This window comes from Lissotriton vulgaris, chromosome 8 (assembly GCF_964263255.1).
Source record: "Lissotriton vulgaris chromosome 8, aLisVul1.2, whole genome shotgun sequence".
Classification (NCBI taxonomy): Eukaryota; Metazoa; Chordata; class Amphibia; order Caudata; family Salamandridae; genus Lissotriton; species Lissotriton vulgaris.
In genome coordinates this window covers 260,810,677-260,882,765 of record NC_141696.1, presented here as the reverse complement: position 1 = coordinate 260,882,765, position 72,089 = coordinate 260,810,677, and positions in this window count along the sequence as shown.

The window sequence follows — 72,089 nt, the reverse complement described above, 5'->3', positions numbered from 1 at the left end:
ACTCCCTTCAAGAGACCTGTGGGCAAGGCATAGCGCTTTAAAATTGAGTCTCTCTTGCACCGGAAGCCATGAAGGGCGCGTTGCGCAGGTTTTGCTGAACAACGGTTGTAGGTCCCCATGAGCAGTCTTGCTGCAGAGTTTTGTACGATCTGCAGTTTTGTGACCACTAAATTTGGGGCGCCTAGGTAAAGGGAGTTGCCATAATCTATCCTTTCAAGAATTAGGGCCTGGACCAGCAGTTTTTTTGGTTGACCTGGTAAGAGAGGAAGCACTTTGTGGATCATTCTTAGCAAGCAGTAGCATGATGCAGCAGTCTTCCTGGCTAGAGCTTTAAATGTGAGGTCTTGATCTAACCAGATGCCTAGACGTTTTATGTCTGTTTTTGGGGTCGGTACCGGGCCCATACAGGCTGGCCACATGGTACTTGATTTAAAGCTTAGATGGTTGCCAAGAAGCATAAGCTTGGTTTTCTCACCATTAAGTTTTAGAAGGGACATACTCATCCACTTAGCAACTTCCTCAAGACAGGAATGGAGGTCAGTGGGCGTCTGGTCGACCTGGTTCAATTTGACAACCAACTGTGTAGCGTCGGCATATGTTACTATATGGATCACAAAGGGGGATATAATACCTGCCAGTGGGGACATATAAAGCGATACCAAAGGGGGTGATGGACAAAGCGTTTGAGCAAATCAAGCACTCACCCCCAGTCAACTGATCTGGGTTTAATCCATCACCATTCTTTAGCTCACTCCACCACCCCAGTTCAGACATGGCCACATGCAAATCAGTCTGACCCTGTGCCTCATGGGAACAGTCCAGCCCGAACTGCCAAGCCATGTCTACCCTGGACCGGAAACAAGCATCCTGGGACCGGTTTTGGATTCATAATCCTTATCAGCCAGGCTATCTTGAATCCAGTGGTAGAGTGAGCAATGGTCCCACGTCTTGGCATACCCTGCCAACTTTGTGCGAACATAGCGATACCAAAGGGGATGATGGACGGAGTGTTTGAGCAAATCAAACAATCACCCCCAGTCTTTAGCTAACTCCACCACCCCAGTTCAGACATGGCCATATGCACATCAGTCTGACACTGTGCCTCATGGGAACAGTCCAGCCCGAACTGCCAAGCCATGTCTTCCTTGGACCGGAAACAAGCATCCTGGGACCGGTTTCGGATTCATAATCGTCATCAGCCAGGCTATCTTGAATCCAGTGGTAGAGTGAGCAAGGGACCCACGTCTGGGCATACCCTGCCAACTTTGGGCGAACAAAGGGATACCAAAGGGTATGATGGACGGAGTGTTTGATCAAATCAAACACTCACCCCCAGTCAACTGATCTGGGCTTAATCCATCACTATTCTTTAGCTCACTCCACCACCCCAGTTCAGACATGGCCATATGCAAATCAGTCTGACCCTGTGCCTCATGGGAACAGTCCATCCCAAACTGCCAAGCCATGTCTTCCCTGAACCGGAAGCAAGCATCCTGGGACCAGTTTCGGATTCACAATCCTCATCAGACAGGCTATCTTGAATCCAGTTGTAGAGTGAGCAAGGGACCCACGTCTGAGCATACCCTGCCAACTTAGGGCAAACAAAGCGATACCAACGGGGATGATGGACGGAGCGTTTGAGCAAATCAAACACTCACCCCCAGTCAACTGGCCATATGCACATCAGTCTGACCCTGTGCCTCATGGGAACAGTCCAGCCCGAACTGCCAAGCCATGTCTTCCTTGGACCGGAAACAAGCATCCTGGGACCGGTTTCGGATTCATAATCCTCATCAGCCAGGCTATCTTGAATCCAGTGGTAGAGTGAGCAAGGGACCCACGTCTGGGCATACCCTGCCAACTTTGGGCGAACAAAGGGATACCAAAGGGTATGATGGACGGAGTGTTTGATCAAATCAAACACTCACCCCCAGTCAACTGATCTGGGCTTAATCCATCACTATTCTTTAGCTCACTCCACCACCCCAGTTCAGACATGGCCATATGCAAATCAGTCTGACCCTGTGCCTCATGGGAACAGTCCATCCCAAACTGCCAAGCCATGTCTTCCCTGAACCGGAAGCAAGCATCCTGGGACCAGTTTCGGATTCACAATCCTCATCAGACAGGCTATCTTGAATCCAGTTGTAGAGTGAGCAAGGGACCCACGTCTGAGCATACCCTGCCAACTTAGGGCAAACAAAGCGATACCAACGGGGATGATGGACGGAGCGTTTGAGCAAATCAAACACTCACCCCCAGTCAACTGATCTGGGTTTAATCCATCACCATTCTTTAGCTCACTCCACCACCCCAGTTCAGACATTGCCATATGCAAATCAGTCTGACCCTGTGCCTCATGGGAACAGTCCAGCCCGAGCTGGGGACATACAGACATTAAAAAGAGTGGGACTCAGGGATGAAAACTGAGGGACTTCACACTGAAGGGGGATACGTTTTGAAAAGGTGTCGCCTTCAAACATCTGGAAGAATTTGTCTACTAGAAAAGATTGGAGCCATAGTAGGGTTAGTGCTGGTCAATCCTTCTCTCTTGAGATGGTGACTCTAAATTCAATGGTTTACCGTATCGAAGGCTGCGCTCAGGTCGAGTAGTATGAGGCAGAAGATCCTCCTGAGTCAAGGATCTTTCTCGATTCTTCCACCACCCCTAGTAAGGAGGTCTAAGTGGCTTGACGGGGCGGAAGCCTGTTTTTGAGGGTTGAAGCAAATTATGGGACTCAAGAAATGTGGAGAGCGTGCGATTAACATGTTTCTACGCGATTTTACTGATTCCAGGAAGGAGCGCGATGGGACATTAATTGCCCAGGTCGGCAAGGTCCAAATTAGTTTTTTTAGCAATGCTTTTACCATTGCCCTTTTCCACTCGGGGGACAATACCCGATGCGAGCAAGGCAATAATCAGGCTGGTGATGGTGGGGGCAACTGTAGGCACTACCAGTTTCAGAATGTTAGGTGGTACAGGGTCCAATGATGACCCAGATTTAACTGGAGATAGGATAGCTAGGAATGACTCCTGAGTCAACTGGGTATTAGTCTCCAGATAATGTTCATTTTCGTGCTGACCCGAGTCGAAAGGCTTGATTATAATATTACTGTCTCTTTGGGGAAGACGCTTGAGAATATTTTGTACTTTGGTGGGAAAATATTCAACAAGTTCATTGCAGCAGTGTCCCAATGGATCTGGTGCTACCGGAGGGTTTGGGAATTTAAGTCACTTTTTAGCAATGAGAAAAGATTTTCTGGGGGAATTGGCCGCTAGTGGCCTGGGCTCTTTTTATTTCTTCCTTGTATGTTCTAATGGCCGCCCTATATTCCTGTTTCTTAATGGGAGAGAAGTCTTTCCTCCATATCCTTTCCAGTTTTTTGCATTGTTGTTTTAGGATACGTAGTTTAGGGGAGAACCAGGCAGACTTGTTGGGTCCTGCTTTCTTCTGGATTGATTTCTTTGGGAGCACCATGTTAAGTAATCCCTAAATCCAGTTTGTAAGACTTTTGTTAGCTGCAACTGGATTAGAATAAGAATTTGGTTTGCTATTTTCGAGTTCCTGGGTCCACCACTCCAAGGGGAGTTTGGGCCAAGGACAAATTTGTATTCGTGTTCACTGGGTGTGTGAGGCGGTGATAAGTGGGGACCAAAAGAGAGGGATTAAAAAATGTTCTGACCACAGGATGGGGATAGGAGCGTTCTGTTTTAGTTCCCCCAAACTAGAGAAAATATGATTGAGGAGGTGACCTTTAACATGAGTTGCTTGGGGGACCTTCTGGAGCAGTTGACTGGCCATAAGATCACAAGCTAGTTCGGTCGCCGGTGATGCTGTGGGGTCATCAAAGTGCAAGTTAAGAGCTATGAGGAGAGTAAAGTTTGCAGGAGTACTAGCAAGATTAATGACTTTCCAACAAGGATTTCCCGAACTGTACTGTCATCCCAGGTGGGTGATAAATCAAAATACCTGTGAGTGAAAGTAAGGGGGTGAACTCTAAAGAGAACTGGGTGCTCCGCAGTCTAATAACGGACTTCCTTATGGGTGCAAGTCATATAGTCTTTATAAATCCTAGACATACCACCGCCCGTGCCTAACGTTCTGTCCTTCCTTTGGTTTAAATATCCCGGAGGAAGTGATTGGACAATATCCAGCTCTGAGCTGTCAGTGAGCCAGGTCTCAGTAACAAACATAACTTCTGGATCTGAGCCTTTTAGCATCATTGATATCTCAGTTGTGTGTTTGGGCATGGATCTGCATCTAAGCAGTAGTAATTTATAAGATTTCCCAAATGTTGATGAGGGGAGAGTGGGTGAAGGGAATTTAAAACAATAGTGTAAATACCTGTCCTGATGCTCCTCAAGCGAAATAGAATGGGCACATTTGGGCCCTGGGGTTCTGTTTAACTGTTTAGCTTAGAACTAGAATAGCAGAAACCGTCTGGTGGTGAAAAGACTGAGGTTCTGGCCCCAGGACCCATTCAGACACAGATGGGCTTGCCTTTGGCGGGCAACAGTGCGCCTGCTGCCGGACGCGTCATCTGGTGCTTTTCAGGGCGTCAGCTGTGCATCGGGTCTAGCCGCTAAAATGCTGACCCAGAGCCTAGAAGTGTGTGAGCCCCTACCTGAGCTTTAACACAGCTCCCTGTGTACCTCCCCCCGGGCTTTGAACACCGCTTCCTGTGAACAGGCAAAACAATGTATTTAAAATGATTTTAAAACAAATAGCAGCAGTTGTTTTCAAAACTAATTGCCGCAAACAGTGACACAATCCTGTTTCAGCGAGGGCAGTAACCCCTCTAGTTACCGCTGCATGGTTGCATCATCTGGCGCTTTTCAGGGCATCAGCTGTGGGTTGGGTCCAGCCGATAGAACGCTGACCCAGCGCGTACAGTGCATGAGCCCCTACCTGAGCTTAAACACAGCTCCCTGTGTACTCTCCACCTGAGCTTTGAACACAACTCCGCTTAGCTCATTCATACCCAGCTATTAATTCTGGGTATCAAGAACATATATTCTTACCCATACCCAATGGTAATTCAGTTTCTGAAACTTAACTCATACTCAATTGTCATCAGATAGTAACATTCTGAAGTGGCCAGAGTTCTGGGCAAAGCTCTCTGTAAATGCAAAGGAGCAAACTTAGATCAGGAAATGGAATTAACCACATGGGTTAAGCCAAGTGTGGTGTTTCCATACAGCGTAACACTGCTTTCCTTGACCACACATATGCCTTAACCACGCATATGCATGGTTAATGCAGTCATGGTATAGTTGCAGAGACTGGATGGGTGGGGACAGGAAAAGGAAGGATCAAAAAAGAAGGACTGTAATGTATCTGGTAAGTAGTGCTTGGTAGGGGGTCGTTTTTGACCAGGTGGCTAGTTTTAGGGCTGAGGGTGGGGGGGAAGAGCAGTTTTCAGGACAGGGGCTGTATTAGGGCGGTTAGGGGGTGCTGGGGTCGGGGTCATTTTTTTGGCTAGAAGCTGCTGTAGGGCTCAGGTTGTGGGGCAGGGGTCGGGGTAGATGTTTGGACTGGGGGTGTTTTAGGTCTCAGGGCGGGGGACTGGGATCAGGGTCGTTTTTTGGGCTGTGGCTGGGTTTTAGGGTTTAGGGTGGGGGGGTCTGAGAAGTTTTTAGGGCTGGGGCGGGGTGCATTGCTGGTTTTTAAGGGCTCAGGGTTTATCCGGAAACAATAAAATGTAAAAGCAAAAACCTAAAACATTCCAAATCAAGAAACTCTTGATAAAAAAACTGGAAGAAACAAAAGAAGCTACAAATGGAATCAAGTGTTCCCTGAGAAAAATGTACCACTGAATGGTGAAAGTGAAGAAAAAACCCAGAAAACTATACCAAAAAAAATGTAGGTGAGTAATGACCATGCAATGCAAACACTCTGTTCACCATAGGAAAACATTGAACCGTGGCTCTGTGGAAACTCACCGGAGCTGAATCGTTGGGGTCGCGAATCCTGACCGACGGATAGAGCCAGAGGAACCTGTGCCCGTGTTTGTTGGAAGCCGGCAACAGAGCGAAGCGGAGCCGCTCGAGGGACTGCTCGAGGCGGCTATAGCAGACGGTTCGATACGCCCAACTCGCTGTGCTCAGAGCCCGGGAATTGGAGAATTCAAACATAGGTGTGGCTTGATTGACTGTCAGAGCCTGAGGCGTTTGGTGAAAAAAAAAAGCGGCAGAGTGAACGGGAATTGTTTGTTGCAACTCGACACAGCCGGTACGGCTGACTCCGAGTCTTGGAGAACTTGAGCCAGGTACGGAGCGATCCGAGGCAGTATGAGCTATACGGGCTGTATAGTGCTTTGAAATTCGACTTGAGGAAGCAGACTGCTCTGGAGGAAAACCGTGGCTGCATTTACAGAGACACAGAGATACAAGCTGCAACAAGCTGCAATATAATAATAAAAGTAAGTCAACTCTGCGAACCTTGTAACAAACTGTAATAACTGTATCAGTCGGATAACTCGAATGCCGAGTGACCTAATTATGTTTTGGCGCAGAGCGCCACTTTGGAGATCCCCCCTTCTGCTACTACTCGGTGGATTTCAAAGCCGGGTAGTTCATGGTCGAGGTGGCAGGGTCATAAAAAACAAGAAAATGCAGGCGAAAGAAGCAGAGAAAGGGAGTGAGTCTACGGTAGTGAGAGTGACTACACGTGGAGATAAAAATAAGGAGCCGGGTACGGGGACCAATATGGAAAACTCAAATGGTACAGCTGAAAGGACTGTGAAGGCAACTACACAGAGTGACTTAACTAAGGATTCATGTACAGGTGGAAATACTGAACGGGAGAATCTGAGGATGCTTTAGATACTTTAGAACCAACTAGTGTTAATACTACGGGAGCCAGGGAGAAAAAAATAGTAGAAAAAGGAAAGGGTTCTGCGGCTCCTCCCTCCTTGAAGAAAGGGACTCAAAATCTTACACTTCCTGTAATGTTTGAGAGGCAAAGTGCTCGGAATAATGACTGCACAATGGAAACAGTCACAGTAACAGTAGAAAATGGGGCATTAGCCACAGACTTAGCAACAATAACAAGCTCCCTGGCGCAACATGAGGGAATACCCGCGGTGTGCGTAGACATTTCCGATGCCGTACAAAACAATGTACAATCTGCACAATCTCAAGAGAATCTGGAACAGGAACAGGATATTGATGAGGGCAATGCCCTTGGAGATGTAGTCTCAAAAGACATTGATGTTGCAGCGACTCAACCTAATCTAATGGAAAAAGAGCTTGGCTCACAAGGAACCCTGTCAATACCAGAGTCTGGTGAAAATTTCTACTCACTCTCTGAAAAATTGTCTGATGAGGATAGGGTGGATGATGCTAGTGAAGCTAGCAGTAGTGATGAGTCAACGGAGGAAAGCAAGACCGCCTAATTGTAGTGCCTCTACTATAAGGAAGAGAATCAAGAGGAAAAAAGAAAGACAACAGCATAAATTAGATGACCTTCAAGTATCTGGCTCGGCCATAAGGGAAATACTAGAGGAGAGGCAAATGTCAAGTGAGACAAGAAGGATAAAGTCAAGTGTCTTGGAGACATCACCCCCGCAGGAAATTACCCTTATCACGATCTACGAGACCATAATGTGTCACAGAGCCGAGAGTAAGACAGAAATCACACGTGTGCAGGCCACATGCAGCAAAGTGAAAAATGCAGTAAGACGGGCGATAAAACTAAGAACAGAAACTGCAGACAGAGTCACAGAAACATAAGCGCGTATATCAGTACTTGAAAATTATGCTGCAGCACAGAAAGAAGAGTTGGAGAGTATTAAGGCACATCGTGATGACCTGGCTAATAAGCTGAGCGAACTTGAAAATCATGCCCGTAGACATAACTTACGCTTTCTTGGGATTCCTGAGGGACTGGAAGGGACAAATCCGCGTAAGTTTATTGCAGAACTACTGGAAGAAGCCTTTCCGGAGTTGACCACGTGGGAATAGACACGAGAAGTACAGAGGGCACATAGGTTTCCTTTCAATGTGCGGAAACCTCGCCAAGTACAAGAGAACCTTCCAAGGGCAATATTAGTCTGCTTCAATAACTTTTTAGCACGTGAAGACATTTATGACCTGGCTAGACCAGACAAGAAGGCTAAAGCTAAGGGATGTAACTTTTTTGCTAGACCGGATTTTTGCCTGGCAACAGTCTCTAGGAGATGGCATTTAAGGCAACTAATCCCGGATTTCCAAAAGAGAGGTGCTGTTGTATATTTGCAAAATCCGGCGAAACTTAGGGTCATGTTTAAAGGTCAAACCAGGTTCTTCCAGTCAGAAACTCAGGCGAAATAGTTCCTAGAAACCTTATAGAATTTAGAGATAGAACAGTAATGGTGACATAACTTACATATTTCTGTAACTGAGCTTAGAGAGTGGTTGTTGATTATATGGTTGTATAGGGGATTGTGGGGGGGAGGACACGATGCTCCATCATTGCAGGGACTTATGGTCCTTGGGCCTCATGAGATGGGAATGTTGGGAGGGGGGAGGGAAGGGCAGGATAGAAGGGGTGGGGGAAAAAGGGGGGAGAAGGGGGGGCACGGGATTCAGGTGAAGGGGGGGTGAAAATGGCACCGGCAGAGGATCTAAATTTGTTTTTGTTGATATGTAAAATGTATGCTGAGAGGTTCCCTTTGAAAGCTAGAGGTATAAGAACGATAAGAGAAACCAAATACAGATGGCCAGAAAGATCAAGATATGTACATTAAATGTATGTGGTTTAAATGATCCTCGAAAATGGCAAGTAATAGCTAAGATTATACAGATATATATTGGGTATAGATATAATCTGCTTACAAGAAACCCACATTGCGTGGGCTAATAGAGAATACTTAAAGAATATGGTGATGGAATTGGTAGTCTGCTCAAAACAATCCGGAGTTAAAAGAGGGGTAGCGATACTAAAAAAGAGGCGGTGGGTGGAATGTATAAGGACGGCAGCAGTTAAATGGGGAAGGTGGGTGTTAGCAGAATTTAAGGGGGGACTGCAGGGGTTCACACTTTGCAATATATATGGTCCAAATCTAGACGATCTAGAAGTACTTAATTTCATCAATTTAGAATTGGCACAGTGGACTACTCCAGTTCTACTGTGTGGAGATTATAATATTAATGTGGAGGCAAGGGCTGATATAAGATCTAATTCAGAATATTTTGGTAAGAAAAAACTTGTATACACTGCTTTACATGGGTTACTTCTGGATCATGGCCTTTTTGATGTTTGGCATGAAAAGAACCCAAATCACTCAGGGTTTACGTATTTCTCTGCTCCCCACTTAACATTTGTTAGACTGGATTATTTTTTTATTTCACATGCTTTTCTAATACAAGCTAAAATCCAGATCCATCCCAAACTAATTTCTGATCACAACCCGGTAGTGTTGGAATTAAATGTTGAAACAGAGGGTAAAACCGAACCCCCACGATGGTCTTTTGAGCGTAAATTACTACTGGGCGCACAGTATTGTCAATTTATGTCTAAAGTAATAGAGGAATTTTTTACCTTTAATAAAGGCACAGCAACTTATGAAATGGTTTGGGACACATTCAAAGCTGTGGTCCGGGGGGAGACTCTCAGCTACGCCGGGTTTAAGCGTAAACAATTCTTAACTGAACAACAGAAGGATTTTGACGAAATTATAAGAGCTGAAGAGAAGTTGGCAGAGGTCCTAAGACAAGGAGGGGAATCTGACCTGAGTAAATTGGCCCAAAAAGATCTTTCGATTAAAAGAGCTAATGCTTCTTCTAAAATAGCCGATTTAATCGCCATTAATTATACTCAATATAAGGAAACAGCATACGAGTTTGGGGAAAAAACTGGTAGGTTGTTAGCGAAGAGAGCAAGGAAGAAGCAGGTATATAATGATATTCTGAAAGTCAGGGACTTAAAGGGGGTTATACAGGAAACTAGAGGAGGGGTTTTGACTGCTTTTCAAGAGTTTTACCAACGACTTTATAGTGAGGAAGGGGACTCCATTGAATCGAGTGAATACTTAAAGGAAACAAGTTCTGTGCCTCTATCGGAAGCTCAGCGTTTGAATCTTTTGGCACCTCCTGAATGGGAAGAGATAGAGATAGCGATTTTAGGGCTGGCCCCGGGTAAAGCTACATGGCCAGACAACATTCCGTTGGAGTTTTATAGAACATTTGGAACCCAACTTAAAAAAGAACTGGTGGAAATATGCCAACGAGCTTTCGAGGGGAGGGCTCCAGAATCATGGGCGGAAGCAATCATTGTCATTTTTAAAAAAAAGGAAAAAATCCTGAAGAGATGGGGTCTTATAGGCCAATCTCTTTACTGAATACTGACAGTAAAATCTACTCGATCTCATGACAGGGATTGTTTCCATAAGACAACATGGTTTCATACAGGGTAGAGGTACCACGGACCATGTTAGGCGAATAATATCTTTGCTTGTCTGGGCTCAGGGGACTGGCTCTCCGGTCGGGGTGGCCCTGTTGGACGCCGAAAAAGCGTTCGACAGGGTCACCTGGGCTTTTCTGTGGTCAGTGGTGGAGAAGATGGGGATTCCCAGAGAGTTTATTAAAGAAATAAGAACACTTTACTCTCAACGGACTGCGGTAATCCGGATTTCGGGCTCTCTGTTAGGGTTGGTGCCGATAGCAAGGGGGACGAGACAGGGTTGCCCCTGCTCCCCCTTGCTATTCGCTTTATATATCGATCCTTTTATCCGATAACTGGAAAATAATTCTGCAAATAAACCAGTACAGTTAAATGGCTTGGAAATAAAAGTCTGCACCTATGCTGACGATATTGCCGTGGTAACGGCGGAACTTAATACGACATTACCTAATATTATAAAGTTAGCGGAGGAATTTGGCCTTTTCTCTGGTTATAAATTGAATATTGCTAAAACTCAGCTTATACACTCTGTGGTAGGAACTCCAGAGAACATGAAGATAGATAAAGGGGCATATATCTTGGAATCAAAATTACCGCTACCATTGAGGACATTATCCCTATTAATTTAGACCCAGTAATAGCATCTTCTAATAGAATTTTAGAAAGGGTTAATAATCTGAAGCTTTCCTTACTAGGTCGAAGCAATTTGATAAAAATGCTTATCTTTCCTAAATTCCTATATATATTCCGAGCCATACCGCTGTTAATACCATCAGGCTATTTTACTCGTTTAGAGAGAATGAGCTCCAGATTTTTATGGGGGTACCGCCGGGCTAGGAGAGCGTTAAAAAGTTGTGAGTTATCTTGAGATAGAGGGGGGTGGGGCATGCCAAACTTTCAACTTTACCACTGGATGGCAATAATGGCGTACTCTTATTACCGGAAGATCACATAGAGGATTTTCTGACCCCATCGATCTATGAAATGCTCCTGGGCACAGAGGCGAAACACTGTCTAAATCTGGTCATAGAGCCAAGTTACTACAAAAATACTAAATTTAAGATATTTGATACAGCCTTTCTTATTTGGAGATCTGTTAAAAGAAAATTTCGTATTAGTATAAACGAAATACACAACTCTGCAGAACTGCTCTTTATTGCCAGTGATATTTCAGGATGGAGTAATGTATAGGTGGAATAACCTAGGCATTAAGAAATTGGGAGATCTATTTACAGAGAAGGACTTTGTTTCATTTGATCATTTGATGAACACTTATCATATACCTCGTTCGGATTTTTTTAAATATCTTCAGGTACACAGTTTCTGTTTGCAGAAGTTGTCACAGTCTTTAATTTTTTGGGGGAATATTGAAATTTTAGAAGCGATCAAACACCGGAAAAGAATTGGATCTCTGTATCAATTAATCTTGGAAAAGAGGGAGGATGATCTAGAGGTTGTAGCGATCAAATGGCAGAATAAACTGAATATCTCATGTGTAAACAAAGAGAGAAGTTTAGTAATCTCTAGAAATGTTTTAATGAATGGATCACTCATCAGCCAGCACTATATGTCCGTCTTCGGGCTCTATTATACACCAGGGAAGATAGATAAATGGAGTGTAGGGCGTGGGACAAGCTGTAGTCTGTGCAATTTATATGGGGCTGACGCAATACACATGTTTTTTGATTGTCCGAAATTGACAAGATTTATTACTGATGTAGAGCATTTTCTTACAATCGAATTGTCCATTCCAGTTAAATTAACAGCATCCTTAGTCCTGTTTGGTTGTGAAGAAAATGCGACTAACTCGATGTTAGATCCAGTTATTGGATTCGTGTTTATATGTATGTCTGCTTTTCGTTTTTGTATAACGTCAGGCTGGCTTGATGAAGAACCACCAAATATTATTTTGTGGCGAAATAAGCTTTTATCTATGTATTATCTTGAAACTGCATTATACAAACTGAAGGGTATAAGAAAGAAGACATTTGGGCGCAACTTATGGCTTCCAGTTACTAACTGGATAGGAAATTGAGAAGCTTTTGCTATTGTTTCCGGTTTTCAGCTACGATGTACGTCTGTTTTTTGTCTCTTCTCTCTTTTCTTTTTCTTTTTCTTCTCTTACTCTGTATTCTCCCTGCTTTATGGTTTATAGCAGGGGTCTCCAAACCGGTCCTGGAGGGCCGGATCCGTGCCAGATTTTTTGGATATCCCCATTGAGATACATGTAGTTATTTTAAAAATCTGGCATGGATCCGGCCCTCCAGGACCGGTTTGGAGACCCCTGGTTTATAGCAACTGATCTATTGTTTTGGCAATTCTGCTTATCACGGATTTGAACTGTATTATTGTTCTTCTTTGTAGTTTCTTGATGTTGATTGTTTTTTTTCTCTCTGCTGATGCCAAAAAACTCAATAAAAAAAAAGGAAACCCTATACGCAAAAAGATCTCAACCAGATGTTGTGCTATGTTTTTAGTAGCAGTGTTTCTTAAGGGTATGAATTCAGGGTAACAGGTGGCATAATCACCAATCATCAGAACAAATTGATACTCTCTCAAAGTTCTAGGCAGAGGCCCAATCATATCCTTTCTCACTTGTTGAAATGGAGCCCCTATGATTGGCATAGACTGTAAGGAAACAGTTGGCGGATAATAAAATTGTTACCACTGGAAAGTCTCGAACTCTTGGCAATATTTCTTAATTTGAGCCATTATTCCAGGCTGATAGAAATGCTGTAGTAAAGCATGTGTGGTCGAACAGGGCGGTCACCCATGTCTGATTTATCCGGAGACTCACATAATAGAAGGGCCCCATTTCAGGGCCCCATTTCCTGGGTAAAGAAAATGGAATGGGGAACATAGTTTACTTCCATCGGTTCTTCTTCTGTTTTCTTATTTTTGCTAAATCTAGCAATTTGACCCTACTCTTCGCATTCAAAATGTTTGGCACCGCTGTTGGTTGGCATCTCTGCCTTTATGGGTGTGGCTTTTGTACATCCACCAAATTCCTTTTGGTCTTTTTTATTTATATTAAAGAAACCCAGGGGTTTGTATTTATGATCTTTCTGATTATCAGGCTGATGAAATGTGATTGTGCCCTGAAAAAAGTTGTAGGCATTGCTATTGCCTGTTCTACCATTAACATTAACTTAGAATGTTGGGGAGAGGTTTTGGCCTAATGGCTAGGGCGGTCAACCTCAAATCTGGGGAACCAGTGTTGAGTCTCAACAAGGACGTGCAACATCCTGTGATTCTCAGAAAATCACCTAATCTCCCAGTGCCTAACACAAATTAAAGTGTCCTTATGTAACGCAACTGGTGCTTGTGTAAAGGGCTCTGATGCCTGATGCTCTTGGTCAAGTTTGAGCTATATAAAACTCTGTAAAAAAAGAAAAGAAAATGTTGGTGGAGCAATTTCTGGGTACGTATGGAAGAGTTTCCAGATACTGATCCAGATCCAATTTGTTCATACTCTCTTTCCTACTGGCCTCTCGTGGTTTAAGCCATTTGTTAGCCACATTTTTTAATTTGAAGAATTTGTTCTTTGGAGTGTCTCCAGGTGTTCCTCTTCCTTTCCTAAACTGACTCCTGAATGTTTCTTTGCTCACTCCAAGGAAGATTTTCTTAATATCAATTTAATGTCTAACTCACCTATTGTTGGCAGTCTGATAAGTGGCTTGAGTCTCACCAGTCAATAAAGGATCTAAATAGAAGGACCGCCTCTCAATAGGCCAAGCACTTGCATGTTCTGCTCTCTCAAAGTTTAATAAGATAGAATCTGGATCTTTTCCCCGAAGGAGCTCATGAAAGGATATTGTAGGTCCTATAGGTGTAGTACCTCTAACTTGGGCTATCCTTGAGGTCAAATGTAATTGATTCTCTGAGATGTTGCCTAAATGTTCTACGTGAGCTATAAAGGCATCCCAGAAAACCACACAATCTGAATATGCCATGGACATGGTTCACTCAACAGCCCATTCAAGTTTACATTGTCCCTGGAGGGCTTGTTGGATAAGATTCACCATCATGTATTAGATGCTTAGGTTACCCGTGTTCTCCACCACTTGTCGCTTGGCAGATACAAACTCTTTAGGCTTAATATAGTTGATATATCAGGGATAGAGGTTTATTAAGCTGTTCAAAGCAGAGTTGTTAAAGAAAAGTTATATTATTGTGATAGGTGAACCAGATGGAATGCCAAATTTACAACTATGCTGACAACACTCAATTCATCATCCAGATAGACAGCTCCCCGTCTGCCCAAATAAGAATCCAAAACATCCTGAAATTCATTATTAACTGGATGACAGCCAACTCACTCAAAATGTATTCAGATAAGACAGAGGTACTGGCCATCACCACAGATTCCAACCCCTGGAGTGATCTCTTCTTGCCACAAGAACTTGGCAATTATCTGGAGCCTGCCCTGGCCGTAAAGAGCCTGGTCATCACAATTGATGTCAAGCTCTCCATGACCCAGCAAGTGTCGGCAGTATTGGGAACATGTGTCAGCATGTTAAGACAACTGAGGAAACCTGTCCCCCTCGTTACATTCGCCACACTCAGAATGGACGTATCAGCCTTGATACTGTCGTGGCTGGACTATGGAAACTCCCTGTATCTCGGCCTCCGGGGTAAACTAACAACGAGATTACAGGTCATCATGAATGATGCTGCCAGACTAAGTTACCGAGCGCCAAGGCAAACCCACGCCACCCCTTCTACGTCAGCTGCACTGGCTTCTGAACAGATGGAGAACAAGGTTTAAAGGCCTCTGTATCTCACACAAAGCCATCTATGGCCAAACCCCTAGCTACATCAAAGATCATATTACCAACTACCCCTCTAGCAGGGTACCATATTCCTCAGAGGCCAGTCTTCTGGCCTGCCCCCTCTTCAACCTTTCCTCTAAAGGAGGAAGGGCATTCTCAACTTCCATCCTCCCATCTGGAAAAGCCTGCCGGAGAGTGTACGTAGGGAACACGCCCTCCTCCCGTTCAGTAAAAAGTTAAAAACAGCTCTTTTTTCAGAAGCTTGGTACACTATCTAAAGCAAGTGACATCTCCCCACCTGCAAAGGGTGGGCTCTCTCACAGCGCTTAGAGACCTAAAGGTGATAACAAGCTCCACAAATGCGAATTACAATTACAATTTCAATGTATCTGTATCAGTATAATTGAAGCCTGTCTCTACTTTCTTTTAGGTTCATCTGAAGGCACACTTATAAAAAAACAAAACACAGGTACATTTTGGGTTTTTTAGAGTATACTCTTTTTAGTAACTCTAGCTTACATCTGCTATTACTGTCTTCTTACTGTATTTTATTTAAATACAATTCCCTTCAAGCTCTCTTTCATTTATTCTTTGGCTTTCTTTATCTTATCTGCTAACTTGCAAGCATACATAATAACTTTGCAGATGTCCTATTATCTAGTGTTTCAACACTAATAAACCTCTGGTGTATTCAGTAAGTGGACACGAACCACCTCACATTGTGGCAGTTAAATTAATGATAAACTAATGTAGAGTTGTTAGAGGCTGTGTGTGTGATTGCTGGTTCAGCGCTGACTGACCCACCCGTAAATTCCATCTGTCTCTCTTCCACCTCTGCATTTGAGCATGTACCTGTGAAAGCCATGCTCCCTTGAGTGTGTCGAGTCAATGCGTCTAGCTGGTCGGTAGTTCCAATCATCTTCACGCTCGTGCACACCACCCTTCACCTGGTCTCACAACCTCACTCAACAGACTTGTGTACCTCTAGTTTCCTGCAGACAGATTCCACGCGGACTCTCTTTCCTTCTTCATGGCTTTGAAGTGTTGCGACTCACTTAGACTTCCGGTTCCACTCTCCTTCGGGACACCAGTTCGTCCTCACTTTCACTTGCTGAAAGCTTTAATTCTGACTACCTAGGTTATCCTTCCTCTCTTTCCGGTGTTTCCTGAATAAACGTCCTGAAAGACAAAAAATGTTTTGACTCTTTCTTTTGTAGGCACGATGCTTGGAGCTGCCCAGCAACGGACATCAGGTCAGTCATCTCCCTAGTCACTCCCAGTTTCCTTGTAGTGAGCCACCCTGCCGCTACTATACTTTGTATCACAGTCAACTCCCTGGGCAGGGCTTAGACCAGGGATTATTTGATAAAGGGTGACATCATCGCACATGGCTGATGGCACAGACAGACCATTGGTGTGGACGTCCCTTATTGCTGTGCTGCTGTTAGTAGTTAGTAGTTAGGCCTACACCGAGCACTCCCTAGAAGACAGTTGTAGCCCGACCGCATTCCCAGGAAAGTACCTTGTTTGCACTCCCCTAGGGACACCCTAGCACTGGTGTTTCTGGGGTATTACATTGGCGACGAGGACGGAATCAAGGCCCGCAGGTGGCCACATGTCTTGTGCGCAGGCTGGCCTGTGCCTTCAGTGGAGCTGGCGAGTTGCGGCCGGAGGCCTGAGACAGTTGTGGACGCCTGGGTGGTGGAGGAGCTCTAAGTGGTGGTGGCTGTTTGAGCCTATGCTGTGAAGGGGAGCATGGCCTGGTGAAGCCCGAATGCCGTAGAAAGATCTGTTTCTGCTTACCCCGGCGGTGCGGTGTGTAGCACCCAGCCTGAAAACTTTTAGGTTCTCGGATGAGGAATTTTCCTCACTAATAGGACAAGTTCTGGACTGTGCTTGCTCTATTGCTACACCACAGGGAGACGATGGTGAGTGGCAGAAAATATTAAATCTAAAGAAGAGATTTAAGCACATGGAATCCCATGCGCATTTTATGCTGGATTATTTGAAAGTAGGAGTGATCCCTGTGGATCTTAGGGTGTGTAATGCCCCAGCATTATTAGTTGAGATCAGAAAATTCCTGGAGCGGTGGACCCTTATTGCAAACCGTTGCTCCAGGGATTGGATGATCCTAATAATTGAGACAGCGAAAGTAATGATGTCAGTGTTAAATCAAGAAATTTTTGCATTTAAAGACAAACTTAGAGCATCCACTGCCTCAGATGAGGCTAAGGTGAGATTGGATAAAATTCAGACCGATATGAAAGACTTTGATGTATATTTAACTAATAAGAAATCAGAAAAGTTAAGGAAAGATATACGTTGGTATACACAGATCTAAGTACAAGCTAGATATCTGTATTGAGCCATGGTCTATTTCTTGTCCTGAGTGTCCAACTGAACAAATTCAAACCCCATGAAGATCTATTTTCCTTCTTTAGAAAGGTAAGATTTAGAAAATTCTTCTTGGATAGGACTACTAATCAACAAGACACTAATTTGTCACAATGCAAACCTCCCTCGCTATTTACTCCAACACTCGATATGGCGGGTGTGGAAGTGAAGATTTTTTAACAAAATGTCCTGAAAGACATCACTCGTATTGTCAAATATCCTAACAAACCCCGTTTTAATTAAAACAGACTATAATACCAAAATGTTGGAGATGCTGGCAGTCACTGAACACTACCGGGTAGCTCAATCGAGGAACTTACTAGACTGAAAACATGAATTTAGGAATGACTCAGGTAGCCTTGGCTGATGGTGACATTTGTAATGAGGAATATAGTTTTTTAAATAAGACATGCCCCATCACACCAGCCCTTTATGGTCTACCAAAGACACATCAAAATTAAAAAAATCCTCCTATGCGTCCGATAATTTCAACTATTGGCTCAAGCACAGAGCCATTCTCAAGATATGTTGATTCATTCTATGCCCACTAACTCAGACATATGCTTCCTTCATACGCGATACGGGTGATATCATTGAGAAAAAAGAAGGAGTGCCCTTCAATTCTGATAGGACATATTGGTAACGCTTGACATTGAGGCTTTGTACACCAACATTTCTCAATGTCAAGCGTTACAGGCAGTAGCATCCCTTCTACATAGGTCCCCGGGTAACAGACCAGATAGATTTATATTGCAGTGCCTGGAAGATGTACTCTTGAACAATTTTTTTGATTTTGATGGGTCTTTGTACAAGCAAATTAAGGGCACGAGCATGGGTGTATCTTGTGCACCGAGTATGTCAAATACCTACATGGGGGAGTGGCACCCTTTTTTTAGAACTTTTTTTGTGGAAGTGTTTTATCGATTATATTTTTTTATTTGGAGAGGAGAGATTGAGAATTTGCAAGAATATATACTATGGCTCAATGCAAGTGTTTTTAATGTAAAATTCACTTCTAATTTCTAACAGTAGTCAGGTAGAATTCTTGGATATCATGATCAATGGTGTTAATGGGAATCTACAGGTAAGTCTATTCAGAAAAACAACTGCCAAAAACACCATATTACAATATGGTAGTTTCCACCTAAACTGTCAGAAAGATTCGATCCCCTTTGGGGAGTTGTATGAGCATGAAGACTTCCACAAACATGGGGCTGCATTAAAAAAACAGCTGCTAGCGAGGGGATACCCACATTGCCTTGTAAGGCATGCCTACAAGAGGGCGAAATACTATGACCGGGAGACATTGTTGCAGGGCTTTAGACAGGCACCACATGACCAAATTACATGTATCATTAATCACTCGGCTTTAAATTTTAAGATCAAAAATGTGATTAATAAAAATTGGAGAATTCTAAAAACTGATGAGAACGCTGCCCAACTTCCGCTACCCTTGGTGGCATATCGGAGGAACTGGAACTTGAGAGACCTTCTGGTTCATACCAGAAATAAAATTGTTAATCGTACTCATCAAACTACGATTACTGGTTTACCATTGATATTGGGCAATCACAGATGTGGCTCATGCCATGCATGGGAGGCAGCATTAGTCATCGATTCCTTCATGTGTGGGGAGGTGAGTGTCAAATTAAAGGATCTCACGAATTGCAGGAGTAGTAATATTATATATATATATACTCCTCTGCCCATGCAGGCTCCATATGTAGGAGAAACGGAACGCAACATCCGCTTTAGATTCAGTGAGCACAAGTCCGCGATCATGACAAGTAAAATTACTGCGCCACAAGTACAGCACTTTCTTGAGAAATAACATTCGGAAATGGATCTTAAGTGGTGTATCATAGAAAAGGTACTGAATAAAGCAGGCACACTAATGGAATCAACTCGTAAAAAACTAGAAACCTTTTGGATTTTCCATTTCGATAGCATCAGGAAAGGGTTGGATGAGAATATATCCTGTACATCACGAAACCCTAATGTAGTAGGCGTCATGTCAAAATGTTAAATAGGACTTAGGTGCCAATTGTATTGTTGTCATATAAGTCCTCCAATAAAGTATGAGATAGTAAAATCTTGATCCTACACTTGAATAAGCTGGTGTGTATTTGGTCTACAGATGTAGCCCTTTTCTTGTAAATCTTCCTGAGGTAGATACAGTGTGAGGATTGGAATGTCTCTTCATTTGAATAACAGAATATAGGATTTGTATATGATATTTTTCATGTATGAGAAGGATTGAGGAAATATTCCAGTCCTTTATTGGACTGGGTTTTAGACTTGAGACTCGAAGTCTTTATGGAAACAAATAATTCTTGCCTTTTGTAAAAGTTGTGATTGATTATTTTTAATCGATAAAAATAAGGTGGTTTTGATTTTACATTATAAGAATGAGGTAATTTGGCATTGGAGATTTTTTTCATTCTCAAGTGTATTACTATTCATTCCAAGATGGCGCCGTCAAAGAGAGTATGCATTAGTCCTATCTTTATATTTATGTCGGCTAGTTGTAGGTGTAAGCCAGGATCATCAATAACATGCTTCCACAAAAAACTTTCTCAAAAAAGGGTGCTGATTCATTAAAAGTCAAAATAAGTGAGAGACACCCTTGTACCAACAGGAACTGGGTAGCAGTAACTAAATGAAAAGTGTTCCTTTGGTATTCTTTGTTATGCTCTGTTGTTTTTAATCTCACACACTAGTTTACTCCCAGTGACATATCCACTAGAGTATATCAGTCATACACACTCCACTTGTTTTCCTCACATTATCTAAGTAGAACCACAAAGGCACTGGGATTAAGAAAATTCCTGTATTTTATTTCTTGTATTAAAACAATTGTTCTTTAAAAACAGCTATTCTCATTAGGGATTACAGAAATTAGTTCTCTTTTATATCTCTTTCCCCACGAGTAACAGATTATTAATACAATGCCTAATGCTCATATACAATTGTTCATAAGAAGATTAATCATCAATACAATTTTATCACATAGTTTATCTCACAATTTATTAAAACCACAGAGGTTATTTTGTTGATGCGTTTCGGTGGACAGGCAGATAGCCCCACCTTCCTCAGGACATATTAAAACACAACAATCTGTAAATATAAAAATACAGGTATCAAAATCCAAATACAAGCTTAATCATAACGTTCAGTGCATTAAATACATTTCTTCTCAAGAACACCATCCCTTATTTCATAATTCATGCTAATTGTGGTCCCACCTATTACTTAATGCCTTAAGGTTTTTAGATACACATCTTTCATCCTTAGTTTAAAAAACAATTACTACATTTACGCTTACATACATTCTTTAGGCTGGGCCTATTTCTCAGGGCCTAGAGTGTGTTATTTTACTTTGTTTCAAAAAAACTTGGGATTTTCTTCCTCCCTTCATTTAAACGACCCAATACCTGGAGTTTCAGTATTTCATACCTTTATAGACCTCTGGCGTGCTTGCCGTTGCATGGGTCTGTCTATCATGATTTTGTATTTATATCAATCGATCTCTGGTGAGGACAGAACATTGTTATTTAGTGTTGTCATGGTTATTAATTAACTAGATATATCTGTTTAAGAGTCTTAAAAGACACCCTTATTTTTTAGGTGGTTGTTTTATTCAGTACTGCAGTTACTGCCTGATAGTCTTTGTTTTCGATTACTGGTCACTATTTCTTGTTGTATATAATTTCTTCGAACATTAAACTTTCTATGAAACAATACAGAATTACAAACACATTATTCTTTCACCTTATTACTAAACTTACAGATTACGGTTAGAGGACGCTTACCTTACAATTGTCCTTTTCTTGCTTAATTATTTATTCCACTTTGTCTTTTGCTATCCCTCCATGTTTTTCAATTATCCACGTGTTATAGTCTGTTGGGACATATCGCATTTATGCTTAGCGCTCTCTTTATATATTAATTCACAGGTTTCAGAATCACCAATAGTTTATTCTAGCGTTTCTCTAATTTTCACTATTGTAACTCAACGGTCATCTCCCCATATTTTTTCCGCTTTCGATTAGCATATTTTTATTATTGTTAAATCCCTGTTTTTCAACCTCACATTCCTTTTGTTTTCGAATTATAGAGTTTGAATATTGATTATCCTGGTTACCTTAATTCACCCGAACTACACCTCGGTGAGTGATAAATTAATGTACCCAGCCGTGTGTTATCCTATGGAGCGCTTTCATTGTGAGCTGCCGCCTTCCGCTCGTTACTATTCCTCTTCAATCTATGTACTAGCCCGCCTTCTCTATTCAGATTATTCATATATGTTCCCGGAGAGGCGCTTACCTTAAACATTTCGTGGCTCTTCAGAAAAGGCAACCGATCTATTTGGAACAAACAACCTGGGAAAGCCGAGATCGGCGTTTTTACGTTTTCTGCTCGCATGATCACGTATCAATCACGTGTTGGTTCTAATCAGATTCTATCTTCATCTTAGGACTCTCTCCGCTGTGCCATCTTATAATGAATTACCGCGCATACAGAGAGACCTTTTGTCATCCATTATTTTATGCTAAATACAGGAGTTTCTCGTTGTTTTTTTTAATATTAGGTTAAATTTAATTTATGTATTCCTGTTCGTTATACCAGCTTTTTATGAATATTTTTTGGTGCATTCCTCTTACCTTTATATCCTTACTTAAATAATTTCTAGATGCCCCATCCATCGCATCTGCTTTTGTTTTTACAATCCAAGTCGGTTTTTGATTTTAATTGCCGAATCTCTCGGGTCGCCTTCTTGGATTGGGTTACCTGAATTTCTGCATGTCTACATTATTTCCCTTATGGAATATTTTTGCTATTTCCCTAATCTCAGAGAGTATCACTATATTTGAGATTTCTGTTACCTCTACTTCATATTACTCTTAATGGGGGCATGTACAAGATCTTTTACAGAACTTACATGTCCAAGCGCAGCTTGAATTCAGTTATATCTTTGGTTGTTACCCTAGTTTATGACTCTTTATCTGTACAGTCGTTCCCATTCTTCACGGCTGTTCAAGCCATATGTATATGTTTTCAACTTGCACATGAAGAATTGCTCTCTTGTCTTACGTTTCTTCTCTATATCTCCCCCTCTTTTAGAGAAGGTGATTCTTTCTAGGATACACCATCTCAGGTCATCAACTTGGTGTTTATGTTGTGACCAGTGTTCAGTAAGCGGTGCATTGATTTTATTGGTCCTTATAGCTGATCTATGTTCGTTTAAACGGCCCCGTATTTCTCTTATTGTCTCTGCTATATAACCTTTACCACATGGGCGTAAAATCAAGTATATTACATTCTTTGATTTACAATTAAACATTCCTTGTGCCATATGCGTTCCCTCATTGAGTTAAATTTTTTAGCCTGAGATGATTGATTTACAATTAGTACATGAACTACAGGGGTAGGTTCCTACTACTTTGCTATTGGTATCTATGCTCATCTGCTGTACTCCTCCCTTCATTCTATATGTTTTTACCAACTTATTTCTGATTGTTTTATTTCTCCTGTAGGAGAATAAAGGTTTCTCTACTACAGCCTTATTTGCATCCTGTAGTAAACTCCAGTTTCTGTTTATTATGTTCTTTATCTGGTTGCTAGCTATAGAATAATTTGAAACAAACACTATCTTATCCATATTGGATTTCTGTCGTTGATTGTCTTCAAAGAGCGCATCCCGGTTATAATATTTGGCTCTTTTGTAGGCTTGTTTTATTATTCTATTAGGATAGCCCCTGTTCTTCAATTTAAGTTTTAGATACTCTGCATGGCCTTCGAAATCATTTCTATCAGTGTAGTTTCTGCGGAGTCACAAAAATTGGCCAAAAGGAATGTTGTCCTTTTGGCACTTAGGGCTGTCACTTGCATAGAGAAGAGTTGTATTTCTATCTGTGGGCTTCACATATAAATCAACCATTAATTCACTTTCTCTCACCTTTATTTTGATATCTAAAAAGTCACAGAATTGTTGGCTCTATGTGGAGGTGAAACTTAGGTTCAAATCGCCACAATTCAACCACTCTATAAATTCCATTTCATTTTCACTTCCACTCCAGACAAAGAATATGTCATCTATGAAACGTGACCAATGGGTCACATTCTCATAGAAGGATGCAGCCTCATTGTATATGTGTTTCTCTTCAAAGGCACCAACATAGAGGCAGGCTAGACTAGGAGCACAGGTAGCCCCATGCTGGTGCCCTTGAAGCGACAGTACAGGTCTTCCTCAAATAAAAAGATGTTATTTTTCAATATTATTTCAGTTAATTCAATTATGAAATATGATAAATCGCCATTTTCGTCCAGTAGGAGCTCTCTTTTGGTCTCCACTGTTGCTTCTTGCGGTATATTAGTGTATAGCACCTCTATGTCTCGAGACACTAGCCACTGTCTGCATTCATCAAACCTAAGGCCCTCTATCTTTTTGATCATATCCGTTGTGTCCTTTATGTATAATTCATTAAAAACATTTCTGAACTCCCACTCCCCCATGTAGGTATTTGCCACACTCGGTGCACAAATGCACCTATGCTCATGCCCTTAATTTGCTTGTACAAAGACCCATCAAAATCAAAAAAATTGTTCAAGAGGACAACTTCCAGGCACTGCAATATAAATCTATCTGGTCTGTTACTCAGGGACCTATGTAGTAGGGATGCTACTGCCTGTAATGCTTGACATTGAGGAATGTTGGTGTACAAAGCCTCAATGTCAAGCGTTACCAATATGTCCGTATCAGAATTGAAGGGCACCCCTTCTATTTTCTCAATGATATCACCCGTATCGCGTATGAAGGAAGCATATGTCTGAGTTAGTGTGCATAGAACGGAATCAACATATTTCGATAATGGCTCTGTGCTTGAGCCAGTAGTTAAAATTATTGGATGCATAGGAGGGTTTTTTTCATTTATATGCGTCTTTGGTAGACCATAAAGGCCTGGTGTAATGGGACATGTCTTATTTAAAAAACAATATTCCTCATTACAAATGTAACCATCAGCCAAGGCTGCCTGAGTCATTTCCTGAATACATGTTTTAGGTCTAGTAAGTTCCTTAGATTGAGCTACCCTGTAGTGTTCAGTGACTGCCAGCATCTCCAACATTTTGTTATTAAAGTCAGTTTTATCAAGAATAGCAATCCCCCCGCCCTTATCACAGGGTTTTAATACTAAATCATTGTTGTTTCTCAATTTTTCCAAAGCTACGTTTTCCTCCTTCGATAAATTAAAAAGGTGTTTGTTAGGATGTTTGACAGTACGAGTGATGTCCTTCAGGACATTTTGCTCAAAAATCTTCACTTCCACACCCACCATATCGAGTGTGGGAGTAAATACAGAGGGAGGTTTGCATTGTGACAAATTAGTGTCTTGTTGATTAGTAGTCCTATCCATGAAGAATTTTCTCAATCTTACCTTTCTAAAGAAGGCAAATAGATCTTCATGGAGTTTGAATTTATTCAGTTGGACACTCGGGACAAAATATAGGCCATGGCTCAATACAGATATCTCACTTGTACTTAGATCTGTGGTCGACAGATTATAAATCGGTAACATGTCTCCTTCATTGGATTCTCTAGTTGTTTTCTCTACCACCAGTACTGGTTGCGAGTCCTCACATACATCTGTTGAGGTTGAGGGCTCATTTGATGTTGTGCCCCTCTGTCCTGTTGCCAACGAATGTTCCATCCCCTGTACCGGCCTCTCAGTAATAAACCACGTCCATGAAAAGAGTGCTGAGCCTGCCTACCCCAATATGGTCTCTGATTATATTGAGCACCCCCCATATCTTGAAAAATCTCATTTTCTGAATCAGAAGATCCTGTGTCAAGTTGGTGAATGTGCCTTGGTGGCTATTGGGAGTACTGACTATGCGGAGTCATTGTTGCCGAGGTGTAAAAAAATAGTATAATAAAGCAGGAATATATGGATCAGAGAATATGGAGCCTAATTGTTTGCTTTTTTGTTCAGTGGAGATTAAAGCAATAAAACAGTGCTGCACGAAATCGGAGAAACTATAGGTCTATTAGTGTCATCTTTAAGAAGAGAGAAGTGGAGATTTGAATCGTAACCTGTGACCTGCAATTGGATGTTATGGAGGTCAGTATGGCACAGGACATTATTAGGAGGTCGGTAGTATTTAGTGGAGTTGGTTAAAAGGAGGACATATGTTTATACAGTGTGTTTTGTCTTCTCAGGCAACATTGTGTCGTTTGATATAGGAAGGTGACATCAGTGCCATATTAACTAAATCTGTGTGGGGGCGATATGATTCGTCAACAACCTCCCTTTGTGAGGAAAATTGAATAAGTGTAAATATGTGAATAGAGCCTACACCCACACCAAGAGTGTGTCGTGATAGTGATAAGATAATGAGAATGTCTACCTGACTGCAATATAATCCAAATGACCACGTATCTAAGATGGGTCTAATGAACCGGGATTGACTTGGTCTGCCTCTGAGGAAAATCTGATAAATAAATGAACTGAGGGTTTCAACTAAACGAAGTAGGTAAAAAACGTCACCTTTAAAGGCGGAGCATACACTGAATGCTTACCCGAAAAGTAGTGTTCGAATTTCCTGGAATATCTGGCGGTGAGGATGTCTTATGCAATTGTAACAGCAACTGAAAGTTAAAAATACGCGTAAGCCGCTCATCCCAGTAAGTGCTATATGAAACTGATCGAGTGTTCCAAGACGCGCGTCACCCTCACACTGGCAAAGAAATACAATTGAAACACAGCGCAGATTGCAACACCGCAGGGGCGATCTATGCCATACTTTGCCCCTGTGGTTTGACTTATGTTGGTAGGACTTCTCGAAAAATCAAGACCCGCATAATCGAACACAAGAGCACAATACGTAACAGGTCCACAACATCTACCTTAGCGACTCATTGGATTCAGGCATCCCACACCATACCACAACTTAGATTCACAGTACTTGAAACAGTTGAGAAACATATGGGCAAAGATCATAACACAGCATTATCACAGAGGGAAACATTTTGGATATAAAAACTGGGTACTTTGACACCAGGAGGGCTTAATGACCAGTATGAGATGGAATGTTTCCTATAGACAATCACAGAAGCTATATTACATACAACCCCCACGGGAAGATATATATCTGTTATATCTGATATGCTCAATATATATGTATCATGCATATTGCCTTTGTTGCAACATTTTTTAGACGTAACCTGTGTTGTTTCCTATGAAATTCCTTGTAAAGGATTGACACTTAGTCTCACACAACAATGCACGTATTTCTCCTCACAATCAACATCAATATGTTTGTCTATATCCCCTTCTCTCCTCAACTGGTCTGAATTTCACACTTTGTCTTACTTTTATGTTTTCATATTTCTGGTTAATTTTTTTGGTCAGTGATCACACAGTAAACTCAGCTTTAGGTTGCACGTTCTTATTAGCGCACATCATGCGCACAGTACACGTTTATTTTGTTTTTAGTGTTGAAATACATTGGGCAAACGTGCACGGTCATTCAGCTTTAAATAATAAACAGAGTAACATCTGTTTTAGGTTTCACGTTCTTATTAGTGCACATCATGCGCACATTTCACATTTTTAATATTCAAATACATTTGGCAAACGTGCACGGTCATTCAGCTTTAAATAATAAACAACAGGCCGCTATTTAAAGAACATGTTCTTGCACCGGATGTTGTTGCCGGAAGCAGTCACGAGGTCAGAGTTGACAGCACGCCACTTTACCGAGGTAGGACGCGCGTCTTGGAACACTCGATCAGTTTCATATAGCACTTACTGGGATGAGCTGCTTACGCGTATTTTTAACTTTCAGTTGCTGTTACAATTGCATAAGACATCCTCACCACCAGATATTCCAGGAAATTCGAACACTACTTTTCGGGTAAGCATTCAGTGTATGCTCCGCCTTTAAAGGCGACGTTTTTTACCTACTTCGTTTAGTTGTAACCCTCAGTTCATTTATTTATCAGATTTCCCTCAGAGGCAGACCAAGTCAATCCCGGTTCATTAGACCCGTCTTAGATACGTGGTCATTTGGATAATATTGCAGTCAGGTAGACATTCTCATTATCTTATCACTATCACAACACACTCTCGGTGTGGGTGTAGGTTCTATTCACATATTTACACTTATTCAATTTTCCTCACAAAGGGAGGTTGTTGATGATCAATTTCTCTTACAACTTTCGCCTCGGTGTACACTTTTATTTATTTTTACCCTTCCTATTTACAACACATTTTGCTCTGGTGCACATGGACTATAGTGTTAATTCTAGATTTTACCTTATGTATATGCAGTTTAATACATTGGGAAATCTCATTATTTTTACAGTGCCCAACACGGAACTGATGTGACGTTTTATGTTTTTCCAAACATCAAGATAGAATTTGTTGTACAGAATTGCACTCCCCTGAAGAAGGGTCGTAGTAGACCCGAAATGCATTGGGAAATGTTATCACACTTGTTTATGTTTTGTTACTAAATATCACTGTGCAATTGTATTAATTTGATTTGATTTTGAAGGTTGAGGTTGTCACTTTTCATTACTACATCATTCATGATTTAAATGAATATAGATGTGTATAATTTCACTAAAAAGAGTTAAACGAATATAAAGAGTTTTGAATTTTTTTCACATAAAACAGATTTGGGTGATTTCATTGTAAATTGATTGGTTGAAAAATTTGAAACCCTAGGGACTTCTGGTGAGCTCCCGGTCAGACCTAGTGTGCACTAGGCCTCTACAGAGCAGATTCATTGATAGTTGTTGGCACAACTCATTACTGGGAGGCTCCCTATACATAATTCACTTTCATAACATTTGTTTAAACAAGACCATTAAGGTGTGCTAGCTAGATATATACATAGCAGTTTCTTTCCAGCCCCCAACTAGACTAGCACCCAAGGAGCAATACATAATGGTTTCCTTTCAAGATATAGCAAACCTTACTCTCAATCAGGCCGAGACAAAGGTATACGGTACGGATGAAGCAGCATCTATTTATTCTTTGATTGAACAAGTACGCACATTCAGCACGTCTAAGGGCACAACAACTCAGATGTTGAAGCAATTAGAATACACCATGCGTAGAGAGGTTAACCAACGGCTTCACGCAACTACACTAATCGAGTACCACAAAGTTAAAATAATTCCAAGAGGATTACGAATCGCTTTAAAACCCATGTTGTTTAAATTTAACAAGGCATTTATCATCAAGTGGCAAGCGATCTTGAACAAATGTTCATTGGACCTAATACTGTTGTTTATAGAGGAACTTTCACAGATTCTTAATGACCTGAAAGAAGATATCTACAAACTCCAACTGGAACTATCCAAGAACATCCCAGAGGAGGATTGGACAAAGATACTGGAAGATATCAACACCAGACTTGATGCCCACGCAAAGGAGATACACGACCGCAAGATCCGGAAATTTCGTAGAGATACGATAGATTATAAATTAGACGAGGTCTATACATGGGCAGAAGCCTATGCACAAAGAAGATTTACCAGTAGAGTTGTAAAAAACACATCATCAGAGGAAAGTGTGGTGCAGGATGAAGATCTCTCACTACAAAGAACACCGGCATCAACATTAATTACTGCGGAAAGACAGGAAACTACAGTGGCCAGTATATCAAAAAGCATTCAGCCGTCTTTTTTAGCAGAAGGCCAATCGTCAATCCATCCCCCAGATCAGACACCAGAATTAAGAGCAGATGTACCCGCAGGGGAAAAAGTCCCCAAAAAAAACGTGGAGACAGGACGGCCACAGAGACAAGTAACAAGAAAAGTAACTTAGTAGTACACATTTCAAAGAGGAAGTTAACTATTGAAGAGGAAAGAGTATTGAACAAAGGAACTTCTTTTGTTCCAACGTATGTATCGAACAGTTTAGAAACAGAGATTGCTCTCTTTAAATTCCTACGTAAACTACGACTTAAGTGGTTCTTCTCCACCACAGTGACCAACGGAACAACCAGACAGCTTGAAACATTCAAGCCCAAAAGCAAATTCATGTCCCCTATCTCACATAAAATATTGGACAATTTTGAAACTCTTGTGAGAAAAGATCTGGAGGTCATTAAATATGAAATTCCCAGAAAACAGAATCTATCCAAAAAAGAAAGGAGAATTTTGAACAACTTGAAACAGGACACTACCATTACATTTCAACCAGCAGACAAGGGTGGAGCGCTCATCATGATGGATACTTCACTCTATGATCAAAAGGTTAACAAACATGTTTTTGATGGGGAAACATACATATTACTTGACCATGATCCCACCAATGAATTCAGTAGAGTATTGGATGAAATTATCAACAAGGCAGAACAAGCAGGAATCATCAACACCAACACGGGCAAATACCTCAGGACTAACACACCTCAAATACCACACATATACATGTTGCCCAAGATACATAAGAGCACTAGAGACCCACCGTTTAGACCCATCGTGGCAGGATGTGGTTCTATTCATGAACCTGTAGGACGTTTCATAGACCACCATTTGCAACCGTTGGTACAAGCTTGAGTCACATACTTGAAAGATATTACGGACTGTTTGATGAGACTAGGAGAAGTTAATGATTCCAGTGACGATACTACATTACTGTGCACCATAGACGTGGTGGCACTTTATACGTCTATAGCACACACAGAAGGCTTGGAAGCCATAGAATGGAGGCTGTTACAGTCGGATTTTGACACACAATTAGGGATTTTTCTACTAGAACTACTACACTTCTCATTGTACCATAGCTACTTCACCTGGAAATCACAGTTTTTCCTGCAAAGAACAGGTACATCAATGGGATTTTCCGGGGCGCCGGCATACGCTAATACCTTCATGGCGTATTTTGAACAACAATTCATTTTATCCAAAACAGAGTGGACAGATAACCTGTTATTGTTTGTACGATTCATAGATGACATTCTGATAATCTGGAAGGGCACCAAAAGTCAACTGGAAGAAAGGATTAAAGAACTTAATGATTGCAACCCGAGGATTCAATACACCCATAATATACAGGACAGAAAGATACAATTTTTAGACATAGAAATCTGCAAAACGCAACAGGGAATCTCAACTACAGTCTTCCGGAAACCAACGGATGTCAGCAATGCGCTACATTACACGAGTGCACACGCAAAAAATCTCAAAGATCATCTACCCACTTCACAGTTGATCAGAATTAAAAGAATAACATCAGACCCAACAAACTGCAAGCTTCTAATAAGTGAACAAGTAGAAAGATATAGAGAAAGAGGCTACCCTTCAGACATACTTGCAGCTTCAGTTCAAAAGGTTTCCACGATGGATAGAAAAAGATTACTGAAGAAAACAGAAAAATCTACAAATGAACGAATAGTATTTGTAATGAAGCACTCCACACAATCACAAAGGATCAAACAGATCATTAAGAAACGCTGGGAAATGATAGCCAACGAACTGGATTTTTCTAATATCTTTAAAAACTTTCCCATCATAGCACGCACTCGGTCTAAAAATATCAGGGAAATACTTAAACATCCACGGAATAATCAAACTACTACCTTTAGAGGAATGCGGAAATGCCACAATTGTGGACAGTGCAACAATGCCATTGTGAGTAAGGTGTATGCTCACCCTCACACTGGCAAAGAAATACAATTGAAACACAGCGCAGATTACAACACCGCAGGGGCGATCTATGCCATACTTTGCCCCTGTGGTTTGACTTATGTTGGTAGGACTTCTCGAAAAATCAAGACCCGCATAATCGAACACAAGAGCACAATACGTAACAGGTCCACAACATCTACCTTAGCTACTCATTGGATTCAGGCATCCCACACCATACCACAACTTAGATTCACAGTACTTGAAACAGTTGAGAAACATATGGGCAAAGATCATAACACAGCATTATCACAGAGGGAAACATTTTGGATAAAACAACTGGCTACTTTGACACCAGGAGAGCTTAATGACCAGTATGAGATGGCGTGTTTCCTATAGACAATCACAGAAGCTATATTACATACAAACCCCACGGGATGATATATATCTGTTATATCCGATATGCTCAATATATATGTATCATGCATATTGCCTTTGTTGCAACATTTTTTAGATGTAACCTGTGTTGTTTCCTATGAAATCCCTTGTAAAGGATTGACACTTAGTCTCACACAACAATGCACGTATTTCTCCTCACAATCAACACCAATATGTTTGTCTATATCCCCTTCTCTCCTCAACTGGTCTGAATTTCACACTTTGTCTTACTTTTATGTTTTCATATTTCTGGTTAATTTTTTTGTTCAGTGATCACACAGTAAACTCAGCTTTAGGTTGCACGTTCTTATTAGCGCACATCATGCGCACAGTCCACGTTTATTTTGTTTTTAGTGTTGAAATACATTGGGCAAACGTGCACGGTCATTCAGCTTTAAATAATAAACAACAGGCCGCTATTTAAGGAACATGTTCTTGCACCGGATGTTGTTGCCGGAAGCAGTAACGAGGTCAGAGTTGACAGCACGCCACTTTACCGAGGTAGGACGCGCGTCTTGGAACACTCGATCAGTTTCATATAGCACTTACTGTGATGAGCGGCTTACGCGTATTTTTAACTTCCAGTTGCTGTTACAATTGCATAAGACATCCTCACCGCCAGATATTCCAGGAAATTCGAACACTACTTTTCGGGTAAGCATTCAGTGTATGCTCCGCCTTTAAAGGTGACGTTTTTTACCTACTTCGTTTAGTTGTAACCCTCAGTTCATTTATTTATCAGATTTCCCTCAGAGGCAGACCAAGTCAATCCCGGTTCATTAGACCCGTCTTAGATACGTGGTCATTTGGATAATATTGCAGTCAGGTAGACATTCTCATTATCTTATCACTATCACGACACACTCTCGGTGTGGGTGTAGGTTCTATTCACATATTTACACTTATTCAATTTTCCTCACAAAGGGAGGTTGTTGACGATCAACTTCTCTTACAACTTTCGCCTCGGTGCACACTTTTATTTATTTTTACCCTTCCTATTTACAACACATTTCGCTCTGGTGCACATGGACTATAGTGTTAATTCTAGATTTTACCTTACGTATATGCAGTTTAATACATTGAGAAATCTCATTATTTTTACAGTGCCCAACACGGAACTGATGTGACGTTTTATGTTTTTCCAAACATCGAGATAGAATTTGTTGTACAGAATTGCACTCCCCTGAAGAAGGGTCGTAGTAGACCCGAAATGCATTGGGAAATGTTATCACACATGTTTATGTTTTTTTACTAAATATCACTGTGCAATTGTATTAATTTGATTTGATTTTGAAGGTTGAGGTTGTCACTTTTCATTACTAAATCATTCATGATTTAAATGAATATAGATGTGTATAATTTCACTAAAAAGAGTTAAACGAATATAAAGAGTTTTGAATTTAGTCACATGAAACAGATTTGGGTGATTTCATTGTAAATTGATTGGTTGAAAAATGTGAAACCCTAGGGACTTCTGGTGAGCTCCCGTTCAGACCTAGTGTGCACTAGGCCTCTACAGAGCAGATGAAATACTCAACATGTATTAAATGGTAATTAATTGGACTCTGTAGTGACAACAGTATTTTTCCTTATTTGCATTTTTTGGGATCCCTGGGAGAGGTACATAGTGTGTTGATATCTGACAAGGTCCTGATGAAGGTGGTTTAATCTCCTTCATACCACCGAAACGCGTGTCGACTCTTTGTTGAGCCTTGTGCTCTAAACTTTTACAAACTGGGTTATATATAGGTCCGCTAGTCATCTGGTTGCATCTACCATGTATAGATGTAAGATGTATGAGGTTTTGTGAGTGTGTGAATGTGCATGATTGAGTAGGAGGCATATGTATTTATTGAACACAGTCCAGGTATTATAATAATGTTGATTGTGCTTTTTGTATAGGATTGTTTAAATAATATTGAATGAAAATGATTATATTTATCTTTTGTATCTGTTAAATTTTTGACTTTGAAAAAATATAAAGAAAAAAGATAAAAACAAAAAAGTAGAAATTTAATGAAAAGAAATAGAATGATGAAGTGATATGAAAAAAAGAAAGACAATGGGTAAAAGAATTCTTACTGTTGTTTGATTCCATATATTAATGATCAATAAGAACTACGTCTGATTATAAAGTATATATAGACTATGAGGGAGTATATTTAGCAGTGTGTTGGTTCTTTTCCCTCTTCTCTCTAGTCTTTTAAGAATTTCCCATAGAGGGGGTCCCTTAATTTGTGCAGTGGCACCCAGCGGGGATGCCTGACTCACCAGAGAGGGAGGCTGCCACAAGTGGGGGGCGGCTGGAGGACGGCTGAGTCGCACGACTGCAAAGTCCGTCCCGGAGTTCAGTCACCTTGCGGACCCCTCGACGGCAGCTCCGCACTGAAAGAAGTGGTTTGGGCAGCTGGAAAACTACTTTGTGGCCACCCGAGAGACTGACAATGCAGTGAAGAGATCGTTGTTGCTGTTGGTGGGTTGTGATGAGCTTTAGGACCATTTCAGAACCTGCCGGATAAGGGTGAAAGTGACGACTATGAAACGGCGGTCCGGGCCCTGAACTGCCACTTTGATCCGCAAGTAAACCCAGATTTTGAACATTTTAAGTTGAGACAAGTGAAACAGTGGGCTGATGAATTGATTAACATGTTCTTTACGAGACTGCGGAAGTTGGCCAGCACATGGGTGGGGGTCGATCGAGCCTTTGAGACACAGGCCCAGCTGATTGCGGGGTGCAGGTCAATAGAGCTGCGCAAATTAATATTACGCCAGCCAGGGATCACGTTGGATGAGATACTTGTACTGAGAAGGTCACATGAGCTGGTGGATGCATGCGCAGGTGAGATGGAGGCGGCGTCGGCGAGAAAGTCGGCGGGAGCGCAGCCAGTGTTCCCGATGCCCATCAAGGAGGTCAGGGTCGAGGCACTCAAGAAATCCAATGGATGATGGGCTGAAGCTGGGGCCAAGCAGGAGGGAAGGCGCCAGAAGCGTGAGTGTCAGAACTGTGGCATGGGGCACATGCTCCAAGAGTGTGCCCAGCCCAAGGAAGACAATGCCTCAAGTGCAACAAGTATGGACGTTTCACAAAGGGGTGCCAGAGTAGGGCACAGCAGGAGAGAAGAAAGCGGCCAGGACTGATATTCACGAAGTAAGCTAAGACCGTGCAGGAGGAAGAGGATGGGAACAGTCGCGATCAACAGTTGTCAGTCATGGAGGATGAGGAGAACAATGTTTATTGTCATTTCACACATCAGGGGGGTGAATACCCCCAAGAGACCCCCGCCTATATGCCAAGTGTGGTTCCGGGAGTCGTATGTACGAGGGCTGATTGATACTGGGGCATCCTGGACGTTGCACAATACAGGAAGTTCCACCCGCAGCCTCGGTTGATGCTGACTACCGCCAAAATTCCCAAGTACAGAGGAAGCACTCCCATTCCACTACAGGGCGTCATCGACGCCAAAGTGAAGTACAAGGACAGGGTCACTGCCACCCGATTCTATGTCACCTGAGATAAGGCCGGCTCATTACTAACCTGCCACAGGGCCAAGGATTTGGGGCTGGTGATGTTTGCGGAACACATACACCAGTCATAGGCGGACAGAATTCTTGAAAATTCCCGGAACTGTTCAAGAGACTGGGTTGCCTGAAGGGAGTTGAGGTTCAGCTTCAAATCGATGAGTCTTCAAGCCAGTAGCGCTCCGCCACCGTAGGGTGCCCTTCCATCTAAGACCTCTGGTGGAAGCCGAGCTGGACTGGCTGGAGCAAGATGGGGTGATTGAGAAGGTGTCCAGCCCTACGCTGTGGGTGTTGCCACAGGTGATAGAACCCGTGCCAAAACATCCTGGGGCCATTAGGTTGTGTGTGGGTATGAGGCTGCCAAACAAGGCTATCCACCAAGAGAGACTCATCACCCCGACCCTTGAGGAAATTGTGACTGATTTAAAAGGGGCACAATGGTTCTTGAAAGTGGACTTGAACTCTGGATACCACCAGTTGGTGCTGGCAGAAGAGAGCCAATACATCACTACTTTTTTCCACCCATGTGGGACTCTTTCATTTCAAATGGCTGAGCTTTGGGGTGTCGGCGGCAGCAGAGGTGTTCCAGGAGGCAGTTCGAGAAGTGCTATTGGGCATAGTAGGAGTCCTCAATGTCAGCGATGACATTCTGATTTTCTCAAAGTCGCTGGAGGAACACCATGGGAGATTGAGGGCCACTTTGAAGCGATTAGCGGAGCAAGGCCTAACTCTTTACCAAAAGAAGTGTGAGCTCTATACCAAGGAGGTCGAGTTTTTTGTTCATCGGTTTTCGGCCCAGGGGTTACAGGTGGATCCGGCTAAGCTGGAGGCCATCCGGATGGCTGCTATGTCATCGGAAGTGCGAAGCTTATTAGGGATGGCCAACTACTGTAGCCAATTCATTCCTCGGTGGGCTACTATATCGGAACCTCTAAGACAACTCACCAAAAAGGACAGATTGTGGCAATGGACGGAGAAGGAAGCACAAGCATTCGCCGATGTGAAGGAAGCGCTGCTGAATGAGGCAACGGTGTTCTATTTTCAGCCGGGAGCGGCAACTGAGTTGATTGTGGATGCGAGCCCAGTGGGACTTGGGGCAGTGCTCTTACAGAGGAATGATCAGGATGTGTGAGTGCCTATTGCATATGCCAGTTGAGCGCTTAACGCCGTGGAGACCTGCTATGCACAAATCGAGAGGAAAGCATTGGCCATCCGGTGGGGTTGTCAACATTTTCCCATCTACTTGTGCGGACACACGTTTACGGTGGTGACGGACCACAAACAGCTGGTGCCACTCTTTGCAGGAATGGCTAGGAATGGGCCTTCACAAATTGAGAGATGGGCTGTGCAAATTCAGCAGCACCGGTTCGAGGTGGTGTACCACCTGGGGGCAAGCTACCCCCTGACTATCTGTCGCGACACCCCCAGGCGCTGAATGGAGTCCAGGGACCAGAGGTGGATTATGGAGCTGAGGTATTTGTGAGGCAACTACTGGAAGCGGCCCAGCCCCAAACTCTGCTGCTCGAAGTCATCTGGACGGCGTCGCTTCAAGATGAGTGTTAACAGTCAGTGGCCCGAACACTATGGGACCACCAGTGGAAGTAGTTCCTCCGTGGTAATGACCGCAGACCGTCTGATGACAAAGAGTACTGGGAGAGCATGTGGAGGTGTCGAGAAGTAGTGCTGCGGGGGACGGTATAATCTTGAGAGGCCCACGCATCACATACATGCTGCCCTACGAGACCAAACAGTGGTTCAGGTGCACTAGGGACACTAGGGGGTCAGGAAAACCAAAGCTCGCCTGCAAACAAAAGTGTGGTTCCCCGGTGTAGATCGGCTAGTGGAGGACAGAGTACCGAAGTGCCATGCGTGTTTGATAATGGGGGCTGACACACCAGAAGTGCCAATCCTGAGGGAGGGTCCAAGCCGGTCACCCTGGGCGAGGGTGAGTTTGGATTTTGGGAGTTTTCCGGATGGAAGCCAAATGATGGGGTCGGTGGACAGCCATTCCAAATTCCCGGTAGTGGAAGTAGTCGCATCCACGGCTTTTGAGTGTCTCCTGCCGGCTCTTGAAAAGACCTTTGCCCTGCTGGGGCTGCACGAAAAGATGCAAACAGACAATGGGCCACCCTTCCAAGACAGGAATTTTGTAACTTTCATGGCATAAGGCATCGGAAAATAACACTGCAGTGGCCCCAGGCGAACAGAGACGTAGAGCGGTTAATGAGGACATTGAATGAAGCCCTGAGGATTTGGATGGCTCAAGGTAGCCATTTGGAGACCTGCCGGCACCAGTTTTTGAGGGTCTACCAGCAAACGCCTTACTGCCCGACCAAATGTGGGCCCCACGATTTGATGTTGAAAGGAGCTGTGCGTAATGGGATACCCAGCAGTGAAGTATGGACTCCTGCAGTTTTGGATGTTGAGAGATCTCAGGCTCGCCACCAGAGCAACAATGAACGAGCCAGTAAGAAAAGAAAGGCTCAGCCAGCAGACATCCTGGTGGGACACTATGTGGTGGGAAAAGATAGACACCCCGGGTCCAAGTTCCGCACACCGTTCGAGTGTGACCTTTGGAAGGTAGTGAGGATAAAAGGTACTCTGGTGGTGGTGGAGAAGGGTCATCAACATATAGCCCGGAACATGTCGTGGTTCAAGAAGGCTTACGGTCCGGGGAGGGGGTTGTGGAGCCTGGAGGTGTGGGAGGAAGGACACACCGAGGTGCCAAGAGAAGAGACCCCATCAGTTAGTACTCCTCGTGAAAGACCAAGGGAGGGGGTCAAACAATAGGAGCCTACCCAGAGTACTGAAAGCAACCCCAACGGTGCGATCATGGAGAAGAGCGTGCAGGCACCCTCCCTATGGGTTGCATAACAATTCCGCACTGAGCACTCGGTTTCAAGACTTTGTGCGCTAAGCGCTCCGGAAGGAACGTCAACCAAGTTAAGCGCTGATGGGACTGGTGCAGGGGGTGGTCTCTGTCCGTTGACCATGTGACATTGAATTTCATTGTTTGTTTTAAGTTCCAAGGATGGATGGGATGTAGTGAGTCACCCGGCCGCTACTATACTTTGTATCGCAGTCAACTCCCTGAGCCGGGTTCGGACCTGGAAGTATTTAATAAAGGGTGGTGTCAGTGCACGTGACCGACGGCATGGACAGAGCACTAGTGTGGACGTCCTTTATTGCTGCGTTGCCGTTGGTAGTTAGGCCTACCCCGAGCACTCACTAGAAGACGGTTGTAGCCCGACTGCATTCCCAGGGAAGTCCCTTATTTGCACTCCCCCAGGGACACCCAAGCACTGGTGTTTCTGGGGTATCACACTAATGACAGCCATTTAATGTCCAAATATCCATAGGGAGAAAAAGGGTTACATCGCTTTGCAAAAATACAGTTCCAAAAAAATCAGCAGTTGGCCAGCAGGGAGAATCAACTTTACCTAACAGTTTTGCAGCCCTGCCAAGTACCATGCATCCGCATTTAGACTAGCGCATTTTAATTCTGGTGTCCGTATCACCACATTAAAATGCATTGGTCACCCATATGTAGCTCTCTGACACGCTTTGGGAGATCAAGAGGCGCTCTAAATATACAGCACTGAATTTCTACATTGCTGTTTTGATTTGAAAATTTTTTGCCTGCTAGTGCTGGGTCTGGAGGGTTTCTTGTCATGTGTATACATGGTATATTTCACATGTGCAAAACAGAACTGTGCTCACTTTGCCAGCCTGAGGCACCTGCGTGACTGCTGGATCTTCCACGGGTGAGGCACCTCATTGGTGGTGCACTGGCACCTCTGGAGCAGCTGGTTAGGACAGTTTACTGCCACCCTTCTCTGTCTCTTCCTTGGCAGCCAAGGAATTGAGCAGCCTGAAGTGAGAACCTCATGAGCAGCCCATTGCATGCATCTGGGAGAATATGAAGAATGTCCCGTATGAATTCAGTGGCAGACTGCAGGCCGTAAAACAATGCGTTGAGGTCAGTGGGAAGAACTAACTAGTTAGAAACTCCATCCGGTATCTGAATTTGTCAGTTGTGTACATTGTGATACATGAGAGAATCATTTCTCATGTATGATTTTTTTATAATGATAATTACTTTTGGGTTCGTTTTCAGGATGTAAAAGCTAAGCAGGACTATAAGTAGCATAACAAAAGGGAGTCACAGGCGAGCTACCCAAGTGCAGTATGGAAATTAGAGAGCTTCACCTGTAACTGAGGCTTAACTACAGTGGCCACTTGTCTTTTATGGAAGACACATGTGTAGGGGTAAGAAACGATAGCAATAATTTAGGCAACACACACTAGGTGCTTTAGTGCAGGCACGGAGGAGCCAGGGCTAGACTGGCTGTAACGGGCATCGGGCGTTTCCCCGTTGGGCCGGCAGGGCGGGGGCCGGTTTTTTACCCCAGGGGAGGCAGTTTTTGTTATCTGGGATGGTTTTATCAGCCCCCTGTAAAAAAGCAGCTGGAGCGTTTTCCACACGGAATCCCCCTCCCACGACAGGTAGGACTCAATTGCCAGAGCTGGTTTGCGTTTCCCAGAACACGGATTTGTTGCTGTCCTGAAATGCAAATTTTTTTAATATTTATTTATTTGGTAGTATGTTGGTATTTTATCTCCATTGTTCCTAGATTGTAGTTGTCTAATCTTGTACATTCATTGTGAAGTGGTGTTTACATATGCAGACATGAGTTTGCATTTTAGAAACAAATATTAGATGAACACAGATCTTACATTTCACAGTGTGCACATGTGAACCAGAGCTTGTATTTATGACAGTGTGTGAACATATTTCAGAGTTTTAAATGGCAGGTGCAGATGTGTTTCTCTGCCTTTTTTAAAAGTATTTTTTGTGTCCTTCAATTGGGCAGACACTGTGGAGAGTGTATCCATTGTACCCTACTGAAGAACATATTTGGTGGTGTTCAATTTTGAGTATCCTTCATGGCTATGCCTCCCGTCAGGCGCAAGAGGGTACCTTGGTTGGATATAACCTGTGCTGTGTAGCAAGCATATACAAGCGGGCACTGGTCCATGTGGATTAAAGTGGGACACTATGGGTTTCATTCGGCTACCATGTTAAAACATGGTGTGCACCCGTCTCTGCAGAGTTGCGGAGGATCAGACATGGGTACAATGTCAGAATGATTGCATCACCCCTACCCACTGAATAAATATGGGGCAGTGGGTGAGTGGGACATACTGGCATAAAAAAAGAGGTCTATGAACAACACAAGGAGCATATCAATCCAAAAAGGCTGCTGGCGATCACATATGCTGGTCATCGTGAAAGCAGGAATATTAATCATTACACTTGTTTAATGCAATGACTGCAGAGATTTTGTGTGAAACCAGAGAGAAACACAACTGAGTCCTGCTTGGTGCACTGGGAAATAGTGACTACTGTTTTATAGTGCTACACGCTCACAGCCCACGACTAAAAGCACTATCAATACTCACATTGATTAAAATTGTATTACATACAATATAACACAGCAGTGGTCGAAGTGGGGGGAAGAAGTAGGGGAACTGTGGGTGGAGATCAAGGGGCGGGAACAACCCGAGGATTAGGTCAGTGGGCAGAGTCAGAGGTGTGGCCAGAAAGAGCAAATCATTCACATTTTTAGTGTTTGTTTGATATTTCACTGCCCAGCTGCAGCTTATTACAGTTATTTAATTCAGACAATGGATACACGTTTATTTAGGGTTTAATATGAATTATTGACATTAAAATACATTCACAAAAATGGGATTTGTTTCCAATCACAGAATGTCCCAAATACGCTTAAAAGTGAAATCACAAGCCATTTGTCTCCGAGCCATGAAGTTTCTGTCATCAGCACTTCTCCCTTTTTCCACATGGGCAGTTCAAACATGAATGGCAAAATATCCTAGAGTGCAAATGTTTTCTATACAAATATGGCTCTGTAATATTTGCCACATAATGCATCACCTGCGGCATAATTGTTTGTAGCTCAAAAGGATCAAAAATTACAAACAAAGGTGACTCGTGTTTCTGCGAAGTGAACAGCCCTTTGCAAAGGTTGACTAATCTTGCTTCTCACTGCTGCATTTGTATGTTGCACTGCTACTAATAAGGCAAACTATTTGCAGACTGTGAGCATGTGTAAAAGAAAATATACATCATTACACTGCAGCTTTTTTTGCTGCATAATTTAGTCAACACTGCAGAATGATTTTGCCCTACATTGCTATATAATTCCAGTGGTCCCAAAGCAGGCAGCACATGTTTAAAGTGCTTGTGCATGAAGCAGAGAGACCATGAAGTTTGTAAACTAAGTTTGGTTTGCGTGCAAATCCTGCATTGCTGATCTCTGGTGAGTTGCACCTACTACTGCTGAAACAGGGTCAATATAGGTACTAATGGCTGCAGCGCACTGGTCTCAAGGGCAAGACCGGCTTTAGCGCTGGTGGAGCCCTGTGCAAAAACGTTTGTAGGTGCCCCCAAAGACTCCCTCTGCCATGGATTCCCTCACTACCACCCTTCCACAGTGCCCCTCAAGTTACCAAAACCACTTTCTCGTACAGATGCATTTGATTTGATTTACAACATCACTGATACCAGTGTAGGGTGTCAGAGCACTTTACATCACACACATTTCAGAGAGACAATCAATCATATATGTGTAAATCACTCTATAGGAAATTCATCAGGAAAAGTACTACAAGGTGTAGATGTCACATGACACTATACTCGTAAGCAGGATAGTTTAAAAGTATTTGGTCTGGAGAAATACAAACTCTGAATTTAGAACATAATACCATGGTTGGGGGTTCTCTTTAATAACTAGAATTGATTTTATCCATATGAACGCCCTTTGCAACATTAGGATAATCAAAGACTGGGGGAAAACATAATTGTCTAATTTATACCTTGCAGTTTGATTGCAGCTCTTATATGACAGTTAATAGCTCACTGTTCCATGTTAGGAATTTGACTTATAAACTGCAAGTAGGAAAAGGATCTCTCAGACAAAAGCAGTAACCCACTGACTTGTTTACATTATGTGCACTTTGTGATCTGCATGGTACATGTTCTTTGCAGCAGGCACATTACCCTCTGTGCTACCTTTCCACGAGTCAAAATTTCCCCTTGACAAAACTCCATCTCTCTCTAGGAAGAACATTAATCGCTGGAGTTATCATACATTTTTTATTGTTTTCGAAAATTGCTGGAGGCCAGGAAGGAGGCATCAAGTGATTTTAGATACATAATATACTTGTAAACATGATGCTCCCCACTGAGTGAGTACCTCCAGGAATGGTGCCCTTCCCCACCCATGGAAAAAAATGTTGTTTCGAAGAAAGACGAGAAAACAAGAGTATTGCTTCACTGGCAAACTTAGTAAAGTGGCGCTAATATGTTTGGGTGAATAAAATCAATCTGCTCATTTTCAGACCACCCTATCTTTTATTGCACTTTTTCTGCGAGCAGCATGGCACTCCGGAACCCATAAAGGATTAGTGGTAAATTAGTATAGTGAAATATGAAAGTAATTTGAGTAGTGAATATGTTAGTCTGTTACACAAAAACGAGTCGGCGGGCATTCAGTGATCTGACTGAAAGGAGCAGACATGATTCTGAGGCTGAGCCTAGCTAGTGGCCCCACACTGTACAGCCCTGGGAAGGGTGTATCGCCAATTTACTCCCTCTCGCTACCATAGGCTTATCTACCCCTTCTCCTGCTCGAACTAAGGTTGCCCAGCCCACAAGGGAGTAGTGCAGAGAGCTGGGCCAGCCCTCTCCATAACCACTGACCAGAGGACACACAGTGCCAATTTTATCTTAGGCACTTAAGTATCCCAGGAGTAGCTGTGCCATGCTCTTCCTTTCCATCTACATGAAGGTACCCAGCTACCTGAATACTCGCCACTCGAGGAGCGTCTACTCTTAGATCCCATGATTGATAAGGCAATTTCCCTGACTTACCGGAAATTGAATAAGAACACCCCAGACTGTTTGGGCCCACTGCAGGAGGCTTGGAAGTCCAACGTGGGTCTCTTAGAGGACGACGATTGGGCTGAGGCGATACAAACCCCCAGGTAATAGATTAAAGAGCAAGAATCCGGCTGATTCAGGTCCGTATTCTCCATAGATCCTATGCCTCTCGAATAGTTTACGTCCGAATGGGCACTTGCGAGACTGACAAATGCGTGCCGGGGCTGCGGCGAGACAGGGTCCTTCTTTCAAATACTGTGGTCATGCCCTAGGATCCAAACATACTGGGAAGGTATAACTCGAGTAATGATGAACGTGAAGGGTGAGGATGTCCCACTTGTTCCAAGGTGGCTCATCTTGGGTGTGACTGGCGAAACGACGTGGCTGCAATGGGCCAAGACCTGGCTAGCTCTGGCGGGAGGGGCGGCCAAGAGGAACATTACATCACCCGAGTATGTTGAGCAGGGACACCCCCCACACTCGCAGCCTGGAAGAAAGACCTCATCTGGTTCTTCGGGGCAGAACAGGTGATCGACCAGAGCCGGAGATGCCCACATTAAGGTGAAAAGATATGGGGTGCCTGGGCCAAGTATAGAGGATATAGTTGAAGACCTGAGGGAGTGGGGTGCATTGATGTTGGAAAATTGATAATGCAACTATGTCAAGGGAAGGTTGTTGTTGCACAGTGGGCGCTTATGAGGAGGTGTATGTTGTGCATTGTGAATCCTGATTTGCATGTCTCTCAGAATCTGCTAATATGAACCAACTATGTACTGAAGCTTGTTTATGTTCAATAAAACATCTATTCTTTAAAAAGTATCCTGGGAGTTATGTTATGTTATGTTAAAATTTATTTATTAAGCGCTCGTACGACCGTAGGCTGCATGGTGCTGTCGGAAGCGAACATAACACAAAAAATCATACTCTAAAAGTAAGCCTGTTTGAAAAGCCACGTCTTAAGAGAGTGTCTGAAGGTAAGGAGGTCTGGACTCTGCCTTACCGACAGTGGTAGGGAATTCCAAAAGGCGGCTGCAAGATGGTCAAAGCAGCAACCACCAAGGTGTTTTTTCTTAAAAGTCGGGACGACTAAAAGAGCTTTGTGAGCAGAGAGGAGATTTAATGAGGGATTATACCTAGAGACAAGTTTTTTGAAAAATTTTGGGCCTGTATTCTGTAGGGCTTTAAAGGTAATACATCTGGTCTTCAACGCAATCCTCTGCACCACAGGTAGCCAATGTAGTCTTTCTAGGCCAGGTCTGATAGGCTGCCATTTCGGTTGTTTACAAATAAGCCTGGCTGCTTGGTTTTGAACAAGTTGAAGTCTTTTTAACAGGCCTGCTGGAAGTCCCAGATAGAGACTGTTAGAAAAATCCAGTCGGGACAGAACGAGGGCAATAATAACCTGGATAAGTGCAGATTGCGTTAGGAACTGGGCTATTTTCTTTATTTTCTTAAGTTGAAAAAAACTGGCTTAGACTACTGTTCCAACTTGTCCTTTCAGTGAGAGGTCTGCGTTGAGCGTGACCCCCAAACTTTTAACCAAGAGGGATTTAGTGGGTGGGGCTCCAATACTAGGTGGCCAAAAACATGGGCCCCAGCTTAATTCGCTTTTCCCAGGCAAGATCAATTCTGTCTTGCCTGGGTTAAGTGTTAGATGTTTGAGGTTCATCCACCTCTGTATGTGTGTCATGATGTTCTGGAATTCTATCACGAGCCTGCAGTATTAAGGGGGAAGACAAGTTGGAGATCGTCCGCATAATTATAAATAGTAACTTTAGCGTTCCTTAAGGAATATAGTAGTGGGCGAAGATAAAGATTAAATAATAAAGGTGATAAAGAAGATCCTGATGGACCCCCACATGTACTGAGAATTCTGGGAGCTGTGAAGGTACCAAGTCTCACTGATTGCGTGCGTCCTGTAATGAAGTAATCCAGCTCAACGCGGGGCCCCTGAGGCCGGCCTGTTCGACACAGTTGATAAGGATGGTGTAATCAACCGTGTCGAAGGCGGCCGACAAGTCAAGGAGCAGAAGGACCTGATGTATGCCTCTGTCGGCATTGGATCTTAAAGTATTTTGAACAGCAAGGATCACCGCTTCCGTCGAATGACAGGGACGAAAACCAGCCTGGTTTGGTTCAAGGTATTCTGATTTTTCAATAAACTTGGACAAGCAAGTGGAGACATGGGCTTTCAAAATTTTTGATACATAGGGTAAAAGGGAAATTGGCCTATAATTTATCGGATCATGTGGTTCTCCTCCTAACTTTTTAATCAGTGGAATAAGCAAGGCATTCTTAAAGCTGCTGGGCACTTTGCCCTGTAGAAGTGATTCATTTAACAGCGAAAGAACACCCTGTGGAGTAGGTGTGGGAGGTTGGGGTGGCTGCAGCACAAGAGCACATGCCAGCTAGGGCCCAACAGAGCCAGCCCTCTGAACAGGCAAACATAATATTTCTGCTGATTGGCATACAAAAATAAAATATGCTGCAGTTCACCTCTAATATATGAAACAAGGGAACCCGTAAAGGTAGCAAAGGACCTCGGGTAATTACTAATTTTAAAGCTAACAAAGGTCCTTAAGCTTTTAGATGTGTAGCGAAATAATAAGCACAGGCTTTGAATAAGAACTGTGTGTCTTTTTTCATCCAGTGTCCAGCCGGACAAGGGGGTATTTATTTAAAAAGATTGGTGAAGTATACAAAGTTTAAGAGTGGAACAAACCACAAAATGATAACTGGGCACAAGCCTGTACCAAGTCAGAGAGAGAAAATATACATGGGGAAAAGAATAACAGGCAAACAGGTTGGAGAAAAAGGTGGCTTACAGTACAGTGCAATCTTATGTAAGCTCTAACCATCAGTGACTGCAACACATATTACAAAATGAAAGGGAAGCAGTACTGTCCAAACAGTCGACGTAACGTTTCGGTCCCTGTCTCCAAAATTAAATTGGGATCATCTTCAGGACTATGAAATTCAATTTTGCCTGATTGTGTTTGTAAAGGCCTGTGGGATTTAAACAGGAGGGAGGAAAAGGGAGGGAGAAAAAAATTATCTCAAGGGAAATTATTTACATATTTACAGCAACATTTCTATACAGTACGAAGTTCCTAATGTGCAGGAACGGTGCAAAGACAACTGTGCACAGTGAGTGCATGATTATTTACATATTTACAGTTACATTTCTATACAGTACGAAGTTCCTAATGTGCAGGAACGGTGCAAAGACAACTGTGCACAGTGAGTGCATGATTACTTCAAAAGGGCACGGGTGGGATTGTGCTCATTTGTTGATGAAAAACGACGAAGTGAGCGGAGACCATGCAGGTAGAATGGCGGAGTAAGTGCATGGTTATTTACAAAGGGCGCGAGTGAATGAGTGGTAACTTCAAAAGGGCACGATTGGAGTTGTGCTCATTTTCGTGGAGAAACGACAATGTGAGCTGGACACCATGCAAGTAAACTAGTAGTGGGTGCGGGGCAAGGTTGGACGTTCGACGCATGAGTGGTGCTTGTGGCCGAACGATGAAGCGCAATACGACAGTTAGCCAGTGAGTAGTGCGGCCGGACAAGGGGGGGCACTGTATGGAAATGTAACTGACTTGCTGTAAATATGTAAATAATTTCCCTTGAGATAATTTGTTCTCCCCGAGTGGGCTGGGTATGCTCAGACGTGAGTCCCAGGCTCTCCACATCACTGGACTCAAGCTATCCAGGCTGAAGAAGGCTGATAGCCAGAAATTGGTCATTGGATGCTTGATTCCGGTCTAGGAAAGACATGGCTTGGTAGTTTGGGCTGGGTTGTTCCCATGAGGCACAGAGTGGAGGCTGATTTGCATATAGCCATTGTCTGACCTAGGGTGGTGTGGAGTGCAAAAAAACGATGGATTTCGGCCCAGATCTTTGTACTTGGGTGAATGTAAGACACTGTTCTGCATTCTGTCCATCAACTGTGTTTTTGCGGGAAGCTGTCTCAGCCTGGGCTGAGAGAGAGAGAAGGGGTGTGGGGTGGGGGGTGTCAATGGGCAATGCGCGCCTTCTGGGCAGAGTAATTTTCCTTAGCTGAGAGTTATCCCTCCGACCTGCCACAAACTATAGACCTTGGCTATTACTGGCATTACATTACATTACATTACATTACTGGCCCTGGGACTTGTGTTTAACTAAAAAAGATGGGGAACTGACTCAGTAAAATGAAAGAAGTAGGGGCATGCCATGCCCTGCCGATCACGCCCACTTCAATCACTGTAACAGAGGCTACCACAAACCGTGCAGACATAAGGGGCCTATTTACAAGCCCTCTTCCCCACCACAACATCACTTTCAGTCACTTTGTGGTAGTGATAGAGGCCCTGCCTTATTTTCAAGCCTCATTAAGCCACTTAACCTGGCTTAAAGCTGTCCTGTAAATGAGGGTTGGCAGTGGGTGTTGTGGTGGGCGTTCCACCGCAACACCCATTTTTTTGACGCTGCCACCTGTTTACAAGGGCAGCGGAAATAGGTGGCAGCGCAAAATGAAGACCAGGAAAAACCTGTTAAGATGGCGAAACGAAGAGAAATGCTTTGTTTCTGCTCATTTTTGCTTTTTCCATGTGTGCTGCCTTGTGCAGCACACATGGACAAATCAAAATATCTTGGATTCTTTATTTGTAGAAAAGGGACCCTTCCTGCACATAAACAATCCCTAAAAAAAATACAATTTTGTGACTTCCACGTGTGCTGCATTAAGCAGCACACATGGATGTGACAAAATAGCATTTAAAGATTGTTTATGTACAGGAACGATTACCTTCCTGTACATAAACAATGTATCCCCTGCATGCAGATACCCTTGCACTATGGTGCAAGGGGGCCTGCGTTGACACTACATTGTTAAGTGTATTTCCAGCACAGGTGGAAATACAAGTCTGCACCATATTCTCATAAATATGGTGCATCCTTGCATTTCTGAAATGGCGGAGTGAGGCGTTAAGCTATGACGGCTAATGCCCAACTCCCCCACTTCAGTTGTAAATATCCTCCTTGGTCTTCAATTAAAAGCAAATGTTACCTTCCTTTCAGAGGTTTTGCAGCAGTTTCAATGTATTTTAACAAACTTCTCATTGCTCAAAAATGTGTAATTTATCATATTTTTCATGTTCTGTGCACTTCATTGCTTGGTTTTACTTGCAGGAAAGTGCCACTAGAAGGGACTGATTATGATGTCAATTGTATTGCCTCTGACTGCCTAAACATACTCACATTTCCCTATGGGAGCTTGTGCTATGGCCATAAACCAGCTGTAGCACAAGCTCGCAAAGGGAAATGGGAGACTGTGTTAATCACTGCACCACATAGCAGGCGCCTCAGGGTGCCTTCCACACGGTGCAGGGATTAACAGAGGGGCACTATATGTGCCCCTTTGGCCCTGACTGGAGGCCGCAAGGAGAAGGGGCTCTGCAAGGGGACCCTAAGCTCGTTTCCCGACAGGCTTTCCATGTATGAAAGCACGGCATGGAAAGCCTGTCAGAAACTGAGCATCGTAATCCAAACTGCTGAAACGCCATCCAGTGGGATTACGTGATGGTCTCCTTGAGTCTGTTGGAGTCCATTCGGATTGCGTGGCGGGTTTAGATTCCGACCGCCTAGATTGTAATTAGGCGGTCGGATATGAAAAGAAGATCGTAATAGGCTGCTAAGTGTCACACATTTGCAGTTGAATGTCACTCATAAGCGCACTAAAAACTATGGAAATGTCATACATAAGTGATCTGAGAAAGCAGCTTTGATTTTGAAGGTTTGGCCCAAAGCTGTATGGTCCCGGAAACGGAAAAAACAGCCACTGCTATGAATTTGCCTTAATTTTTCTCAATGTATTAAGATCCCACAAATTAAAAATATTATTATTGTTATTATTAATATTGTTATTAATATTATTAATATTATTATTCTTCTCCTTTATCATCTCTTGAAATGGTTAGGCCAAATGGGCTGCGTTTATTTCCATTGATACTCTATTTCATATGAAATTATGAATGTTTAATGAAGTTAAGCATGCAGATGAACACAAATACTAATGCAAAAGCAAATACATATTCAACTACACGAGCACTACACCACCACAAACCAGAGTAACTGACTTAAAGTTGCTCTTGAAAGCATAAGTGTCATTTTTAATTAGTTCATTTTAATTTAGTCCTGTTGAATGTAGAAGGGGAAGGCATGAGGAAAAAGAATTCACCTCCCCACATTTTTGGCAGGAAAAAACATTACACAATCAAAAAACAGAGTAACTTATTTATAGTCCTTACACCATCTAGGACTATCGGAACACAGGTGGCTCCTATAATAGCAAAATCCTCTAGTTTCAAACATAATGTGTGGTATAGCTACAGCCGCCCATCATTATGAAGCTATTTGGCCCAAACAACACTTTGCAAACCAACGAATATATGTCTACATTATACTGCCTGCAGTGGTGGAAATGAAGAGGATCCCTCTGATAGCAATATTGGAAGTTATTTCTGAGCCAGATCGGGATCCGTCTGATCAACTGAATTATTCTGAATTATGCTGAATTTGCACTAATGTCATTTTCTGACACCAGGAGACTATTCAGTAGCACATGAACATTGTCTCCTATCTGTTGGGGGCAGCAGTGTGCAGCAGTGGTGTAGCAAGGGAGCAAGGAGGCGTGGGGGCGGGCCGTGCTGGGCGGCACAAGCTATGGGGCAGCACACCCTGCTCTTAACTGCAGCTTCCATGGAAATCGCCAGCATCTCCCCCCACTCAAACACGTGGCCGGGAGGCGGCAAATGCAGAGGCCGTCACACTGGAGCCATAGGTCTAGCTCCGCCACTGGTGTGTAGGCAGTTAGAGGACTTTTTCCAATCCAACTGGGTCTTAAAGAAAGGCCTAATTTAAAGGGCCATCATCCTTTCTTTTGTCAAGCATCATCCTGGCTGTCACACATCTGGATCTTAAAACATAGATACCAATGCAACAGAGGGAAGCAAAGGCACACAGCTTATCACTTCACAAGTACTTTTCCAGTGAAATTTAGATATTAAGGCTGATTTATGACTTTATTCAACCCCCTTTGTAAGTGATTTGCATGCAATTTGATGATCTTACAGCTCTCTTCCGGAAGGAATTGTAAGACTTTCCTCAAGGATCGCAACTTCCAGAAACATGAGGCAGAAATCTGTCTGATGTGTGCCGTAAAAGAGACATCGTTGTAGCATCGTGCTACGAATAATGACAGACACACAATATACTTTTAGGAGAGCATTTATTCTGCTGCTGCTCCTGACCACGTCCCTATTCTAACTAACTCTTTCCTGTTCCCCGCTCCTCCTCTTCCTGTAACTCCCCCAACTCCACCCACAAAAACTAGACTGCATACCCATCATTACATCTCCCCCCTTGTTAACAAAATGACAACAAATAGCAAAAGTCTGACTTGATATAGTTCTTCAATTAGCCGTCTGGGTCGGTGAATAGTTCGTCTGGGCCTCAGAAGCACGCTTCCATTATCAGGTCCAGCTTCTATCTGGTTCTCAGATGTCTGTGATGCAGAAACGGGTTCGGGCCTCTCGGTGGTCGGCCGCTCAGTCTCTTGTTTGAGGATATCTTTAATTGCCGGAGAACATTTTTGAAAATGTGAACTGTTCCATGTGATTCTCTTGTTCTCTGACTCGGCTGTTATCATGGTACCCTTTTGTTGTGTCACCATTAAAGGTTCAGCTCGAAATTTACAGTCTGTTTTCTTCTGTTGTTCCTGTTTGACCAGCACCCAGTCTCCTTCATGGAGGGATGGAGAACTTGCTCTCCGCCGTTCATCAGCGTAAGACTTCATCTTGCACTTACATTCACGGTCGGCAACCGATACTTCCTGGTGCACATCTTTGAGTGACACCGGCACTAAGGCACCTTCCCATGTGGGTATCCGTGTCCTGATCGGTTGTCCCAATATGAGTGTGGCAGGACATTTCCCGGTAGTGGCATGGGGGGTTGGCCGATAGGCTCTCAGAACGTCATTTAGAGCCGCTTGTAAGTCCTTTTTTGTCAAGTGCGGCTTGCTGGAATGTCTTTTTTAAGGTAGCCATGAACCTCTCCACCATTCCATTGACCTGAGGCCATAAGGGAGTGATTTTGCGATGCCTGAAGTTTAGGTGTTTCGCAAATTCCCCAAAATCATGTCCATTGAATGGCGGTCCATTATCAGTCTTGACTTCATTCGGGAACCACAAGCAGCGAAGACTTCATCCAGAACAGCAATGGTGCTGTTGGCATTGGTGGATGACACAAACTGTGCTATGGGAAATCTAGAGTACTCATCCATTATCACAAGGTCGTATTTCCCCGACTGAAGGGGTCCATAAAAGTCCAGGGCAAGTTCTTTCCAGACACTGCTGGGCAACTTGGACATTTGGAGAGGAGCTGGAGGATCTCCTTGACTCACAAGTTGGCACTGAGGACAATCTTTCAAAGTGAGTTCGACCATCTGATCGAGTAGCGGGAACCATACTCTCTCTCTGAGCGCTCCTTTGGTAGCTCATGCACCAGATTGATGACACCCTGACGTAGACGCATGGGAATGACAATCTGCTGGTCCCTCAGCAGGAGCCCCTCTGAGGTGGCTGATAGCTCCTCGCTCACGTGTCTGAAAGCCTGCATTTCTTGTTTGGTGTGGGTATCGTCCCCGTCGTCCTTGTCATCGTGGCGCCACCTGTTAGTCTGCAGTCGGCTCATCACCCTTTGGAGGACATCATCTGGAGCCGTGGCCTCACATATGGCTTCAAGGGGAACCGCTGGTGGTCTGGCTTGGTCCACCACAAAGTGAATGTACTCCTCGGCCAGAGATGGGATAGACGCCTGCGACCCTTGGGGGTGTCTTGACATGTAGTCAGCTGGATTGGCTGACTTTCCTGGTTTGTGCACCTTAGTGTAAGTGTACTCCTGCAAACGCAAACCCCAGCGCTCAATTCGAGGTAGCATTTTTGGCGCTCGGGTTTCCGAAAATGGTAACCAACGCTTGGTGATCGGTTCCTAGCGTGAAATGCTTGCCATATATGAAGATATAAAAGAGTTTGCACGCCCACACGACAGCAAGACTTTACTTTTCCGGTTGAGAATAGGACTTTTCAGTGTCTGTTAAACTTCTGCTGGCGTAAGCCACAATATGTCTTTGATCCGTGTCATTGTCAAACTGAGCTAGTATGGCACCTAACCCCACTGGGCTGGCATCTACAGTGATTTCAGTGTTCCTTTTGTGGCTGAAGTATGCTAGTTTGTCAGAGGACTCAACAGCCAGTTTGATTTCTTGAAACGCCTGCTCACATTGGGGAGTCCAGTTGAATGGTTGCCCTTGTTTGGTAAGAGCACGTAGCGGATGGCTGATGGTGGCGTAATCTTTGATATACCTGGCACAGTAGCTCGCCATTCCCAAGAAAGATCTGATGTCACTCATATCTTGAGGACTTTTGGTGTCATTCAGAGCCATCACCTTCTCGGGATCAGGCTTCATCTCGGCTCCGGAAAAAACGTGTCCAAAGAATTTGAGAGTGGACTGATGGAATTCACACTTTTCTTTGTTGAGGGTGAGGTTAGCTTCCAGGAGAGCGTGGCACACCCGGTTTAACGCTTTGTCATGTTCGCACCATACACTAAAATGTCATCACTGTAATTCACTTCATTTGGTATGTGATGTATGGTCTGGCAGATGGCTCCTTGGAAAATCTCCGCTGCAGACAAAATTCCAAAGCTAAGATGCTTGTATCGGAATAGCCCCAGACGAGTGGCGAAAGTTGTTATATAGCGCGACTTCTCATGCAGTTCCAGCTGGTGGTCTCCTTTATTCAGGTCTAGCTTGAAGAAGACCCGTGCGCCATTGAGAGATGAAATCATGTCACTTAAGTGGGGACCTGGATGACGCTCTCTTTCGATCGCTGTGTTTGGAAGCCTCATGTCCACACACAGGCGCACCTTGCCTGGAGTACCCTTCTTTGGCACGATCATCACTGGTGAGACCCACAGGTGTGGCCCTCTGTCCACTCAATAATGTCTGTTCGTAATAGTTCTTGAATTTCATCTTCCACAGCTTGTTGAAGATGGAAGGGTACTCGCCTGTGGTGTTGTGCTATAGGTCGTACTTGTTCATTGATATGTAGCAGAATCTGACATCTAGTCATGTTTCCAAGTCCAGAGAATAATTTAGGGAACTTGTGTATAATATCGGGATCATCACTCACCCGATATAGAATTACAACCAGCCGAAGACGCTCAGCAGTGGGTAGACTGAGGAGGCAGTCAGCTTCCGGGCCATAGATGACATGTATGTGAACCGGCACAGACGTGGTTTTGTGCTGGAGTGTGGTTGCAAATTTTCCCAGGCACGGGAGAGGTTTCTTCGACATCCACGTGTACACTCCGATGTGTGCCGGGCTCGGGGTGGGTGGCGGCCGCATTTTGTTGTACTCCATTACTGGAATATAGTTCAAGGATGCCCCACTATCCAGTCCAAACTTGTTTGCATGGGTTCCCACACATATGTCCAGTCTGTGGTACTTCTTCAGTTGGTCTGGATCTGCGACCATTCTGGTATATTCATCAGTGTACATCGATGCTGGAGATGCTGATCTGGATTCTCTGGACAGAGATCTTCTCATCCATTGCGACTTGCGAGACTCTCTGCTTGAGTGTGAGGAACGGAGGATGACTCCGGTCGATCTTGAACAGCCTTGGCATGATGCCGCTTCGTGACCGGGCGAGAGGATCTTGCGGACTCTTTCGTTCTGTCCCTACGATATTCCCCACACACAATTTCAAAGTGATTTTCTCTTCCGCACTTACGGCACTGCTGCCCAAGCGCCGGACACGCATCTGTGTGTGGAAAATCATATCCGCACCGGTAGCACCTCAGGGGGCGGTCTTGTTGTCTCCCCGGCCAGACTTATGGTGTCTGCGTCCAGTGTAGCATTGGTGGGAAGAAGGTCTGGGCGTCCGCCGTCGATCTTGCGAGTGGTACTGCTTTGAAGGCGATAGGCTTGTTCCCGCCTCTCAACAAGGCCTGCCTCCATTTTCTTGGCACGCTCCTCTGCTTGATCATATACCCTGGTCATCTCTTCAATTTCGTCTAGGTTGTGACTCTTCCGTAAGAGCCGCCTTCTGAGGGTCTCTGATTGACATCCTTCAATGATTCGCAATCTAATAGCATTCTCCGTAGAAAAATTATCAAATTCACAATAACGAGACAGTCTTAAAAGTCTTGTTATAAATGTACTCATTAGTTCTTCCTTTTCTCAACAAACTAAGTTGAATGTGTACCTTTCATAATCTACGTTTCTCTTGTGTAGGAATTTTGTATTTAATGCATCTCGCACCTTGGCATATGATCCTGTTTCCGCAGTCGGCAGTTCCTTGATTAATTTACCAACTTCTTTTCCAACCAAATTGCGCAGCGCAATACATTTTTCATCTTCATCAGTGACTTTGGATCCCTTCATAAAATCTTCAAAGTCCTCGAACCACTCTTGCCACCTGAGGCCCATGCCACCACCTGCTAGGGCCAGATGTTCTGGGGCGCGCAAATACGAGACGTCTGCTCCATTTGGCGTGGTCGCCGATGGACCTGCGACATTTCGTTGTGGTGACGTCGTCATTTTTATTTAGTTCTTAGTTCCTTTGTCTTTGCCCGTGCTTGTTTTCTTAGTTCACCTCTTGTATTTGCATATGCTTGTTTGTCTTTCTTATTCTGCTTCTTGCATTGGCTCATGTTTGTTTCCTTTATTGTTGTATTTTGCCTGTGCTTGCTGCCCAATGTCAACTTGCCTGACTTCAAAATGGCCGCCCTATGCTTTTGATAGGGCTTGGAGCTCACCGCCTAACCTCAAAATGGCCGCCGCGATGGAAATCTCGTTTCCCACGAGATTTTGGGTTCATTCAGTCTTGGTTAGCTTCTAATCAACCGGCACTCACCGGCAGCCGGGTCCCACGACAGGCAGCCCCATCACTCGCTCCCAGGGCACCAGGATGACAGGTAAGATCGGGGTGGGTTCCCGATCTTCATTTTTTGCCGCACTTGACCTCCTGCATTCGGGGTGGGCACCCGATCTTAAACGCTCTACAGCGTTTCCACAGCAGGGCATTTCCAGCGCTCGACAGCGCTTACCGACTGGGCTCCACACCAGTCGCGGAGCAGGCATTTACCGCTGGCCGTTTGACTCTATGCGGCGGTCTCTGTAGGGCACACGTGTAACGACAGCGACTTCTCCTCGTGTGCTAGCCATGGTCACTCGTCTTCAGGGGTCCGGGGTGACAAACTGCACCATCCCACACTCGTCACCAGCTGTAGCGTCGTGCTACGAATAATGACAGACACACAATATACTTTTAGGAGAGCATTTATTCTGCTGCTGCTCCTGACCAAGTCCCTACTCTAACTAACTCTTTCCTGTTCCCCGCTCCTCCTCTTCCTGTAACTCCCCTAACTCCACCCACAAAGACTAGACTGCATACCCATCATTACATCCGTTATCAAACCTCATACCTCAAATTTCTTGCTGACTCGGCAGGCATTGGAGTGGGGTTCAATTCCTCAGGCCACCAGAGATTGGATGGTGGTGGTGATCTCTGGTTAAAGTACAAGACCTCACTCTTATCTGCATTCAGTTTCAAACAATTGCCATACATCCACATACAGATCTGCTTCAGATTCTTTGAATTTGTTGAATGCTGCTGTGGAGTGCTCTTTGAGGGCAAAAAAACAGCTGCATGTCGTCTGCGTAAGAGACTACCTTCACACCCCAGGATAAGATAATGGTGGCTACTGGGGTTAGGTAGAGATTGAAAAGCAGCGGGCTCAAGGCCGAGCCCTGCAGAACACCACACACCAAAGGCTTTGGTGAAGACGAGAATGGTTATAAAAAGACTGTTTGAGAGCGGTCTTCCAAATAACACCGAAGTCATGAGAGTGCCACTACCTGCACGTCCAGATGATTTAGATGCTCCAGTAGGATCTGATGTGATACCATATTGAATGCTGGTGACAGGTTTAAAAGTTCTAACATGGCTGGATCGTCGCTGTCTTTGGACTCTCTCACTAATTCTGAGATTTCCAAATGTGTGGTCTTCTTGCTGTATCCTGCTCGGAAAACCGATTGAGAGTCGTGGAGGAGGCCGTTAGTTTCTTCAAAGTCAGGAAGGAGGTTCTGAACCACCTTCTCGATTATTTTTGCTGAGGCTGGCAGCAGGGAAATCTGTCTGGAATTACTAAGCACACTTGGATCCACATTAGTTTTTTTGAACAGAGGCCGTAGGATTGCTTGTTTTCAGGCAACTGGAAAAAGGCCCAATTTTAAGGAGGAATTCCAAATCTAGTTTAATGTAGGGTTGAGCTGTGGGGTCATTATTCTATAGAGGTGTCAGGAACACAGGTCCATGGGTGAGCCAGATTTACATTTTCGAATTTCTGCATTTGAGGCCTCCAGAGAAAGAGGGAGAAATTCTGAGCACGATATGAGGGAGTCAGAGGGCAATAGTTCCTGGTTAGCCAATGGTCCAACATTCTGAGGGAATGAGGAATAGAGTTTCTGGATTTTTTCCTTAAAAAATACAACATACTCATACAGGATGTAAGTGAGGTAAGAAAGGTGCCTTCAATGGCTTCCAAAAGTAACAAGCAGATCTCTGTGCCAAAAGCAGTAACTCACCTATCTATCTACGTCAGACACAAATCTGTGAACTACATGTTACACAATGTGCTTTGCATCTGGCACATTAACCCTATATACTACTTTATGAGTCAAAACTTCAGCATTGCAAGGAACCCAATATATTCCCTAAAAACAATTTCACACCCTTCATAAAAAATTATCCTCGGTACCCAGTCACGACGAACATATATTGATCTTTTTTTAAACACTGTAAATTATATGGAGTAGTCCTACTATGGTCCACGGTTAATCCCTGCTTCTCATAACCCTGTTGTCTTTTTATTCATGGAGTGAATGGCTTCTTTCTCATTGTTCATGTATGGTATGAGTGGCCTAATCACCTACAGCTTTTATAACTGCAAGTCAGTGACGAAACAAAACTTAAGTGGTCCCCCTTGCAAAGTACATGGAGGAGTCCCCCCATGCTTTGGACCCAGTCAGAGGCTCTCAGGCCAGTTGGCCACCGTCCGTGCACACTGCTGGAAGGGGCCCTCTAGAGGCCGGGTCCCCTGCACCACTGGGGCTACAAGGCTATTGTTACGCCACTGCCCCAAACCTTACCCACCATACATCCAGTACCTGAAAGGCTTAAGAACAACTCACCAATCTGCCACATAGGGAGCACAATGTATTCCAGTATCTGTATTCCAATGAAAAAGCATGGTGGGTGCACGACCATTATCACTTATTGCAAGCGGATGAACATTTGAGATTTCATTGTTTCAAAAACATAGCTCAAGCACTATGTATGACAGGGGCGATTTTTCCATAAGGTCTAAAAGGGCAGTGACCCCCCCCCCCCAAAATAACTTCGCACCTGCAGCCCATTTCTTAAAATATTACAGGGTTTAAATGTACCAAAAGGATCTCACCAATCATTTCTTTATGTGTAAAAGCTGCAATATCACCTTGCAACAGAAGAGGGCTCCCCAGGGCCGTATTGTGCATGTGTCAGGTGTGGGCTGTTACAGCCCAGCCTTTCACAGATTCAATACATATATTATATGCTGCACTAGGGTCAGGCAGTGCAGAATGTCGATAATGGTGAATTGGGGCCTGTAAGTCATGCGCCATTATGCCCCATCAAAAGCCATGATAAAGGAAAAAGAACAGCTTTAGATTCCTATCTATGCTTTTGATTATACATGCGGGTGTGAGCCTCACTCTGGTGCCGTGTTTGTTAGTTCTGGAAGTCGAGAGGCGAAGTGCAGAGGAAACTGTGCTGAGGACTACCGTGGATAAGTTTCCATGTTGTCCATATATATATATATTGAGAGCATGTTTGTGTTGTTTTTGTGTGCTGCTACCAGAGCGTGACAGCAATTGTCCTAGCTCTCCTGCACGAGAGCAACCATTGTCTCCTACCCCTTCCCATTGGCTCCCCTACATTCCAACTGCCCTTTTCTCTCCTTCCCTGCCCACAACTGTCATAACGAGCTGATAGCCCTGACTTCTAACCACACTGCTTGTGGGGCTGTATGGAATAAACTTATAATTCCACAATACAAATTGTATCAAGTACTGAGAGTTCTTCCGTCATCTAATTTCGAGACAAACTGTTCCTGAGTGAGGCATCACCCAAATTCTTGCTCACAGATAATGGACCTCAAGTCTCCTCAGAGGCATTTAATTAATTCTTAGAAAGAAATTGAATCACCCACCTCACCACCTCACTCTACCATCCCGAGGGAAATGGTCTTGTGGAACGATACAATTGAGTAATTAAAGGGTATATACAACTATCCCGCAATGCCAACCTCAAATGGGAAGAGGAAATATTCAAACTCATTTGGGCATTTAGGATTTCCCCATGTGCCAGCACTAATCAGGCACCCATTGTCCTAATGAGAAGCAGACCACTCCTTAGCAAAGACCTTGGTTGGATGCCATCTTCCAAAAAGATTCAGTGGTCTCCTGAAACCATCAGAAACAACATAGAAAGTGAGCAAAGGCGCTGTAAAGATTGGTATGACTCCAGACATGGTGTCAAAGAACATTCTTTCAAGATAGGAGATCTTGTCAAAGTACGCCCTGAAAGGAAAACCAGGAGGGGAAATAGCATATTCACCACTCCCTTGCACATCAGCAAACTGTACAACAAAGGGTGCAATACTGCAGTCCAGGGTTTATATTAATCAAGGTAGTGCATTCTGCTACTTTTAGTGTTTGAGTTCTATCAGATCAAGTGAGCTGAGCTGTCACATTACAAAGGGCTGCAAGAAGAAAGCCAAGACTGGTGACATTAACTGTATGTAAATGGCAAATTAATGCACCTGTTAGGGGGTCCCTGCTGACTGCAAGGTTACCCCCATGGTCTGTTCTGGCATCACTGAGGCCTGCTCAGGTGGCCCTGAACTGCTGGCTGAGCAGCTTGCCATAAACTTCCTCTGCCTTGCTTCTTAATTTAAATTTAAATAATTGTATCTTTTCAATCATTTGTTGTGATGTTCCAGAAGGTGGATTCAATATGAAAACTGCACAGTAGGTCGGTGCAAGAAGGTGCTGTGACCCTGCCTTCCCGTGTAAGACACCGTAAACCAGGCTTGGGATTTTATGCATCCACGCTTGCCATGCTGTGTCTTTAACCAATTCATATAATAAACGCAAAGTTATGACTCCCAAAATTCAAAATAATATTACATGATACCCAGAACAAAAATAATAGCTGACTGACCTGTGGGGCTCACTAATGACACTGGTCTAGTTGGCAGTAATGCCTTCATTATATTACAAATAACAAAGGGAGGTGCCAGTACTGATAATATTTATTTAATGCTAGAACTAATCACCCACAGCAAGAAAATTAATTCAAGAACGGGTACTGCTGCTTAGTCGCAATTTTATTTTATAGAAATTCAACAATTGTTATAAAATTTATCTTTACATCAGAAAAGAGAAGCATTAGAAAAATCAGGACAAAAACGGACACATCAAACTACATTCAATTGAACACTTCGAACATTCAAAACCTCAATCATGTCACATTCAAAAAACATTCACCACATTCAAACCTGGATCAAGCATACCACATACTACTGCTACAACAAAAAGAAAAAAATACAAACTGGATCTGCATAAATTATACAATAGTTAAGTACAATTGTTTAAAAATCGTACATTCCCGTAGATTTTTTACATTTTTCACCATTCATTAAGGGATAATACAAATAGGTAGTGTACACAGGATGGTAAGGAGTCTGAAGGTAGAAATGACTCCTATACACTCAAGCAGACCAGTGGAATATTAGGCCTACGCGTTTCAAATCCCCTTTAATTCGTCGGGGATTCTCATCAGGGCCTCAAGCACTACAAAGAAGGAAAGAAAAACATACACAAAAATATTTTAAAAGCGAGAAAATGAGGTAATAATAACATGTGGAGAGAAGATGAATTCAAAATGACATATACTCTGCTCGAAGACATAGCACATCAGGAGTCTCAGAACTTAGTAAAACACCTGTAGGGAATTGGCACTAAGCTGTAGAGATGGTAATATGAAATATCTGATATCAAGGACCCGCCTAGGGATTCATAAAGTTGGAGCCCTAGGTAACAAGTGGCCCGCTGCTCTAGGATTAGAATTACTCAAAACAGCACGAGGTACCTTTTTGCGCTGGACTTTTAGGATACTTACCACCCAAAAGGCTATGTGTTGAACCTATGGGGGTCGGAACGGAACGGTAGCAACTGGGGTCGTCTAGTTGCCTTCTTATGTCGTTAGTATAGTCTACGGTATCCCATAGTACTATAGATCCGCCTTTATCGGCTTGCTTTATCACAATAGTGGGATAATTTTTTAAGGCAGCTAAAGCTGACATCTCTTCTCTCGTTGTGTTGAATTTAACAAACTTTTTTTCTTTTTCCATATTTGAGATTGCGGATAGTACACTTTTAAAAAAAATTACCAATTCTTTGGGAATCATATTGCCAGAGGGGCAGAATGTAGACTTATTTCATAAGCCTGTTACCTCAGTGGCGTGTGGTATAGGATTTTCCAGAAAAAACATAGTTAACCTGAGTTTTCTAGAGAATTCTATAAATTCTGTTTTCATACAGACAAAATCATTTCTTTTAGAAGGTACAAAAGATAGTCCCTTCGACAATATACCCTCTTCTGCTTTAGTTAATACTCTTTGTGAGAGATTAAAAATCGGGGATATTTTCAGTTCTTGTAGTGTTGTCGACGGGTCTTCATTTCACATGGAATCGTATATCTCACTCGGGCTCTGGGTCTCGTTTGGCCTCTTCCTAAAAAAGAATTTTGAGCCTGTCCTCGATGTTGTTGGTTGGAATTCCAGTTTCTATTTCTATTAGACTGATTGGTGTTACCGCTAGTATCACTATCGTTACCTGAGGAAGAGGAGATCTCACCGAAGGAAATAAAATGCTTTCTAGACCTACCTTGATTATCTGGTAAGTATCTTCTCGATTCCTGTTTGGTGTAAAAATCAGGCTGCAAATATGGATATATATTATCCAATGAGAAATTCTTCTTATCCTTATCAAATTGATTAGTTTTTTGTGTTACTGTATAATCCTTAAACTCTTGGATTTCCTTTTCCACTTTCTTTAATAGTGATTTTGCATCTGATATTGTGGGATTAGTACTAATCTCAGCTTCTAATTTAGCTATTTCCTCTAATTCAATTTTGGAAAGTCTGACTGCTGTCTCAACTGTAAGGACCATAAGGTCCCTACTGCACTTGGTTTCGATGAAAGAGAAACCTTTTTTGAAAATGGGATCCTCTGTGAAAATTACCGGGATATTTTTGATCTGCAGGCCGCCTGGAATGGTCCCTTCTCTTAGATGTTGTAGAAGGAAGTGGCCATGCAGATCAGTCCTAATTTGCTTCTTTTTGAGACGCATAAGTCTTTCTGATTCGTTCTGAGATGTTGCAGACACGCTTAGGGAGACTGAAGAGAAGACTGGTGGATCACTAAGGAGACTCCCGATATGCTCTTCACTATAAGCAAACGTGTCCTTGTCTGCCATTCCTAGGAAAAAGACAAAATATGTGAAAGAGTAGACAGGTCACTATTCGAGTTGAAAAAACAGGAAAGAGGCAGAAGAAGAAGAAAGCAGTTGAGAGAAAATTCGGAAAAGAATGAAAAAACAGAGAGAAATTGAAGAAAAATTAGGGAAAAACCAATTACGATCTAAAGGCAGTCAGAGGATCAACCTTAGATCAGAAGTTATATATAACTGGTATTAAATACACACAGTCTCCAAATCAAATGGAATCACACAATTACCTCGCGAGCGAACGCCCGCTATAACGAAGTGGGAACAAAGTGGGGTTGGCTCTAATCAGCAAGGCTGAGCCTGTCTATCAAATAACAAAGGGAGGTGCCAGTACTGATAATATTTATTTAATGCTAGCACTCGCTTTTAAAATATTTTTGTGTATGTTTTTCTTTCCTTCTTTGTAGTGCTTGAGGACCTGATGAGAATCCCCGACAAACTAAAGGGGATTTGAAACGCGTAGGCCTAATATTCCACTGGTCTGCTTGAGTGTATAGGAGTAATTTCTACCTTCAGACTCCTTACCATCCTGTGTACACTACCTATTTGTATTATCCCTTAATGAATGGTGAAAAATGTAAAAAATCTACGGGAATGTACGATTTTTAAACAATTGTACTTAACTATTGTATAATTTATGCAGATCCAGTTTGTATTTTTTTCTTTTTATTGTAGCAGTAGTATGTGGTATGCTTGATCCAGGTTTGAATGTGGTGAATGTTTTTTGAATGTGACATGATTGAGGTTTTGAATGTTCGAAGTGTTCAATTGAATGTAGTTTGATGTGTCCGTTTTTGTCCTGATTTTTCTAATGCTTCTCTTTTCTGATGTAAAGATACATTTTATAACAATTGTTGAATTTCTATAAAATAAAATTGCGACTAAGCAGCAGTACCCGTTTTTGAATTAATTTTCTTGCTGTGGGTGATTAGTTCTAACATTAAATAAATATTATCAGTACTGGCACCTCCCTTTGTTATTTGATATACAAGCTCAGCCTTGCTGATTAGAGCCAACCCCACTTTGTTCCCAATTCATTATATTACGGCACAATTTCAACCCATATTTTCCCGCAGCGTACCTCAACTGAGCTAAACCGTTAATTCGAGGCTTTGCCAAGGTTGCTCAATAGAAGGCTTTACCTAGGGACAGATGGACATGGATAATGGAAAGGGAGTCTGTCTAATGTATGCAACAAGTCAGGATGGGTGAGGCTCCGTCACTATTTTAGGCGTTGCATGAGGCCTGTGCCCCTTTTGCCCTGCAACACTCTCCCTCCACCCATTTCGCCTTGCACTTCTCTCCTTGTACCCCTTTTGCGCTGCCCTTTTTGCCTGGGCCTTTGAGTTGCAGACTGCTCCCTCCTTCCGTATTTGCTGATTATTTGAACTAAACAAGTGTTCTGTGTGATATAGCTCTGTATGCATGTTCAATATAGTGTCAATGTTGCTCAAATTGTAAGCCTGGTAGAAACTATACCCTTGACCCATTGATTAACCACAACACCTTTTGCCATTGATTGATCAAAAACTTTGATGTTTTTAATGGCTAATGTAATGTAATGGGTGATATACTGCATGGCTAAACACTTATAAGGTCCCAAAGGTGAAACCTATTGGCTATGTCAACAGGCATGACTGGCACAGGTAAGAGATGGGGCGATTGGGCTGGGCAGGACGGTGAGAGGGAGTGGACAGACCTCGACAGACCGCAATGCGGAGAGCCCAAGGTAAGTGGTTTTAATATTTTTTTATTTAATTTTACCTATCACATCGTCTGTTGACTTTCCCAACACCACCCTACCCTGCCCCCACCCTGCCCCACCATTGTCACCTGTGCCAGCCACGCCTGTATACCAATGCTTGTTTACTCTTTCCATGTGTGCTGCCATCTACAGCATATATAGTAAGAGATAAACGACCCTATGGATTGTTTTTGTGCAGGAAGCTGCCCCTTCCTGTAAACAACGATTCTGCCTACAACGCAGGCAACCTTGCACCATGGTGCTAGAGGGTCTGTGTTGGCTCCAGCCTTCAGAAACGACACCAGCACAGGCGGAAAGGACAGGAATGTGCTGTATTTGATGAATTTGGTGTATTCCTGCCCTTTTCACTGTGACACTGGTAAGCACAGCAAGGTAACCTGCTGTGCTGTCCTGCACTGCTTTTCCCATAACTATGCCCCTTATAATTTCTTTAAATATGTAGTCTTCCTCCTACACAGTTTATAGATGATCAAGTGAACTATAGCAGCACTTTCAATTTACATTTCTTGATTAGTTTTTTCGAGTTACATTTTCCAATAAATTACTTTGCTCCGATAGTAAAGATCAACCTTAGAAAATACCTCTGGGAATATAATGTAAAACTGAAGCGGATAGAGGTATAGAGAGAAGGAGGTGTATGAGAAAGGCAATCTAGCCCATTGATCTCCACTAGTTCGTTATATAGATATCCGGTATGATCAACATGTAGTATCAGAAAAGGTGAAGACTGGGCCAGGAAGCAGTCATTTCAGTTAAGCTCCTCAGATGTCTTCAAATATCTGTAACTGGTCATTCAGCTTGTATATCTTTTCATGCATGGCCATTTCTTTTTGCTCCTTGCATTGGACTATACTACGATGCTTGGTGGAGAGGTTGATTTCAAATGTCTTGAGATGTATAACGTGATAGCAGCTGGTGGCAAGTCTAGCCATTGTTTTATGTGGTTGTTGACTCTACTGATGTATTGATAGTCATGCAGTAGAAATATTTCAGCTGTTGATGGTATACGGAGCTTTCTCATTCTGCAAACTTTTTTCGAGACAGCCTCCCAATATATTTGCAGCCTAGGACAGAGCCAGAGAATGTGTTACATGCCCATCCACCTTGTGTTGTGCACAGAACCAACATGCGAGAGAGAGAACATCACCCCATGGAGCATTTAAGGGGACCAGGGGCAGTAGTGCAGGGAAAAAGCTTACTTTCATCCGTGCTTATATCATGTTTATATCATTATATAGTGTACATTATGCTTATATCGCGCTTCTATCATGGTCTCGGTTTCGGTTTTTCAAGTCCTCTACATTGAATTACTTTTCAAGATGCCGCCATCATCTGTTGCGAAGTTGCACCAGAGTCTGTTGCAAATATAGTAAAACTAATAGGCCCACATGCATCAAGCACTTTTTCATTCGCAAACGGTGCGATTCCTTAAAATCGGCCGTTTGCGAATGCAAAAGTGCTTTTTGGGATGCATGAAGCAATTTTAGAATTCACAACATTGTTGCGAGTTCTAAAGTTGCGGGTGCTTTTAAGAAGTCGCAGATGTGCGACTTCTTAAAAGCAATGCATCATTACTTTGACAAGTGGAAATTCGCAATTAGGGTTCCAAATTTACCGAGTGGTTGAACCACTCGGTAAATTTGGAAAAAGTGTTTAAAATGCTTTAAATGTTTTTTTTTCAACATTCATGTTTCACACACACATGTCCTTAGGACATGTGTGTGTGAAACATGATGCGAAAAATACATTTCAGGGGTGCATGGGGGGGTCCTTTGGACCCCCCCCTGCACTCATGAAATTTTCTAAGTGCCACTCGCAATTTGCATTGACTCCTATGGGCCTTTTGGCCCATAGGAATCAATGGGAATTGCGAAAATTAACTTAAGAATTCGGTATTTCTTTGGGATTCGGTAAAAATTGCGATTTTTACCAAATCACAAAGAAATACCGAAAAAAATGATGCATAGAATTTTGCACTTCTTAATTTGCGATTCCTTATTTTTCGCAAATTAAGAAATGCAAAATGACACAATGATGCATGTGGGCCATAGTGTTTTGTAAAGGCCCAAAGCTAACATTTTGTAGGTTCCCATTTACCAGTTCAACTTGTAGGGTGGATTTGACCACGTTTGGTGGGTAACTTTGATAGTATGTTTTTTGAGTAATGCTCTAAGTTGCAGGAATGGTAAAAATTCACATTTGGTCAGCCAAAATTATGTTCTCAGGTTCACAAAGCATATAAAGGTCCCTCTGAGAGAACGTGACCTATTTAGAAGATGCCAAGCTGTTCCCCTTGTGCCCAGTAGATCTCGTCTCCTGTGATGCGTAATTTCAAATGGTGCCACAGAGGAACATGCAAATGTAGAAAGGGACTTTGCTGTAACTGTTTTGGCTAGTTTTCCACATCTAATGGGGCACATCTGAATTGGGCTATTAACCCCCTTTGAGATGGGTTTACTACAGGTGATTGCTTGATTTTTTAGGCCGCTTGAGCATTGTTTTCCAGTGTTAACCAGTCCAGGGTTTCCAGTTCTGGCTGGAAATGTTAGTCGAGTTCTCAGAGATGTTGTGCCAAATGAAAGGGTGATGTAGACTGCCTACTGTTGTTGCTGCAATAATTTTTATCCAGGGTTTTGTTTCTTGCCAGATATTGTCCTTGATTTGGCTATCAATGCGTCTTGGTTAGGCTATGGGTATTGGAATCAGTAGTGTACTGAAAATGTAGCTAAAGCATGGAGTGACCTTTTGTCAGTTTGTATTTGTCCCCACAAGAAAACCTGAAGATTTCTCCAGGTCACAGATTCCATCCTCATTTGTTCAGTCAGAACCTCCTAGTTATCTCTGATCATCACTTGGCAATTGCTGCTGGTCAAATATTTAACTTTCGCTCATCTTGACCTGAAGGGCAGGTTGTGAAGAGAGTGGGTGGTTGTGGATGTTGTCATGAGCACTGCATCACCCCTAGGACAGTTATTTATTTATTGATTTATTTTTTATTTAGAAAGTTTTATATAGCGCGAACATGATCCTGAAGGATATCAGAGCGCTTTACATAGGAAGGAAGGAAGGACATAAATCCATTATTGACACAACAAGTAAGAATACACAACAGGAATAATCACATACATCCCATAAACAAATTCAATTAAAAAAAACATACATCCCGGACAAATACTCACATAATTGCCAGACATATGAATCAAGGAGAGTAGTACAATACACAAGTATGTAACAGTCTCAAGTCATAAGCACCATAACAACAGGAAGTAACTCGTTTTCACCTCCCTGAGAAAGTCAATAATAAACTAAAATAAATCAGACTGGCTGGTGTGTGAGTAAAAAAAGTGGGCAGTCCTGGTATTATATAGAGGTCTGTTCTGTAGTCCACCATGGAGGGAATACAGAACTGAATGGGTTCAGGCCCACTGAACCTACGAAATGGGCAGTTCTGGTAATATTGAGTAATATGCTTTATTTCGATACATAAATATCTTAAAAGCAGTACATACATTGAAAATACAAATATATAAAGGTTGGTTCCGTAGTCCCTCAGGGAGGATAAGACCTTCAGTCAAGACAAGGCTCACGAATACATCCGTGTGGTGGGAGAAGTAATGTTAAGGCGTTCTTATTGAACATTTGTGACTTAGTTGAATGCTATGAAAAACACATTTTTGATTACTTCTCCTCCACAAATGAACTGTAATACAAGAATGGAATCAATGGTCCTTCCCCATTTCTCTGAATCTCAAAGGTCTCTCCAACTTAACCATGCTGCCTTCATCCAAATTGCTAGCATCTCCTTGGGTAGGTGGAAACGCCAGGGTGTTTAGCAAGAAAACATTAAAGGGCAGATTTACAAAGCTGTCATGCAATGCTGTGTAGCAACCAAAGTTGCTGTACTGCGCTGCGAGTGAGGAAGAGAGCAGGTCAGCGCCATAGCTGTTAAGACATGGTCCTTCTGCTCTCTTCCATAGCACTTGCACACAATCAGGCTGCCTAGTGCAAATGTGTGTGTGTGATGTCTAATCGACATTTTGCACTAGAAGAGTATCCTTCAAGTACAGAAATTCTATTCTTAGACGTACTTCTAAACTTTCACCACTTTGGATATGTGCTGCACAAATGCAAAGACAGATACGTTTGGACAAATACAAACACTTTTCCTTTTTAAAGCCAGCCTCAAGGAGGCATTTTACGTTTTTTGGGTGCAAAGCCCTTCTACAAGTGTTAGTAGATAGCTTTGGCTTAAAAACCATAGGTGGTTGCTTAGGTGCAGCCATTTGCCATATATGGTATGCCTCGACACAAAGCAACAACAAACAACACTAGCTCTATTTTGCACTACTTAGGGATACTTTTCAGCATAAATCAAGATTAGTACTGGAACCTAGGGCTAGATGTAGGTAGGAAAGATTTACCGATTTTAAATTACCGAATTTTACCGATTCGGAAATTTAAAATCGGTAAATCTATGGGTCCGACATGTAGGTATTCCAGATGTGCTGGAATACCGAATCGGATGAATGCGGTATTTACCGATTCGGTAATGTCCATTCATTCCTATGGGCTTTGAAGCCCATAGGAATGAATGGGCATTACCGATTCGGTATTTACCGAATCGGTAAATACCGATTTTCACAAGGGTGCAGGGGGTGTCACTTTGACACCCTCTGGCACCCCCAAAACAGGTACGGGTGCCATGTGGCAGGCATACCTGCCCTAAGGGCAGGTCTGCCTGTCACATGGCATAGGTGTGCATGCACACATGTGCATGCACACCGGAATCGGTATTTTACCATCAAATTGGATTTGATGGTAAAATACCGATTCGTTAAGGCTCCTGGGACTCTGAAGAGTCCCACCTACATATGGGTGGCTCCGAATCGGTAAATTTACCGATTACTTATTTTACCGAATCCGTAAAATTACCGAATCGGTAATTTTACCGATTCGGTAAAAAATGCCCCCTACATACCATTCGCCTATTTACCGATCTGTAACGGCCGAAAATACAGATTTTCGGCCGTTACCGACCGACCTACATCGGGCCCCTAATTCCTAATTTAACATTTGTGCTAGTCTGTACCACTTTCGTGACTCGTTTGTGAATCTGTTTCTACAAGTTATGCAATGCAGCTGCTAAAAATGCAGAGTTTCTCTCCTTTTAAAGTGTACTTTTAGTTTTAGATATTAATTTTCATGCTCAAAGTACTGGCAGACGATACTCTATCTATATGACACACCTATACATAATTGGGACATTTTCCCACTGACACTAAACTTTTCTTGTCTATTGTTATGTTTGCAGCCCTAGACAGACTAATTTTCCCAATATCTGGGAAATACAGGAGAGATTTTGTCTTATAAATGACATTAAAGCCTGCAGCCCATATAGCATTTGCGTACGTATTAGATCTGTCCAAAATCCTATTTTTCTTTGATGAGTCCAACACTGATCCTCTCTGACATGGAACAATTCTATAGCCATCAACTTCCTCCATCATTCACTCTCACAATGATCCTACATTACTCAGATTGGTCTTACACCCCTCCTCACTACATTAGACCAACTGTGCAGCCATCTTCTCTTGCTTTAACTAAAAAAGTAATATATATCATACCTTTTAATCAACTTCCAAACATAGTAATTCAGCCACTCACGTTATATTAGTGAAAGACTTACATAATTCATACATTTCTGTTACATTTTGCAACAAATGGGCTCACACCAATTCCAATTGCAATACCACTGTAATAGTCTTCAGACATGATCCTCATATTAAACAATCAGTGCATGGTAACACTGCCAATTAGAACAGAGGATGACCTTCACTAATCACCTATTAGTGCCCTGACTATTCTCGCAACTCTCAAGAGGGAGCTCCACTTTGCCTAGTGATTGGATTGTGAATGGGACCAGGTGGTGCTAGAAACGAGTCTAGCTTAGAATAAGGGGCATTAGCAGTCATCTTTACCACCCTATACGTTTGGGTATCACAAAGAGTAACAGCAAACAGAACAGCACCAAATCAATTTGGCTTTCAGAAAGATGCATTTTGACATTGCTTTAACAGTATGTTAGTGCTTGCAATTTTGCCCAGTGCCATAGCTGTCTGCTGTATGGGCTTTATAAATAGGGCCCACCCATTTGTGTGGTCTGCAACCTAATAAAAAATAAACATTGTCAGATCTTCAGACTTAGGAACTAGGGAACCAGGTTTGCGTGCTGGTCTTGGCTCAATGTCCTGTGATTTTGGACCAATCAGGTAATCTCTCTGTGACAAAAGCCCAAAACCAAGTGGAAAGGCACCATCAGTACCCCAGAGAGTGCTATGGACCCAACATATACCCAAAATACAATTCAAATTATGATAGAATAACAGTTGGATGCAACTCTCGGCCTGTCAGGGAAAAATTTATATTGTGTGTTTTATAAACACACACCACACACCCACACATATGCACACACATACACATACACACAGAATGATGCATAATGCTGTTTTATGGAATTCTTGAAAAATCTTGTAAGCACACTAAGAAAGTGCACTCAGAGAACAGTTCACATTTCACCCCCATCTGTCTAGCTCAAATGCAAAGCTAAGAACATGCATGCAACACCAAATAGCATGTTTGATCTTCTAAAAGTTCATGAATATTTTTACCACATGCCTTCTTCAGAAACCGTATTTCCAAATAAAATCTGTGCAGGACTGTTTAATTAGAGGATTGAAACCAAAACGTGTGTTTGCTCACATGTTGAAGCATACAGCTTTTTGACCACTTAAAATGAAAGCAGAAAAAATATTTCAGAAAAGCAAGTAGACAGGACTACTCTTTTACTAAAAGTATAATTGTGAAAGGTAAGCTTACAAAATAGGAACAGGGGGCTGTGGGTTAGGGTTTTAATTCCTATGGGGACCTATGTCTAGTTAATGTCGTAACTGGAGAAAGATAAGTGGGAGATAATTTTGAGTGCTGGTATAGATGTCATGGGAGAGGACAATGCAAAATTGTATATTTAATAGATAAAACCATAGAGAATCAGTAATGTATACAGTATCCAAAATTCATAAGATTGCAAAAAAAACAGTATAACTCATAATATCCAGGGTGAATATTTGATTTCCAGAACAAAGTATATAGACATTTTCTTAAAAGCAAACATGAAAGAGGTAGCAGCATATGTTAAAGATGCAACTAACAGTATCAATAAAATTGTGAATCTGGAATTTGACGAGCAGTGGTACACCTTGACAACTATGCATGTCGAGAGTCTTTACACTAAAATACAGAAGACACTGCACATGAAACCATAGCATGGTTCTGGAAAAACAGACCACAACCACACCACGTTCAAACAAACATTTTATTACAATTAGAAAAAATAGGTTGCAAAAATATCTGCAATGGACTGTCGCTTTGCCTCCGAGCTGGCAGTACTGTACAAGGCACAGTATGAAGAAGGATGGATACCTGACAACAATGTATAGAAGGAGACGGATCTATGGAAATATTACACAGATGATGTATCACTAATTTGGAAAGGTAGCACCCAGGAGCTGGAAAACCTCTGCAACTGGATCAATGCACGTATTTCTGATTTCTAATTTTCCATTAATTATATTAAACATGAAGTTAATTTTTGGATTTAAAAATAAAGCATTAGGATGAGAAAATCAACAACAAAGAATCAGACAAAAGTTAATTTCTGCAATACTCAAGTTCCCCTCCATGCAGTTTGAAAGACAACTTACCTTATAGCCAGTTCCTGAGAATACAAAGAAATTGTTACAAAAAAGATAACTTTACACATGCCTACAGCCTACTAGAAGATACCTTGAAGAGGAACCTTTACACAAATTAATAAAAAAGAGCCTGGTATACACAGAGGAAGTGTAACAGACAGGTATATGTCACAACCGTTAACCAGCATACAAACCAGATCAAAAAAATCATTCTGAGGAATTGCCAGCTGCTCCATAATCAAGATTCAACGATAGGAGTTCCATTATTTGTATTCAAGCTCAGCAGAATCATTAAAGATATGGTAGTTCATTCCAACAATGAAAACACAAAGAAACGTTTACAATAAGTTCTATGATTCGCGTCTCTCTCCATCATAGGATATCACAAATGCCGAAATTGCTCAATTGACTATAGAAGGCTTAGAAACAGTATATAACCAACCAAGAAAATCTCAATGAGAATTCACAAATTGCAACATTAGAAATGTGATATATTTAATCAAGTGTTCCTGTAATTAGACCATGTTGGAAAAACAACTCCGGAAATAAGGAAACAATTAGTACAACATAAATCACGGATTCAAAAGAAAATCTGAAATGACCCGTTAGTCCCACATTACATTGTGCATAATCATACCAAAAACAATCTGGTTTGGACTGTTTTGAAGCAGGTGACATGTAAAACAATGATATTTAGATTGCATTTGCCCAAGCTGAAGCATGGTTGATTTTGAAATCACTAATGA